Genomic DNA, 60,948 nt, shown 5'->3' on the forward strand with positions numbered 1-60,948 from the left:
AAAAAAAATAAATTATAAAACGTGGGTTTTTTGTGTGTGTGTGTGTTTGGTTTGGACAGTCTTAAGTCTTGAGGAACAATTTAAGGCTTGAGGAACAATTTCCATAGACTAACACTCCTAAACTGCATCTCATAATGCCTTTAAAGATCATGAAAGGAGGTAATAAAAATAAAATACCTACTGAAGAAACGTGAATGTATATTCTCAGACCTCATTCCAAAGATGCAGGCTAACCAACTACAGTCACTATTCACAAAGCCTAGGAGCATGGTCTCAGCATTCAGCATGAAGTCAATATACATGGGAAGGAGTATCTCAGCATTGTTTTGCAAGTGAGATGAAACTTTACATTTCATGTCATCTCTGGAAGTCCATCCTATCCTAGTCTTTACTCTCTCCTTCTGTTTTAATCACTCCCTTACTATTCTTGATGTTTACATCATGGCAAAGAATTCCTTCCATTGGTACTGTCTAAAGATGTGAAATCCAACAGCTTTATCCTTACTTTTCTTTACCCAGTCATCCAAAGTCCCTTTTGCCTGATATCTGTAGTCCTCAGCAGTGGAGCTTAAGACTCTTAGCTCTAATTTGATTGCTCACATGCAAGCTCCTCTCAAATATTGCTGTTGCTGCCTGACTACAGTAAATGTCCTTCTACAAAGCTTCCACCAGCTAAATGCCTTCAAAACAGAAAATTCTTCTTAGAACAAATAGATTGTTCTGGTTCCCCCATTTTCCCTCACTGACTTGGAGCTCACGTTCAATTCTGCCATCACCTTTCTCCCTGAATTCTCTTTTCCCCCCATTCATTTTGTCCTCTCACCATCACCCCAGTAATATATCCATGTGCACTGGGGCCTCATCTTCCTAGCTGCTGAAAACTTATTTAATACTTGGTAAGAAATGTAAAACTGAATATGTTGTGTATCCATAAAAGACATTTGGGAGACAAGGATAATTGTATCCTTTGTTATGGAAATGACATGAGACCAGGTATGGGGTCCTACAACCCAGGCACATCACATCCAGATCAGTGAGTGTAGCAGAGGGGCAGCTCTTGCTCAGTGTATCTTCCCAGTGTTAAAGAAGGGCCAAGATTAGGTAGGCTACTTGCTGGTAAAGTAGATACCAATAGCAGAACCTCACCCATGCCCAGTCCACCTAGACAGCATGGAAAATGATGTTGGCTCTTCATGTAGACACCATCTTTGTTCTGGTTCTCCTCCCCCAGCAAGTTAGAGCAAATGCATGATAAAAGTTATGTTTTTTAAATGGTAGGGATTGTACAGAAGCTGAACAAAACCCTTCCTCAATTTTTGAACTGATCTGAAAATTTGACTATTTCACTACACTTTTGTCCTCAGCTAATTTGGTTATATCTGCACTGTACCCAACCAAACATGCTCAGCATCACTCCTGGGAGCAGATGCCAACTGGCATGGAAAGGCCTATATCTGTGCTTGTAAACAAGTATGTCCAATGAAAAAAGATGGCTGCATGCAAAACAAAGTGTTAGTTAGGACATGTCAAATTCATGACTGGGCCCTTCCAGGGCTTTTCTAGCACAGATGGTCACATTCCAGCACCCAGGATGTTCCCAGTCACTCATTGGTTTACCAGAACAGACACAGCCTTTTTGTCAAATCCAGGAGGTTCAAGGACCTCATTTGTCATCTTGTCTCAATTCAGAAAAGCTCTAGCTTATGTGGAATGATAAAATATGCCTTATTTTGCTGTTTTATGAAAGGCCATTTATAAATAAACATGCAGCAGAGGAGGTGAAATTTGATGACAAATCCATCACTCTGACCTTTGCAGGAAATGAAGCTCAACTTCAGCACTCATCAACCACAACAATTCATGGATTGATTTACTGCTAGGGTACCCTAATATTACACCAGTGGAACTCTATTGATTTCTGTAGACTTACTGTAGTATTACATTGCAGTAATGCAATAATAAACATAGTATTCAGTTTGATGAAGGAATTATAAGGCAGAAAGCTTGCTTGATTTTTCCAACTGTATCAGCTAGCCTAATCTAAGCTATCACTTCTCCATACAGTTCTTGAGGCTATCAGTCCAAGCAGAGTGTTGGTAGAAAAAAAAATGTAAATGACCTACTCTCTTTGTCCTCTGAATTGAAATATATTTGTGAATTACTGCTGGTAGGTATCTCAAGCAAAAAATAGCAAGTAATTAAAATCAATTCAGCAAAGCCCCCAAAGAACCATAAATGAAGGTAGATTTGTAAATGACTAGTCCAATGCTCCACATATCTGTCACCAATAGGGTTGCTCTGCATGAGAATGTTTGCCTGTATTTTTCCAGCTGAGTTGTAACTGCCCTGGAGAACAGTGGAAGCTTGGCTGAAATTTTCACACTGCCATTTACTTCTCTATCTGTTTTCTTGGTTATGTGCTGAACACAAAGGTTCTCCTGTGGGTTTCTTGTTTTCTCTTGTTCTTCTGTTACATGCTGCAGAAGGAAAAACATTAACCCTTTGACAGCTGCTATACTGGCTTATCATAAGGCTTTTTAAAGCAAATCAGGGTGAAAAAACAGCTATTGTGTAGACAGGAGACACAGGAAAGCTTAGAATGAAACGATGTAATGACAACACCTTTACAAAGAAAAGCTTAGAAAGCAGTCTTTAGTCTGAAGCAGAAAAATGTCAATTTGGCCATATGACCTATCTGCACTCGGGGAATGAGAAGCACAAAAATTCTTGTTGGGAAAATAAGAAATCCACTGGATGTCATCATCTGGAAGAGCATACTCTTTAAATTTCTGGTAGCAGACTCTTGGTAGGATAAATAAATGGGACTCATTTCTGATAGGACAAGCAACAATGATGTGTGAAGTGTGTACTTCCAAGGGGGAGAGGTCATTAACTGCTGGCAACACAAAGAGAAAAATTACCAGCAAAAGCACCCTATGACTTTGTCAGCAAGATGGTTACCTAGCAGTTTGAAGTTGTGCTATTTGATAAATAAATCCTGATATAGTGGCAAAATACATAGATACCTGATTCCCAAAGAGCTGTGAATTGCCTCGCTTCCTACAGCCTGCACTGCCATCTGATTCCCAGAGGGGAGGAAAACTCATATCTACCTGGTTCTTTGTACTTCACCATTTTTCTAGAAGCCTACTTAGGCCTGTGTGTCTTGTATCTGAGACCTGCACTGATTAATTTCCATAACAAGGTCCTGTGTAGACCTACTTTCAAGATGAATCCTGTCAAAACAAAGCCAGCAACTCAGCCTTTAACAAAGGAGGTTCATAGCATTACAGTCATATTGCAGAGACAGGCATTGCAGACAAAAAGGTGTGTGTCTATGTCTGTATATGTATATATATACACACATATATATATATGTATATATACAGTTCAGACTGATTTGATACATGCAAAGACCACTGCAGTCACCACCTGCTCTATTGTTTCTGCGGGCATACCCCAGCATTTAAACTGGTCTCTTACCTTTGCATGGGATCTCAGGATAACCTAGTGGCTGTACTAGACACACACCAGTATGTGCATGGAGCACCATCTAGCTGTGCTACCCCCTGCGGTGGAGGAGGGAAGAGAAAGGTCCTGGCAGCTGACGACACCAAATAACACCCTTCCCATCTGCCTTGCATTGTAGTACTAAAAAAAAATGTGATTTTTTAAGGGGAGTTTCAGAATTTTGACAGAAATGGATAAGAGCTAGAGTAAAATGATTTCACAGAGAGAAAAAGAAGAGCTAATGTAATATTATGGGGCTAGAATTATAGTACCGCCAAATTTCTAGGGAATATTTGGCAATCAGCAACATAGTTTTCATGCAAGCTCAGATGACCTAATAGGAAAATTATATTCTAGTGTTACTGAATTTCACTGACCAAGGCCAAAATCTAAGACTCCAGCATTAGGACAGCTATGGTTAATGCTGTGTTGTGAGGCTTCGAGTCAAGTACCAGAAACTTCTTGCATTTAGCTAATACGCTCACTGAAGCTCTGAGTTAGAAGTTATCTGGTGATTATAAAAAAAAAAAAAAAAAAGTTGAGAACAGGTGTTAAGTCATTATTGAGGAAATTATGTAATGTTTTCCCAGCCCTGCCTCCACCAGCTCAGGCTATACTGGTTGGCAAGGCAGCCTGAATACCAGAAGTAGGGAAGAAGTAAGGGAGCAGCGCTGGAAGTAGAAGTTCAGTGAGGGACTGCAGCAGTCAGAAGACTATAACTGTACTTGAGAGGAACATCACACCTTCAGTTAATCTCAAGGCTTGCAGCAACGAACCTTGTCCCTTGCATTTCAGCCACAGATTGCAGATGCTACCTGTGGAAATATTTTGTCCCATCTGAAGAAGATCAGTCAGTCCTCTCAAGCACATGCAACACCTTGATTCATTCCTAAACATTATTTTTTTGGTCTGTTAGACCATGCAAAGGAAGTAAACAACATGTGTAGGTCGGCTTCCCAGTGCAAGCACTCTCTGCAGAGAGTTTGAGACTCTCAGGCCACAATGGATGAAACAGCAACTTGTCAGCCCTGGCTGACAAATATGACACCCTCACCAAGATGGGTCCATTGCTTGCTTCTCTCCTGAGGTTAGTTCCAGGGTGACAAAACACTTACATTAGCCCCCAAATCATATTCTCCAAATTGCATGATCTGATCAGTATTTTGTAGACAGTGGGATGGAGAGTTACCACCCTCGGATGAAAAAGAACCCCATTTCTGCTCTCTAGGCATATGACAAGGAGCATGTCAACTGCCAGCAGAGCTAAGCTCACCCCTTGTTTTCAGGCTCAAAGGAGGGAGCTGGCTAGTGAGAAGCATAGCAGAATGGCTGCAGAAATCTCAGCCTGTGGTTCCTGGTTCTTACCCAGCCTGGGGAGCAGAGAGCTGGGCATGGTGAGTGTCAGGAGCTAGAAGGAGTTGGGAAGCAGAAAGCTTAGGGACAGAAGGCCTTCAGTGTAGGTGTAGGAAGCACATGCACTGCACAGCCGTGAATCCAGTGCTGACAGCTAGCATGGCAGGCCTGTCACGTTCATCACCCTGCCTTTAATTACCTCACTACTAGCATCTTTTCTACAAAAGCTCTTTCACACCTTCTACAAATGTGTAACAGTAAACAAACTCCCACTGTAGATTAAAAAAACTCTGCCAGTGTAAGAAACCTCAGGCAGGTTTTCTTAAGCTGAGAAAAAGTGCAAAAAGTTTGTGCTGGCTTGTTTAACTGTATAAGAACTTTTTAAACCTGCTCCCATCCTTCACTAGACTTATTCTGTCTTTCCACAGGTTTCCCACAAGTCTCTTTCAAAGTATTAGTTTTATTCCCTTCAAAGTGAAACATCTTTTCATCACCAGGATTTGCTCTAAAATGGGCCAAAGTGATCATGTTCTACTTGCAAAATCAGATGGACACTTAGATAACAACTTTTAGGAACATGTTGAGATTTGGTGGTTACAATGGTATGTCTAAAGGCTGGAGCAAATCCCATTGCTCTTTTTATTCATTTGCAGTCATCCTCAAGTAAAACAGTTAAATGTGTGTGTGTGTGGGGGGGGGAATAATTCAAATTTTACACTGCTTTTTTTTCATCATTTAAAATTGTATCTTCCTTAAACAGTAATATGCAATGAAATATACCACATTCCCTCTGTCACCAAGCAAAGAGCAGAATCTCCAAAAACTGTATGTTTCCAGGAACTGAAGTGCTGAGAGTCCTTGGCAGACAACATGCACTTTAATTTTCCTCCTGATCTTCACAATCTTTCTATCTGAGTGCTAATGCTCAGTGGTAATTAGGTCATGAAATGGTCAGACATAAGGGTCACACATTCAAGGTCAATGTATTTACCAAAAAGTGGCAGATAAACTGTTGCCATAAGAAAGTATATCAGCCTTGCAGCTGGAATAGAAAAGAGGAAAAAAGATTTCTTAAAACTCCAAGAAAGTCCTACATATTCAGCTCAGGCTAATTCTGTGTTGAGGAGGCATGAAGGGCAATGTGAAAAAATACACACAGAAACACCACTTGTGTCAAAAAGTCATTGTTTCCCCTCTGCTATTCAGAATATCAGAACTATAGACAGAACCACCATGTCAGGTCCACACACATCACTACTACTGCTGGTAGTACTTGTACTAGCATGTACTACATGCACATGTACTACATGCGCAAGTATTTGCACATGGTCTTGGTAGGTGTAAATGAAGGATCCAAAGGTAGTCAGTCTGCATGAACTTCTCAGAACTACATAGCAGCAGAAGTCTAAAGAGAAAGAAAGAGTCATCGCTTTTGTGAAAGCTGGTTGCAAATATAGATTGCTGGTGCCTGGCACAATGGGTGCTGACAAAAGTACTCTTTGGCGCTAGTGCCTTGTTTTCTCCAACAAACTGTCAAGCTAAGGACAAGATACAGAAAATCACTGCCTCTAAAAGGAAGATGTAAACCTCTAGAAAGTGGGGCCACTCTCCCAAAGATTTTGGCAATCCTCTCTGGGAGGAATCCTGATATAAAACCAGTCATCAGTACAGAGAAAAAGAACTGACACCTTCATTTGTCAGAGGAGAGTTGAAAGGGTAGAATATCTCAAAAAGAGTACATATATTTGCTTCATTTAAGGACACTGGGGAATACTGGAACATTTTTGGTCTTCAAAAGCAGGTGTAAGGGAAAAATATTTCATCTAGATAAGGAGGCAGAAAAAATATCTGTTTTTCAAGGAGGAAAAAATTATGAAAACAAAGCAGAAAAAAAAAAGGGGGGGGGGTATTTTTTTTTTTTTTTGGTCGGGCCCAACTTCACAAAAGAACAGAGATAACAATGGATGGGTCATGAGGAGAACAAAAGGATTTAGCAGAGGCTAAGCCTTGGGATTCTTTTAAGGATGGGAGAGCAACTGGGTGACCAAAAAGACAATCACCAATATATCAGGGAAGACCTGGTGACTTGACTATCCCCCTGCTTTCTAGCATCATATGAGTGTAGGATGAGTACAGGAAGTGGGAGTAGTTATGCTGAGGGAACTATCAGATGCCATACTTGCCTCAGAGTAGATGTTTGTGGATACTTTAGATCTGTCTCTGCCTAAAATGAATAAATAATGTTTTGTTTCATCTAATCTAATAGCAGACAAACTTCAGAACTCCCACCTAGCAAACAAATATGTGAGCCCAAGCTGAAGAAGTTCCTGTACAGCTAACCTATTAGGTATCATGCTTGTACTCCTTTGCAAAACTTTCTTTCACTGCAGACTTAAAAGAAATCAGCATCTAGAGAAATCATGGCATCATCCAGAGATACTGCTTCATGCTCCTTTCCATCCTGTAGATGAAGTTTCAGTGCAAAACCGTTGAAGGATCACATTAGCCTTTGCTAGGAAGTCTGCAGCGTTAGCATACTACCTTATGAAGATATCTTCACTGAAAAAGTTACAAACATTACTTTTGTAACTGCAGAGAGGGGCAAGCCATGTTTAATATAGCACCTGGCTATGATTAAGTCTGTGGAGGCTGTAGTGTTTAATTGAGCCCTGTTATTGTTTGTGGCAAGGTTTAATCCTCTGATGATTGCATATTTGACTACAGGTGACCATGACTCATTCCTGCACACACTACCTAAGGAAAAAATATTTTATTTTTGTTTTAAATAATGGCTACTCCTCAGGTGGGGTCTAGCAAAGACCAACAGGACTCATAAAACATTTAATAATGAAACTCAGTAACAGTTACCAAATGTAATGAGGGCTGCATTTCCATTTATTGCTTCATTTCCTTGATCTTTCTAGCATTAAATGGTTTCAACCATATCACACAAGTCCAGATAACAGCAGCTCTCCCAGGGGAGAAAAATTAGTATTAGAATAAGAAGACTAGATCCTTACAAGGCTACAATGAGTTAACCGGGTGTGCTGTGCTGCTCATGGGGGCAGCATTCCAGTTTGTACATAGGGATGGGAGGGCTGTGCCACTGCGATGCAGATGGTGAGCTGTGTAAACAAGAAGTTCCTGTTCTGCATCAGCCTGCTGGTGTGCTGCTTGCAAAAGGGCATCTGCAGGCTGATCATTACCAGTTTACAGCCCTGCTGTTTCCACCACTCCATCAATACTACTTGTATAAACAGGGAAAAGGCATCACATGGGGCCAGGCTGCTCAACTCCTTCAGACCCAGGGAAGGAGGTTACATGCACATTTATCATTCAGAAGGCACTTTCTTGAGAGAGGAAAAAATTACACATAGCCATAAAAATAGTCATATCTCCTGCTCAACAGCAGCATTATTTCAACGTGATGGATGGCTTAAACCAAATAAAGTTATGTTCAGAGATGAACCTCAACCTTTAGGGCTCTTTATTAGATATATAAAGCTTGATCCAACAGGCCTCTCAAGCAGCTGTTTAAACATGCACGTAGACTTAATGAAGTCGACAGTGCTCCTGATGTGCTTCAAATGCTCGCTATTTGCTGTGTCCTTGCCTATACGAAGACTCAGCTCTATTGCCCTTAACTATAGAGGTATTTAATGGGCCACCCGCAGACACAAGTGCCACACAGTGAAAGTAGTCTCACACAAGTTCTGTCACACAAAGTTATTGGATATTGTCTTTCACAGTATCTAAAGGAAGTCTATTTTATATATATTGATGAGACTATTTCCTCCAGACCATCTAGTGTCTGAGACATTCAGCAATCCAGAAACAGAACAGCCTATGCAATTTATTTATCTGATCTATGCAAGATAACCTAACTGTGATTTTAAATAGCAATTTATTAGTAGTCACCTATTTGTGAGTGTGAGGAGAATATGGCATACTTATTCAGACACAAGCGGTCAGGCAGTTAAGACAATGTGGGAATAGAGAGGATGCAAACACAAGTATTTGTGCACATTAGTTTTGCAAAGTAATACGTAAAATATTGAATTAACACTAAAATCATCACTTCTGTAACACGGTGCATTCACTGTCCAGTGTTCTGTTCCTGGCTTTATTCCTGATTTCTAAAAAGCATTTCAATTTGCTGTACCTCAGTTTCTCCAGTGAAAAATGGCCACTTTTGCTATGAACAAGGAAAGTTATGTGAATTAAGCTAATAATCTATTATTTCTAGTTCTGCTTACAGCTGATGAGGCTTGTTAGCACAGCAGATTTGTGTGGGTCAGGCAGGCATTCTGTTTTCCTGCATAGTTCTGGAATGCTAGTTTGCAGAGGTGGGTGTGTGGGTTTGCAGTTATGGAGCTGTTGACTCTAATCCGTCCAAGAGGAGATGGCATAATTTGTACATAGCTCTGAAAAGATTCCTTGTTAGGCTTGCTACCATCTGGGCAGAGAGTCATTCCTCAAACAGAGCCGACCACGTCAGCTGCAGGGAACACTAACCAGAATAACCAAGTTTTATAAGAATGAAGCACAAATGGCTAGGTTGCTCTTATCAAGACATGTAGGCTGGGTATACAACCTGAGAAGTTACTGATGATACATGAGGATATAGTTGGATGTTCCACTGCCTGGTCAAGGTGAAGACAGGAAGGAAGGTGGGAACCTTCTTATGCAAAAGTAAAACCCAGGCAAAACTGATCCCTGTTTAGATCTGATTACAAGCACAAACCTCAGGTTAGGTTCATCAAAGTTCCTGGACATGAGCTGAGTATTGAATGAAACGACCACTCAGATTTCCAGCAGTTCCAAATTACACTGAGAGTCAACCTAGGCTGTGGAGCTGAGGATCTAGGGTTGCAAAAAGGAAGGTTTGGAACCTCAGTGGTTTTAATCAGAAACCAGTCAAAAAGTAAGACCTGGAAAAGTGCTGCTTAGTTACATGAAGGACATTATGGTGTCAAAGTCACTAAAAATGGGGAGCAAAAATAAAAAAGGTTTACTAGTAGAACTGCTTGAAAGTGGAGACCTGCATAATTTTCTTCTGCCTTTCCACAGAATTCAGATGTGTGTTCAAGCTTTTATTAGTGTACAATGAGAAATGGAGGGGAGTTCTGATTTGTTTTGTTTTATGGGCATTGTTATGTTGACATCTGTTTATCTGGCATGCATCTTCCAAATTTGGAAATTACATCAACATTTGCATTTTTTATTCTTGTTTTAAGACATTCTGTTTTTAAACTCAGGTTTGCCTTCAAAACTAGAGCTTGAGATCATCAATCCAATGTGCATTTTAAACAGTTCTTTTCCTGCCTCTATGAAGTGGGTGACTTTTTATTTTCTCTGGTAACAAGAAGAATAATGCAATGCATGTCATTTTAAATAACTTCCTAACCACATATTCCTAGGCAGAAAAGTGAACAGAAAATACCTTGTGGGTCTAGCTCCATCAGGATTAAAGACACCATCAGAGCACACGTAGGAGGTGTCCTGCTAGGCATGCTTCTTGCTGTCTTACCCTTTTTATAGGTATTTGTAGCTTTTATGTTGACATAGGAAATAAATTTAAAAATTGAGTCAATGGTGTCTTGGCCTTTAACCCCTACAAAGATTTATGTCAATCCCACCTTTACTTTGTATCCTGCTGCAAGGCATGGTATTATCAGTGTGAGAGGGAGGCTAGCTCTCTGGCAAGTTACTGCTGCTCCTTTTTCTACCATAGCCTGCAATCCAAGCCTCTTCCTCACTACTCTGCCAAAGCTCCTCATGGACTTCCAGCAGCCTGTAAGAAGATGCACATTGGCAGTGCCATTCCTGCTATAGGAGTAGGAAACCAGAGCTGATGTCTTTCCCCACATCTACTGCAGTGTCTGGATAGACGGTTCTAGAGACAATATGTTGGGCATATATTAAGCAGCAGTCCTAGAGCTGAACTTGTACTGGAATCACTAGGCTTCAGAAAACACTGTCAACCTCTGAAAGGCAGCCTGCAGTGTGATTCAGCATCTCTAGAAGAAAACACAACAGGATATTACTCAAACCTGTTTACACCTGCAACCTCAGATGGTGTTTTGGGGAATGTATAAAACCATGCTTCTACCTGCTTCTGGCAGATAGAGATTGTCACCTTTCATGTAGAAGGCAGCAGAAGCATTTACATTTTCTGCCCTCATTTTGGGAACACAATAACTCTTCAGGATCTGCAATGGTGTAGATTTCAGTTGGGCTTAGCTGAGCTCAGCTGAGTTGTTCATGTCTGATATCAGACCATGCATCTACACATCCCTAGACTTGGACTTCAGGAAACTAACATCTAGGCAATGGAGATCTACCTTATCAACATGGGCTCCTTCTCTGCTTTTCCTGACTGAACTGAGCAGAGCATCTGCTGCAGTGTGACATGGTCATTTGGCTAGAATTTAACAGTAATTTATGCTTTTAGATCACTAGATGGCACTCAGGTCAATCTCTGCAGCTGACCTCACAAGGACAAGGGCTTTATAACGTCCGTACAAAATCTGAAGGGCTGCTTTTGACATGAAGGATATAGGATGTTTCTTCTTTGGACCTCATCTGGACCTGCACCAACAAGCCAATCACTCTTGCTGTCCTTCCCATCTTGTTTAGTATAAGAACACATTCTCTTCCCCCTCAGAGTTGTATGAGTGGAAGTTGTGAATGCTGTCTGATTCCACTTACCTTCCAATTTTCATTTGACCTGAAACCCATCTTGTTTCTTCTCCACAAGCCAATCTGCTTTTCCTTGAACAGTAAGAACAACTCCAGTGAGCTACAAATATGTCATGTGCACTTCCACAGAGCAGAGCAGGTCTCCAGAGGGTTGCCTTGTGGTCTCATACCACAGCTACACTCCAAGCTAGGAGACTAGCTGTAAAGCAGAAATGGGCAAATAAAGTCCACCTCTGGTTGTTCAATGCCCTTTCCCTCACTTTGTACTCATCTGCATGCTGTAAGGCAGGATGCCCAAGGGGACAGCCCCAGCATGATGTACTCACTCAGCCTCACTATGTTGTGCTTTACCCAGGTCTCAGTGACTGTGATGATTCAGCCTGAACTTTGTGGACTATGATTAACTGCTGTTGCAGAGTATTTCCTTCTCTGGACTCTTCCCAGCCACATGGCAGCTCTCCAGTGTGCTTGCTGGTGTGCCAGTACCATGTTGTCCATGCCTGCAACCCCATTTCCACGCACACAGGACCAAGAATTGTAGAGTCACAGAATCATAGAGTGGCTTTGGTTGGAAAGGACCTTAAAGACCATTTAGCTCCAACAAGCCATCAGCAGTGACACTTACCACTAGACCAGGTTGCCCAGGGCCCCATCCAACCTGACCTTGAACACCTCCAGGGATGGAGCATCCACAGCTTCTCTGGACAACCTGTTCCAGTGCCTCATTGCCCTCTGAGTGAAGAATTTCTCCCTAACCTCTAATCTAAATCTCCCTTCTTTCCATTTAAAACCATTCCCCTTTGTCCTATCACTATCTGCCCATGTAAAGAAGGTTCTCCAGTGCCAAACACGATCAGACAGAGCCTCCCCCTCAGCACAACTCCTATTTCCTTTGCAGACTTGTGCTACTGCTTCCTACCAGCAGACTGTCTGGCTGAAGTACAGTGATCTCAAAGGTGTGGCAGGACAGAAGACAAGATATTAAAGTCCTCCCCAGTGACAACAGCCATCTGGGACAGCCTAATTGTCTCCACTATTTGAAATGTTTGCCTCTAGGAAATAATGGATAAAAAAAAAAATAATCCTTTGCTGGGAAAAAATAAAATAAAAATAAATATATATATATATATGATATATATATATATATATACTAAAGTGACATTATATAATATATATATATATATATATATATATATATATATATATAGGTGCCTGTATTTTAGTTTAAACTATTTGTGAGGACTGCTGCTCTGGCAGGCAGTCTGCAAAAGGTAGTGTCCTGCAGACTAGAGTCCATCCACTGAAACCAACACCAGCTAGATAGTCCTTTATCCTCCAGCAGCATTCCTTTGCCCTGCAGCCTGAGAGTTCTGATAACCTAGAGGATTTTCTTCCATGCCAATAAAGCTAGGGTTGGCTGCAATTCATGCAATGATGTTCCAGTTTCTTTCTCTGATTACTGTTTTCTCTAGGGGTTGCTCCCTAAATACGGGTTTGCTTTAGCAAAGATAGCATAAGATGTGAATTTTCTGCATTTTCAGATCTATTTATTCCCTTTCCATATTTTTAATGGTTTTATGGCATTTTGGCACATACATAGCTATTAGTTTTGCAGAAAACATCCCTCATTAACTCAGGGTTGTTTCACTTTTTTTTTCTACCTCCCATTCTTCACTAATTTATTTCTTTTCATTTTTTAATTAATCCCCCTGCAATGCTAAGATAGTAATAAATCAGAGGGAGAAAGGATTTTGTGGGACCCACAAATTTCTTGAAAGCCAACAACCTCACTAAAACAGATTTAAGAGATGTTAGGTGCAGGCTTGCTCTGTGTGCAAACCTTGACTCAGCACATATGCAAACAGACTCCAAAAATAGATTGCACTTTGCCAATTCACATGTGCTGCATGTGCCATATTTCTGTGCTGTGCTTTCCAAAAATAACATCCACACATGATTGGTTGGTCTAAATCTGTGAGTGTTCTGCTGCATGCATTTGCAACACAGACATCAAAGCACTGGGGCTCCACAGCATTTTCATAGAGAGATTTTCTCTTGGGCACCTCCCCTTCTATTCATAAAGCTAAAGCCTATGTCTCCTCCCCAGTGCAATTGCATAACACCCCTGTGGCATACAAACCTTTCATGTGGAAAAATGACATTAGGTGTCCACTGAAATGTATTTTTAGCTTCCTTCCGTGCTCTCTAGCAGCTGGAAGCAAAGAGGTAACCCATTACCTAGAAGCTAGCCAATTCCCCTGAAACACCTGCAAGGGCTCTGCAGAGCAGTAACACAGAAACTGCAGTCTGACAAGCAGAGGTTTTCTGCATGCAGCCCTGAACAAAGAGCTTGGTTAAAAGCTGAATGACAGGTTTTTCTCCCATACTTCAGGGGAGAAAATGAGTTTCTGGGCTTTCAGCAGATGTCTGCCAAAGAGAGACTAGAAATTGGAACTAATCAAGAAGAGTGCTAGTAGTGTGACAGGGATGGTTTCTTTGGGGGGAGAAAGTAACAGCTGAGCAGAAACATCCATGCCAGTGCCCTGTCTTAACGATGGCCTCTACATGTACTCCCAGTGCTGGCACATCTGCATGATCCAGCAAGAGACTCTCAAACCCCAGGGCATTACAAACCAAGAGATGCCTCACAGGTTTCCACCTGCACTTCAAACACACCTCTGGTACACTGGTACCTCTGGTACACCTCTGGTAACAGCTACATGTGTAGCTGTTACACTACACATGTAAGGGAAGTATATCAGAAGAGGCTAGGTCCTGTGTGGAGACAATGCAAATTTGTTTTTAGGATTCCTGATGCTAGACCAAAAATGTCAGAGACACACATCAAAAGCATATTAACTCACTATGTACATTCAAATTCTCCCTGAAGTGTAGGAGATTAACTTGCTCCCAATAAGTCTTGTGTCAGAGCATGGTACTGTCCTTCTTCCTGCAACTACCATCTACCAGCTAGCCATATGTGCTATCAAGAGTTCAGCAGAAACATGATAAATACCCATATCTTGTTCAAGACCCTGCTAGTCTTGTTGGATAATCCAATACTGCATGGATCCATGTCAGCCATCATTAACTGTGCAACCACACTGAGGTGAAAAGGACAAACAGAGGTGAGATACGAGTCTAATTGCTTAACGGATGTGGTAGTGATAAGAAAAGATCTACAGAAAAGAGCACTCATTATCTAAACTTTGTTTGTCTCCAATTGGGCAGATAATGCTGATAAGTCCTACAAGTCTTAGGAAAGGGATTTAACTTGCAGGAAATCCAGTAGCTTAAGAACAGCCTGGGCCAACCCAACCTCATTTGGGGTTACAAGGTGCCAAGTACTTCAAGGTGCCAAGTACTTACTGACAGCATATACTACTTCCCTTTCCCTTATCTAAATAGCTTACTACTACCACTACTTCTCTTATCAGCTGCTGCATTATGTGTACCAAACTCCAACAGCTTTACTCCTAAATACAGGAGCATGTAAATACACTGGCATGACTCAGAGCTGGTACCACTGTTGTGGTTTTCTTTCATGTAGCAGGAATGTTTAGAGATAAAAATTGATGTAGCTACTTTAGGAGCAAAGAAGTCAAGGAGCTGGCAGCTCACATCCCATTACCTGCTGGTGTCTTTGCCAAGTCATCACAGGCTCTGACAAAGCATCCTTCACATCTGCTTCTGGATGTGGTGGAGATGCTTGGCTCTTACACATAGATACTTCAGAGGAAACTGCAAGTTTACAGCCTGTTCTCTGTTCAGCCATCTTCACTGCAACACCAACTTCTAACATAATATTGTTTTCCAGGAAAGAGTTAATTATTCCTCTCCATCTTGCCCCAATCCATTGAATTCCATGAGACTTTAAGCCCCAAACAAACCACTACTTAGAAAAGCAATGCTACAAACTGCTAATACGTGGCTTGCTGTGTAAGTGCAACAGCAATCTAGGGCTGCTGAATAGACACAGGTCATGAAGGGTACCAAAAAGGACTCGAGGCTCTGCATCATTTAAGCTCTGTTCTGGTAAGAGTAGAGTAGGTTCATCTATTCATCAAACAACCTCTGCTGTTCAGTAGTGCAGATGGAGCCAACAGGCCTGCTGAGCTAGTGCAGACTGAGGGGTAACGCAGCGCAGAGCAGTTGGAGTGTGACAGACAGGCTGGCTCCTTTGCTCCTCGGTCACCGCATAGTGCTGGGACATCAGCATGCAGATGTGGGCAGGCATGCAAGTGTGCTCTTGATTGCTATTCCCTCAGAAGAAAGACAGCCTGGTTCATGTGCAGCTGAATATATTCCCTGCTAACCTCATAGCCATCTGGTATGGCAGGTGTACTCTGAAAACCAGGCAATCAACTCAGCTGCCAAGACCATTAACCAGAATCGGTAGCTTCTCTGCATGTTCGGGGGCCAGTGCCAAAATAACATGAAGTCAGGCAGGAGCAGGGGCTTACTTACCGTTTCAGGCAGCTGTCTTGGGGGTTTCCAAATAATTATTTGTCCAGTGGGATTATGAGAAGTGTAAGACATCTGTAACAAATTCCAAACCTAAAGCAAAACTCATCTGGTTTGGTTACAAACAAAAGTCTCAGGTTATGTTCACAAAAGATGATAGGTTCCTGATAAAGTTGAGGTAAGCCTTTCATGAACAAGGACTGAATGCCAAGCAATTCAGAGCCTTCAAGCAATCCAGTAAAGTTAAATTATGAGTGAGGAGGCAACAAACTGAGGGGCAGGTTCTGACATGAGGTGACTCTTCACATAGGAGAGCTGAGTTGTGGGACTCCTTGCTGCAGAATCTTGTGGATAAGTAATCTTATGAGGGTTCAGCAGGCAGCTAAACAAACTCATGGAAGATGAATTAATTGGTGGTTAATAACTGAAATGAAAACCACTAGCTTGTGAAGCTCCTGAATGGTTCATGGTTCAAGGAACAGACTCAGGGCTACCAGGACTGTCCAAATAGTAAAGCCATTCTTGTGTGCTGTATATTATTTCTGTGTCCAGAACCCACTGTATGTACTGCGGGTTCAAGTTTATGATATTAAATGTTACTGACATATCTTAACATATTTGTGGCCTGTAAGGTCAGGGCTCAAAGGCACTGCTGAGCTATTACAGCTCAAGGAACACACGTACATGGGTTGAAGAGCAGGAACTGTCCTCTTTGGCAATAATAGTCCACTGTAGGCAATGTAGAAGAGAGTTTGGCTTAAGCATCCATGAAAGGGATTTACTATAGACATTGCCCCTCATATTTGTGAGTGGGTCAGAGCATGACATGAGCAGACACTGGGTTAAGCTCGCATGTTGTGGCGTATGAAGCCACAGTAACTCACTGGTAACTCTGACACCACCAGCTTCCCTTGCAGACAAACGTTCCCTTATATCAACTATTTTGACTGACGTTGGTGTAGCAGTGCCAGCTTACACCAGCAGTACATCTGCTCCCTCATCTTTACATAACTGTTCCTGACTTTTTCTTTCTTTCTTTCTTTCTTTCTTTCTTCCCCTTCCCCCCCCCCCCCCCCAGGTAAAAATAATCTGTGATTATCCTGGATTCATTTGAGAAATGCTCCTCCCCCCTCCCCCCCCCCCCAAAAAAGAGGATGATATTATGATAATTATTGCTCATATTTGATACTTTTTTTTAGTTTTTATTAAGTCCTTCAAATTCTTCCAAACAACAAAGCTTTTTTTTTTTTTTCTTTTTTAACCCATTATCAATATAAAAGGCAAGAAAAATAGCTTTATAAAAACATTAAACATGCTGCAACACTTGGACCAAACCTGATTTACCGTCACTCTGGATGATCTAATAATGTACAGATCAGGTTCATGCAGCAGTGAGCAATTTGACGGTCAGACCAATGGTTGTTTCAGAAAAGGGGAAAGTCATGAGACAAGCAAAAGGATGCTTTGTGAAAATAAACCAGTTCATAGTGGGACTGTATTTGCAAAAACGTTTTTCACAGTCAGTAATGCTTTTCCTGCTTTTTAAAAAAATACCTATTGCAAATTCTGGACAGGTTTACTACAGGCATCATGTAGATCTCACCCTAGAGAATGTAACAATGGTTTGGCAGCCTGCAAAGTGTTTTAAAAATAGACCGTGAAGCCCCTGAGAAAACAGCAAGCTCTAAAAATAGGACTAGAGCTAAGGAGAAAGAAAAAAAAAAAAAAGAGAGAGAGAAAAATAAAAAGCTTTTCTGATTCTAAAGAAGCTCAGGGTCAGCTACGAAATGTGGGGTTCCTTCAAGGACACATGGCAAATTCTTTGCAGTATTCTGCAATGAAAAAGCTTCCTCTCTCATTCCCTCCTGTCTTACACTGGTACCTCAGTGAAGAGAGAAGATAGTAAATGGCAGAATTTTGACAAATATAAGCAGATACCATCTGGAAATTCCTTCACTTTCCACCCCTGCCCAACCCCTGATATAAGCAACTCATTGAAGTGGCATGGATCCATCTCTCTTCTCCCACAGTCCCCTCCCTCCACAAACACCCCTGCCTCTGTTCTCCAGTGCCAATGCTCCTTAACACAAAAAGGAATTTAATGAGCACATCTTTGCTGCACTGGCATAGAGACAGACCTGGGGAGGCTGAGAAAATCATTGTAATTAATTATTTTAAACAATTGCCACAGATTCTTGATCATGAGGGGGATGCTCATGATGCAAGAAGCTGGACATCAAGCCCACTTTATTTTGCATGCCCAAACATTAGACTAAAGCATGAGGTTTCTGCAGGATTTTAGAACTCCCTTTTGGACCACTACAATTGCAATTTTTAGTATAATTCTGTCAGATTTTTTTAATAAAACTGAAGCCCTATGTTAGCCAAAACTGCACCAGTACACTTCCTGGAGGCTAACCAGAGATGGACTTGGAGTTACCTGACCTATTTTACCCTGGCACTGGCCAGCAAAGCATATGGAAGAGGCTGAGCACCTGAAGTTGGTGGAATATTGTGGGGCTAGGAGCAGTCAGAACAGACACACATGGATTGCAGGCTCCCACATGTTAAAATCCTTGCACTTCTGCTAAACCTATGATTTACCCACAGATTACCATGGGCCGGGTTTCACTTTCATCACTAGATAAGAAGATACTGATGGAAGGGGGAGCCATTTCAGATGGCCATGGTGGTGTGTTAGAAAAAACTATCTCCCACTAAGAGAGCTGCAGGGAAAGAAACTCCTATTCTGATTTCTCAGCAGAAGCGCAATAGAAAGGCAAGCCACCAGTAAAGCTGAGGTCAGACATGCCCAGAAAACCACTCTGTCACCTCAGAGAATGATAGTGAGCCTCCAGGGAACCATTTTCCCTTAAGGTAGCCACAGAACTCAGCCAAATGAGGTTGTGTCTGTGTTTTTGGCAGCTGCTTTGCAAACAACCGCTCACCCTAGCTGCTTTGTTTACTTCAGCACTTAGTTAAATGTACTTTTCTTTTCTCAGATACTGTGCAATATTTACCGAAGAGCAGACTCAGTAGAAGCTGAGTCTCTCATGTGTGCCACTCCAGGTCACAGGTTCTCCTAATGGTAGCTCCTTGCAGTTTCTTTTGGGGATTACCTTATGCCTGTGTCTCTCATTGCCATCAGAAGCAAAAGCATTGTTATCAAAAGCAAAAGGCAGCAGGTTTGCTTGCCTAGGGTTTCCTTTCTTGAACTTTTATACCCCTAGTTTTGATTTTTCATTTTTTTCTTTCAAAAAAAAATAAAAATCAGATTAGCTCGGGGGATATGGAGGAGAAGTGATTTGCAGTCTGACCTCCCATGGTTATCTGTACCCCCTCACAGGGTAGCAGACTTTGAGCATCAGATCCAGGCTGTTCTGGGGAGCCCCAGCTGAAGAAGATTAGCACAGGGTCCTCTTTAACAGGCTGCTCCTCCACAGAGTCACAGCAAGGCCCTGTAGTGCTACATGAAGAATTTCACTATTCACTTGTTTTACCTTGCTTTCCAGAGACAGCAGCAGAGTGATCCTATAGATTCATGGGCATCTGTGGTTCTCCAACATATCTCTGGCCTACTGTATTCCTGCCCATCAATAGGTGCAGATAGGGAAGGAATACTCTGTTTTGAGCTGTGAGGATGCAATGGACAAGTACTCTTGGGCTCCTTCCAGTCCATATTCGGCCTTCTCTCATGGGTCTTCAAAGTCAAGCTGAATGCACAGATACGAAAACTGAATGTAAAACATGAGCTGACTTATTTCCCAGAAACTTTATCACACTTTAAAGTGGCATGTAACAAAAGAGAAAAAATGGTCTAAGACATGGAACAAAGCCAAAAGATTGCAAAAACACAGCATATAAAATATAAGAGAAGCCAATTAAGAGACACCAACAGCTGATAGAATCTCTTCCTTTGACTCTGGCAGCAGTCAGTACCTTAATACATCAGGACAGGACAGAAGACGACAGTGCTGTGCCTGACCCAAAGAGGTATCATTGCTTTTGGCTAAAATAGATTAGAATGCTTATGTGTTCTTATAACTTGATCCCAGAATCTCCTTCACACCTGACATGCTGAATAGGAGCACGAGGGGCCTTTCTGCCTCACAGACTAAGCTGACTCTTTCATGAGCACAGCACGCAGAGATACCACAGCTGTAGTCAGCACTCCCTGACAGCCTGGCTGTGTGCTGCTCTACAGTCTTCCCTTCTGCAGCTTGTACTATAATGGCTGATTTACATTCCTCTCCTAATCAAAGTCATTAGTATGTTTACTTCTTTGGAATGACATACTTGAGGAACTTCTTCAGATACCTACTTCACATAGCCACAGATTTTTAGCAATCATGTTACCTTGTAGCCTTCCAGTTCCACCTGAAGGCACCTGGAAAATTCATGGAGAAGATTATCCTAGGTGCTATTGAAAGGCATTTAAAGAACAAAGCTCTTTTCAGGCATAGTTAACATGGGTTCACAAAGGGAACGTCCTGTCTTACTAATTTGATATCCCTCTATGATAAGATCACCTGCTTAGCGGACAAAGAGAAGGCAGTGGATGGAATCTTTGTGGATTTTAGTAGGGCCTTTGATGCTATCTCTCATAGCATCCTTCTGGACAAATTGTCCAACTGTGAGATGAACAGGTTCGTGATATAACATTTGATGAACTGGCTGAATGGTATATCTCAAGGGGCTGTAGTGAATGGGGCTGCATCTGGCTGGCAGCCAGTCACTAGCAGTGCTCTCCAGGGCTCAATTCAAAGTCAGTCCAGTTCAATGTTTCTACCGCTCATCTGGAAGCAGGAGTGGAATTCATCCTTGGAAAGTCTGCTGATGACACTAAACTAGGAGGTGCTGCTGACTCCCTGGGGGAATGAGAGGCCTTGCAGAGGTATCTAGGTACATTGCTGCATTGGACAATCATCAATGGCAGATATTCAAAGGGAAATGTCTGAGATGGAGTAATGCTGGACACAGGCACTGGCTGGGAGGTGAGTGGCTGGAGAGCAGCTCAGAAGGGATCTGGGGGTGCTGCTTGACAGCAGGCTCCACATGAGGCAGCACTGTGCCCCAGCAGCCAAGAGAGCAAACTGCATTTTGAAATGCATTAAACACAGCATAGCCAGCCAGTCAAAAGTGGTGATTCTCCCACTGTATTTAGCATTGGTGATGCCTCACCATGAATATTGTATGCAGTTCTGGGCTTTTATATCCAAAAAGGATATTAACATACTTGAATGCATCCAGAGAAGGGCAACAAAGCTGGTAAAATGGCTTGGAGGCATGTCCCTTAAGGAGAGGCTGCGGACAACTTGGCTTGGAGAAAAAGATGCTGAGAGGTGAGCCCACCACTTCCTGAGGAGGGAAAGTGCAGAGGGAGGTGCTGATGTCTTCTGTCTGGTCACAGATGATGAGATGTGGAAATGGCACAAAAATGCAGGAGAGAAAGATCAGACTGGAAAAATTTATTTACACTGAGCATGGTCAAACACTGAAACATGCTTCCTAGAGAGGTCATTGGTGCCCCATGCCTATTGGTGTTCAAGAGGCATTTGAATAACACTTTCATTAATATGCTGTAACTTTTAGTTAGCCCTGAAGTCATCAGGCAGTTGGACTAGATGACCTTTGTAGATGCCTTCCAACTAAACCTATTCTATTCCATTCCATTGTATTTTGATGCCTAAAAGGATTTTCTTTGCCCATTAAAAATACTTTGATTTAAATGTCTTCAATACTTTTTCTTCCCTTTTCCTACAAATGCCAGACAGTAAGGTCAAAGTTACAAACTTTTGGTTATAGCCCAGTTATAACTCAACTGTAAGTTTTCTTTAAGCAAGTAAATTCTTAGCTACAATAGCTCTATTTAAACCATATACTGCTACTAATAACAGGCACACATCAATACCTAAAATACCACTGTATACCAATATCAATCAGGCAAAGATAAAGCAGAGGCAATCAGCAAAACTACCTCTCTTTTACAGATGATGAAACACAGCATGGAGAGAAAGGGACTTTTGAGAATCTTACAAGTATACAGTAGCTGAAGTAGAAACTCATTTTTCTTGACTGTGCTGCTTTTGCATTTTCTTGCAGAGTTCTCTCTTCATTTTTCCACCTTCCATTTCATGTCTTTTCTAGTTTCAGATTATGCAGGTTTTTCTATTAAATTGCATTTCTACAGTGGCTTAGGCAAGTTTTGTACCCAGTAGCTGGACATCCTAGAGAAGTCTTAAGACTTATCAAACTCATCCAAACTGATGATCTTTTTCTCCTAGTTCCCACTGGAAATCATAGGCATAAATAATGAGAGGAAAAAAAAAAAAAAAAGTAGTTTTTCTGAGTTTATAAGCTTGGCATGGCTTTTTACAGGTGAAACTCCAAACTGTAAAAGGGTTGGTAAGAAGAGTCACTTGTTCATTCTTTTCTTCACTCCACAGATACATCAGTTCTCAGGTATTTTCCTGATGCTACAAAACCTGAATGTTAACATAAGGTGATCTGCAAAAGTTCACATCCCTAGGACCTCTTGGAAACTCTATGTAGTGAGCAAATGAAAAATATTTCCTCCAACAACTATAGCAATAAATTGCATTACTATGATGCCTTCCATTCTGGGAGGGCTAACTTACTACAAAGGCCCTTGGACAAGAAAATATGATCATTTTTATTTGCTCAGGGAAGAATGAAAGAAAGCCTGTGTTTTGAACTCAAGGAAGGATTTGGCATAGATTTTGAGCCAAAAAGACATGATCAAGCATGTGGGGAAGGAGAGGGAAAGATGGAAGACATTTTGAAGATTACAAAGGCACAGCTGGAGAAACCTCCTGTGGGTAAAAAAGGACCATGATCGGTCACAAAAATTAATAAATAAATAAATAAATGAAAACGTTCAGAGGTGTTATATCCTTCTTTGATATCAAGAAGGCAGAGAGGGGAAATAACATTGTTTAAAGGTATTTGAAGACACTTTAATTACTCTCTTGGCTAAACTAACTGTCTCACTACAAATGGAAGTTACTCCCGTTCTATAGGGCAGCATTTACTACAATCAAAGACACTAAATCTCTGTTTTCAAGAGAACAGCTTGTTCACCACACATGGAGCCAAAGTCACTCCAGTTTAATGACTTGCAGTACACAAGCTCTAGAGACTTCTGGCTGCATTATTCAGCATTGATATACAGCCTTTGGAAGAAAAGAAACAAGTCCTAATGCCAACAGCATACTGACAATATTCAGATGGGCAGGTACTATGACACCAAGAAACAGATAAGCAATCACTCAAGAAATCTGTGTCAGCAGAAACAAGGGAAAGGGATTGTCTGCCTGACCTTGATTGGGAAGAAAGGTCATGTTAACATATTTTACACCCCAGTGCATAGCCTTTCTACATGGAGTCTCCCAGGCGCATCCCTGACCAGCCCTATGAAAGAAGTTATCTCTGATTTCTAGAGAAAATAGTTTGAAGGCCCTTCATCTGGCATATATCCCATTCAAACCATTGCAGTATTTAAATGGAAGGCACAGACTGAAAAGACAGTCCCTGAATGAATGCTGGGCATGAATCCTGCATATCTTGGTTGAGGCCACTAAAGAGTAACTTTACCAAGATAAATCTCTGCCATGAGTATTAAGAAAAGGTGTTTCATGCACCTTTAAAAACCTCTGTGATTTGTAGCAAAGAACTTTTTGTTGCTCAGACTGCCAGATTAACAACATATGCCAGTTTAACCATCCTAAATATATGCAACTCAGACAACAGGATAATCATCCTCATCACAATCCTGGCACAAATGAGACACTACCCAGCAAGGAATGTTATCAGAGGACAGAGGGGAATTTATTTCCTGCCTCCACTCCAATAGAAGGATTTGTGTTGAGATTGTCAGATTCAGCAGCAGCATTGCTGGTATATTTGTCATAACCTAGTTTGGCCAAAGTAAGAAAATACTTTGATCCCTACCTGGCATGACTTCTGGAGCAATATAGTACCAGTTTCTTGTTAGTTCCCTGAGAACTTCATTACATCATTAGACTTTTCCCTGTCTGAGCTGGTTTTTGCTCTTTCTGGAGGAATTAAACAATCTGCTCTATCAGTGTGAAGTCAGTCATATCTCATTGGAAACAGCTCGTTCCTGACTCTGAGAAAGCAACAACTTTTAGGTACAGGAAGCTTATCTATGTATCAACTCCTATTGCAACACGAAGGAAAGATTTTAGATGTGCTTAAATATCTATTCCCTCTATGCAGTCGAAACACATTTCCTTCTCCTAGCAATTGATTTCCAAAGAAACTGAGATTAAGCAGGTGTTTTTTAAAAGCTGGCAACAGTTTGGGTATCACCTAGTGGCACAAAATAGAATTCCAGTTACTAAAACTTGTGTCTGATAGCTCACACCCTTCTCTGACTATTCATTATCTGCTTTGCTGTGGACCCTAGGATCCCCAGCCATGGGCCACAGTACCAAATGCTGACTAATTCTTCACTTATGGCTTCCACAGGAAAAGAAGAGAGTCACTCTTGACACCAGATACATTTGCAAATGAAAGGTCTTGTTATTTTATCCTCTCTTGCTGAGTAAGAGCCTGAGTTACATGTTTGTGGCTTTTATCAAAAACGTTTGTCTTCAAAATGTTCTCTGATTGTCAAATACCAGAACAGATGCCTGTAAGAAAGGTACCTGCTGACACTGCCCTGGAGGAAAGATACAGGTCCACCTCTGTGGCTGACATCAGAGCAGGGCTTTGGTCCATGGAGTCCTTCTCCATAGCTAACAGCAGTATAGACTTCAGTGTCAAAGCAGCAGGAGAGCACCTGCTGCAAAATCTCTGGGCTACTAATCTGTCTATAACATGACATAATTTTTAATAATTTTAAAAGTTGACAACATTACAGTAATAATATATTGCAATAGCTAATAATAATGTGCTAATAATCCCTGGAAGTCTTTAAAAGACGTTTAGATGTAGAGCTTAGGGATATGGTTTAGTGGGGACTGTTAGCATTAGGTCAGAGGTTGGACTCGATGATCTTGAGGTCTCTTCCAATCTAGAAATTCTGTGATTCTGTGAAAATCACCCATGATTAATAATAATAAATAAATAATGAATTAAAAATGCAATATGAGAGAAAGAGTATTTCTTGTCAAAAAAAAAAAAGGAAAAAAAAAAAAAAAAAAAAAAAAGCTTTTTCCCAGAGGAGCTTTAATTCCGGGGAATTCTAAAACAGCTGTGCCCCATGAAGATGAGTGGCTCCAGTCCATAAAACGCTGCTTAATACAAGAACAGTATAAAACAAACAAACAAACAGCCACTTAGACTGTGCTCGAAAAGGGAATATCTTAGAGGCAGTATTTGTGCTCCTGAAATAGCGCTGGAGAGAAAAAAGGAAAAGTAAAAAATAAAAATCAGGCACTCAAACTTTCTTCAGATCGTCTCTACAGGCATCCTGCGCCCTCTCCTGGAGCGCTACGTTCATTCCGGCTGCTTCAGAGCTGGAAAGGGAAGCAGAGTGTGCCATGAAAAGGATTAGAGCTAGAAATAGGCAGGGGTCGTCTGCGGGGAGAAAGCTCAAGGTTTGTAACGATAATATGAGACGAAAGTGAAGCACTATGCAACCACTGAAGGGGGTGAAATTGTTCCCTACATGGTGCCTCGAGGGGAAGGGTAGGGTAGGACAAAAGTAGTTGGGGCTATTTTAACTCACTCCACAGAAGAGTTAAGGTAGTAGGCTCCAAAATTTGGATGCTACAATGGAGCAGGCAAGTGGGGAAGAGAAAGTGGAGATGCAGGGCAGAATTGCAGGTTTACTAAAAAAAAATAAAATAAAAAAAAATAAAAAATTGAGCATAATTTTTAGGCATCAAGCAGAATTGTGCCAATCTGCTATCCAAACACAACTCAAAACACTGGTATGAACAAAGGAAAGGGTTGTGCTCAGCTGGCTCCTCAAAAGCTCTCCAGGCACCAGCAGGGCTCAAACGGAAGGAGCAAGACAAAGAGAAAGGGAGAGGATTTCCCCTCAGTACCTCTCAAATACCAAGGCATAAATCTCATTTGCATTAGGCTTAAATGTGATCAAAAGTGATCTAACTGAGCTAAAAGTGAAAATGAATGTCAGCCCTTCTTCTGCCCAACCATTGCTACAGTCTCAGAGGAGTTGCCCCTTGAGTACGGTATGTGATAGTCCATACTCATCATATACATTCACCAACAACCATCATTGCTGCGTTGGACTGCAGGGTGCACTCTCACACTGCTATTCTAAAGGCCTGTCATCACTGACCTCCAAAGAGTTCATCAAAATTGGCAGAGGATGTACAGAGCACTTCCTGCATTTTTTGTGACAATAAAAGTATTTTGCAGATGCCAGAGTACTAATCTAAGCTTCCTTTCTTCATCTGTGTTACAGATTAATGCTTCAGGCTGTGTGACTATCACCACCCCCCAGCCAGGAGTAAAGTCTTTGATAGTTTGATGAGCTTGCCTTGTTTCTAATGCAGCTGAGATCAATACACACCCTCCTGTCTGCTGCTACTCACCACCCTGCCCTCTCTCCCCATTAATAATAACTGAGTCAAAGCAGAGCTCAGTGAGCTGTCTGGGTTCTCCTCATTTGATGCAACAGTACATCTGACACAAGATACTCGAGTGATGTGAATCAAAGTAAGCTCCTTCTGTAAGTGAAACCAAACCCATTTACAGCCAGTGAGGACCTGTCCCTCGGGCCCACTAGGAAATGTGTCAAGGGAGAATCCATTTTAGGGAGTTATCCACTGCCTAACTCAGATCTGACTCCTCATATGTATTCTGTTTTTCTTCTGGAAGGCAGGGAGTACTGCAACTTAGTGGGGATGCTATACACTTCCTTGCCTCCTTATGTGATGCTCAAGTTTGATTCTCATATTGCTGTATAAAGCAGGAAAAGGGCTATATTGGGAGTACAGAGTAAACAGAAGGCAGAAAGTGAGCAATAGGCAAGCAGGACCTGACTGATACTGAAGAAGTTACAACTACTCACCCCAGTACAGTGAAGGTGTACGAAAGTGACTTCCTGAAACACAGTATATCCTTAACACCTCCACAAAAAACATCTCCCAACCTACTCCACCTTCAGGCCTTGCCTGACCAAGTGTACACATCAAGGCTCCACAGACACTCCCAGCTCCCAAACAGCATTCAGGTTCAAATGCACAGGGTTATTTTGCTCTATTGAGCACTTAGGCTTGGATTCTGACTATCTCCAGACTGCTTCCTAAAAACCACTGGGGAAGGGATCCTGCTGTTCTTCATCCCCCACAATTACATACCATGACAGAAAGATTAAGTATTCATAGCAAAACAAGTTTTATCTGAGCATTTGCTTCTTCTACAGGGCTTTCTGACCTTGATAACCATAGGGACACTGAGCTGGGCTCAGAGTCCACTATAGACTTGTTGATGGCAAGCATAATAAAGATTGTGGTTATGTGACACATCCTTGACCCCTACAAAGTGACTTGAAATTGTTGGCATCAAGGCATACTGTAAAGGATGAATTCTTATATTAATAAACAAGGAAATGATTCCCTTGAGTATGCAAATTGCTACCCAGGAAATGGCCTAGGTTATTAGGAGCTATTAATGCGCACAAAATCAATACACAGGCAGATTGCCTACTCTGTTCAGAGGCAAACACTCATGTTACACTGGCTCAACTTGGTCTGGGGGATACAATATCATTTCTTCCCTTTTAAAGGAGCAAGAGACTGCTATGCAGACCTTGTCTTAGCTGATAATGCCACCAAGATCATCATTATTTCATTTCAACACTTCGTGTATGATAATTAACAAAAACAAATGTGGCCAAGTCAAAAAGATAAATGGATGTAGAACTTCCATCTTTCTCTGATGAGCGCTCCTCATCTCTTCTTATATGTACTTCAGACTCTCCCTGTTGTGTCTACTGAGTTGCTAGTTCCCCAGTACTGGGCATCTGCTGCCTATAATAAATTGTAAAAGCAAGGATGAGCTCTACACAGTAGAGCAAGCATCCACCAAGCTACTGCTCAAGTCTCTCTGAAGGTCTGTAAACAAGTTTTAAAAAGACCACAAAGGTCACAATGAAAAAATATATAGTTGTCTGTAAACTGCTATTTACTATACTGCTATTCTCACCTCTACCATCAATATTCAGAATTGCTACAAATATAAATAAATAAATAAAATATTTGAAAACATTTGTTTAACTGGGACTTGGGAAAAAATAATAAAATTAAAAATTAAAACTAAAACAAAAACAAACAAACAAACAAACAAACAAAAAAAAAAAAAAAAAAAAAAAAAAAAAAAAAAACACTCAGATCTAGGTCTCTCCAGAGGTCCAAAGCTGTAGAACCCCATTTAATATTATTTACCATTAAAATTGATTTGAATTTGGTCTAGATCTATATTTTCTGCCTATCTTCTGTGTGTGTTTTAGCACATCTGATGAATAAATATTTTGCAGTAACTACTAAATATATGGGGCTGATTGTCGCTTTATCTCTTCTCAGGATTATTGCGTGTTAGTGGGGTCAAGTTACATCAGCTGAAGACCTGACCCTATTCTTAATGACCTTGCTGTTGCATTGTAGCTGAAATGTTTTGCTGCTATAATGGATGTGGTTACAATATCTGTGATCTGTTTTTTTTTTCAGTGTCTGTTAGACTGTTGACTTTATCCTAATTTGCACCTAGCTTTAAGATTTGACGATATGTGACTATGAGGTCCACATGACATGCAGTCTTTTTGGTAGTAACCCTAAGAATGCCTACACTGGCTCGAATCAAGGGACCATGTAGCTCCACACCTGCCTCCAGAAATGGTGCTAACCAAACACCTAAAGAAAAATAAGAGAGCAAACATATATGACACTTTGCCTCACTCTCTTCCAGCTTCTCTCCATTTCTATCTCTCAGGTCCTACTGAATCTGATGTGTTTTGTTTATTTAGCAATTCACAATCACTGTCTTGTACTCATGCTTATCAGTTCTCCCTTTATTTCAATATAAAATTTTTGCATTTGCACCATCCTTTGTCAATGACCTCCCCAGTACTGCTTTGCTTTGCATGAAAGATCACTTCCTTCAATGTCTTTTGAATCTGGATCCAAGCAGCCTCATTTGATTACTCCTGGCCGAGTTACCCCAAGGGAAATAGGAAATTCGTATTCAAGCTCTCCATGCCATTTAAAATCAGACCTCTGTCGTACTTTCACCACCACCCATAGTCCCATTTCCAAGTTGAAACGTGTCAGTCCACTCAGTCTTTTGTCATATAGGGCTGTCGCTTACATTGATGATCCTCGTTGCCTTCTTTGAATCTTTTCCAGTTATAGTATAAAGATGGGGAACCAGAACTGATCCTCAAGATCTGTGATGACATTTTCTTATGCATCTATGTCTTTCCTAACAGAGCCTTATGTTTGGGTTACTTTTTAGACTGCTACTGGGCACTGAGATAATTTTTGATGGATTTATAATAACCCCATAGTCTCATTGCTGATCAACAAGGACTGACTTAGTGCCTATCACTGCGAAGCTAAGATTATTTTTCCCCATACCCATCACTTTACATTTATCTACATAGAATTTCATCTGCCCATTCCTTGCCCAGAAACTCAGCCTTATAATGTCTTTACAGTCAATCCGCTTCCTTACTAATCTGAAGAGCTTATCATAAGCAAAACTGATCACCTCACTGCTCATCCCCTTTGCCAGATCATCTCTTAAAGTGTGGGACAGCACAAGTCTTAGCATGGATTCCATCCAGTAGTGACTTCTCTTCATTCTATGAGTACGTCAGAGACTTTGCCCTCTGTTTCCTATTTTTAACCATGCTAGGATCTTCTTTCTTATCCCATGGCTGTACAGTTTCCTGTGAAGCCTTTGGAAATCTAATCTAACCAAATAGAATCACAATTATCACAGTGTTTATTTACCCCTTCAAAGAAATGAGTTTTCTGAGGCAAAACCTCTGTTAATAGAAACCATGTTGACTTTTCCCATGGAAATCTTTCACATTTATCAGGCATTCATTGATTCAGTTCCCTATTACATTGTCTATTAATTTGCCTAGTACAGACATCAAATTTGCAAGAGTGCAGTTCCTTAGATAACCTTGTGGAAATTGTTGCAAATAATGGCACCATGCTTGTTAGCTTCCAGACTTCAGGCACTAATGGAAGTTTAAATGAATTATATAGTGCCATGAGTAATTCTGCTGTTTCTCTTGAAAGCCATGAGTGAATGTCACTCAGTTCTGGTGATTCGTTAGTATTCATTCTGGATGTCTGCGACACAATTTCTGTCATGGTTATTTAATAGGAGAGATGCTAGTCTTTCTTTGATTTCATTTCTCCTAATTAAATGACTTTCCAAATTGTATTCTCTATTGGGATTGTTAATTCACTTCTAGGAGAATCATTGTAATAGACCAATTACGATAGCAAATATAAGTGCCATACTCATAATTAATAGATTTATACTTCTTACTGCTTCTGCTTCTTCCTGTTCTTTCTTTTATATTACCCATGAATGTATTTATGATTGCATACTGTGCAGGCTCCATGCGCCTTTATGGCAAATGTAGCTCAATTGATCAGCTCCAGGGTTAACCTCACAAAGCTTAGGCCTTCTTCAATCATTCCTCCAAATCAAAGCTCTCAAACTTACCCTAAACCTGACTGGGATCAAAAAACTCTTTGGCTATCCATCATACAGTTACATTACAGTAGGTCAGATTAAGAGGGTGTCAATGAATTTACCAATGTGTCTGAGGAAAATAAAGAGGACAGATTTCTGAGGATTACAGACCCTGTCCTGGAGTAGTTGTTAGAATCTTTTATCAGGATTCTCTGAATCCCAGATTTCAGGAGGAAGCCATATAGTAATTTGTTTTTCCTTCAACAACACAGAAAATTAAAATGCATTTCCTTTTGTGCAACTAGCTCAATAACCTCAATTTCTGGCTGCTTCTCTTGATGGAGCAGTAAAAATCTGATTGTGTCACAGAACAACAGAATGGTTTAGGTTGGAAAGGACTTCAGAAGGCCATCTGATCCAAATCCCCTGCTAAGACAGAGATACCTAGAGCCAGTGGCCCAGGACCATGTCCAAGTGGCTTTTGAAGATCTCCAAGGAGGGAGACACTACCACCTCTCTGGGGCACCACACACACACACAGACACTCACACGTTCAACTTGATGTGCACAAGGTCCTTTTCTGTCAGGCTGCTTTCCAGCTGGGTAGCCCCCAGCATGTATCAGTGCATCAATGATACAGGTTCTATTTCATGTTGTCCTGCTAAGAGAAGACAGATTGTACAAATAGGCAAGAACATATGGAAGAACATCATCATATGAATGGAGTTGGCCTGCAGGAATAAAATGGCTAGAGAATCACATAGACATGAATTGAATCATGCAGGAAATCATGATGTTTGATAATACAGCACCACCACACATAAATGCATTATGGTTCTATGCAAAATGTTGTTTTTTCTACGAGAAGACATTTTTATTCTGTAAGCATTTATAAGAGTAGAGGTCAGGGATAAAATTACAGCTTGACTGGGAATGCTTTCCTCTCCATCATCCATTTACAGCTGATGAGATACCACCTACACGCATCTTTAGAAAGATGTGATAACCACTTCTCCCCTGGCAATACTTTAGATCTTTTTTTTGCCTGATAGATAAAATAGGCATGTTTTTGTTGTTGTTGTTTTGTTTCTATGAGCATTTTTGAGTTTTACTTAAGAAACATTAAAAAAAAAAAAAGAAAATCACTTATCTGACACTATTGCCTGTTGTGATACCTCTCATTTCACTGTGTTTGTGCATGCTTTGACCACTGCTGATGCAGAGCTTGCTGTGACAGTCTCTGTGACAGTGGGAACCAATGTTGATACATTGTTTGGTTCCTCAATGGTGTTTCTGCTGTTCACTTTAGTATGAAGCTTATGGCTGGGTAACTTTTTCTTATCCTTGCTTTCCTCCTTTGAATATAGAATATTTCCTTTGAATATATCCTTTGAATATAGAAGATATTCAAAGATCACCTGGAATGAAAGAAGAAGTAAGAGAGATGAACCAAACAGGCAAGTGGGGTCAGGTTCAGACTGCAGTTTGAAATAAGGCACCTTAGAGAACACTTTGTAAGATAAACAAAAGGAGCATGTGAACTCTGATTTGAAACTGAGACAGTTTCAAGCAACTAGAAAGATATCAGAGTGGCTGGAAAGCTATGCAGAGGAAAAGGATCTGGGGGCATTGGTCAATGCTCACCTGAACATGAGCCAGCAGTGTGCCCAGGTGGCCAAGAAGGCCAACAGCATCCTGGCTTGTACCAGGAATAGTGTAGCCAGCGGGACCAGGGAGGTGATCGTGCCCCTGTGCTCTGCTCTGGTGAGGCCGCACTTCAAGTACTGCGTTCAGCTTTGGGCCCCTCACTACAAGAAGGACATCGAGGCCCTGGAGTGTGTCCAGAGAATGGCTACAAAGCTGGTGAAGGGCATGGAGCATAAGTCCTGTGAGGAGCGGCTGAGGGAACTGGGGTTGTTTAGTCTGGAGAAGAGGAGGCTCAGGGGAGACCTTACTACTCTATACAGCTGCCTGAAAGGAAGGTGTGGAGAGCTGGGGTTCTGCCTCTTCTCACAGGTGATAGGACTAGTGGGAATGGCATCAAGTTGTGCCAGGGGAGGTTCAGGTTGGAAATTAGGAGACATTTCTCCTCAGAAAGATCAGTCAGGCACTGGAACTGGTTGCCTGGGGAGGTGATAGAGTCACTGTTACTGAGGGTGTTCAAGGAAAGGTTGGACATGATGCTTAGGGACATGGTTTAGTGGGTGACATTGGTAGTAGGAGGATGGATCTTGGAGATCTTTTCCAATCTTAATTATTCTAATTATGTAATGGTATTTGAGGCTGTGATTAGAGATCTTAGGATGAGTGATAGGGAACAGACAAGCTCATATAACCACTGTTAACAGCACTGTCACATTGTCAATAGACAAAAACTAATGCTGTGTTTTGAATTACTGTACTTTCTTCATTCAGCAAGAGACATTCCACTGCAGCTAGTAAGGGAGCAGGGTCTGGCCTTTTTCCTAAACTTTGTCTCATTGCTCTATTTCAGTGGGGTTGTGAAGCAGGCAGAATGCATTCCCTGTGGATACATTCTGTGTAAAGGGACTTACCTTTGTGGCTGCCAAGTCAAGGAGCAAGCACCATATGTCAGGAATAATTTGGAGATTAACAAAGAGCATTCCCAGCTGCTGTCAGGTTGATGAGGCAAGCTAGCTCTCCAGGGAAGCAGCAACACTCAAAGAAGTGTCTGAGTCAGCTTCAAGTTTGCCCAGGTTTCCAGCAAGACCCAGAATCTATGAGACACAAAGGTACCTCAGAGATACTTTTGAAAACATCTTTTCTTGGATGAAGGCTGGAATGCAGCCAGATATCAAATAGAAATAGAGAAAATCTTTTGAAATACATCTGTTGTTTGGTATTTGTAAAGCCATAAGACAAAGGGAGGGACACAGGCAGTAGCAGCAGGTGTGAGACACACACTCTTCCCCTTACCCATACTTTGATGGAACATTGAGTGGCCTTGACTGCTCTGTCAAAGAATAAAGGGACGACCATTACAGGACTAGGAGGAGGACATACCAAGTTATCTTTACATCTTTACATGTGACAGGATGTGGTGTTTTCACATGGATGGTCAACCGAACTCCAGCACACCTCTCTCTCACTCCCCTTCCTCGAAGTGTGTGTGGGGAAATATGAAGAGGAAAAAAAAAAAAGGGGGGGGCTCACAGTTTGAGATAAGGGTTATAAGGGTTATTTAACTAAAGGAAAAGACACATAAAAAAAAAAAAAAAAAAAAAAAAGACAAGCAAAGGCCACGTGGAAGCAAAAAGAGGGAAAACAATTATTCTCTACTTTCCATTAGCAGGCAATGTTTATCCACGTCTTGGGAAGCAGGGCCTCAATACCCATAGTGGTTGTTTGGGAGGACAAACGTTTTCATAAAAAAAGCACTTCCTTCTCTTTCCCCTTTCCCACCTGGAATATCCCTTTGGTCGGTTTAGGTCAGCTGACCTGGTGATGTCTCCTCCTCCACTCTTGCCACCCCCAGCCTGTTGGTTCTGGGTTAGAGGGAGTCTTGATGGTGTGCCAGCACTGCTCTGCAATAGGCAAAACTCTAGTGTGATTGCAATGCTGTTCTAGCTACAAGTTCAGAGCACAGCACTGTATGGGCCACTGCAGGGAGAGTTAACTCCAACCCAGTCAGACCCAGTTTACTGGTGTTCAGTGCAGTACTGCAACAATCACCTCCGAGGAAGAAAAGGTGTTCTTCAGCAAGTGGCTGCCAATTGTCCTAAGAAAGCCGTACAGTTGTATTAATCCCACATAAAATACTTCATATGGACATAGTAAAGTACCAGAGAGCAACCAGTCTTTTTGACATGAAAAACACACAACACTTTAAAAAATATTGGTTTTATTCATATATCCAGCCTATTCAACAGTGGATCACACCGACAGGAACAATCACAAATACCTAGTTACATGGTTTCATTGGGTTCTGGCCTTTGCAAGATTGGGTTTGAGTTAAGCATATATTATGGCAACACCAATAAGGACAATAATTGCTTTTCAAAGCTCAGTTGAGTCCCATTTCATTGGTCAGCTTTCAAGCCCAATACCCTCTTCTCTCACAACATGTGGGTTCTGCAAAAAACTTGTCTCAAAGTCTGAGTCCAGAAAACAGCATTTTCACTATTCCATCTAAAAATTCTGTTTCCTTCACATACTTTATTTGAAAGGCTTCAGGTTTTCAGTGCAGCCAACAACAACAACAAAAAAACCTATCATCCACAATTTCTCAGAAATGTTGGACTAGACTTGTATAAATCAGCCTGGCTCCAATGAGGGCACTGGAAATACTTTCGTCACCACATGACCTGGCCTGCAAATCCCAACTGTTTTCCTTTAAATAACGTCTAGGAGTTAGATTTCACAGCAAAAGCAAAAGGGTCCTGCAACCAATATCCACGCTGTTTGTAGTGGCACACAGTATCACCTAAAGTCTCTGATCTGCATGCCATGCATCTGAAGGCTCACAGACTTCTGCAGCAGGCAGCCTACACTTTGTCTACCTCTGAAGACAACTGCCCATGCAAGAAGGGTTTGTGGCAGCTCTGGCTGCCCAATGCCAGTCATGTTGCCTTGTCACACAGATCTAAGAAGCCTCACACTGCAAGCTGTCCTGCACTGAGAGTCAGAGTAGGTCTCTGCATTGTTTGCACCCAAATAATATCAATACAGGGTGAATATTGCCTCCTAGGAACTGTGGTTTTACATCCATGCTCAAGACTACTCCGCAGACTTGCTCCATAAGTATCTTTGGATTTCCCATGTCATAGTTGCTTTAAGCCCAGTCCTATAGACACCGATTATCTTTTTGAGTCACAGGTATCCAGGAGGTCACATCTTATCAGAGGACCAGACTCTCAGTCAGCAGCCATGAGGAGATATTACAATCCTTGCTTGTTACGGGTGCCAAGAACTGTCACATTAGGAGATGCTTTCTACCTGTGCCATTGCCAAAGAGAGGAGATTCCAGGCCAGAGCATCCCTCTCTGTCCATCACTTCCCATTACTAAGTGGGTTTCCCATCAGCTTCAGCATAGTACAGCATGGGCTCACAGAGTGTGAAGAGCAACAGAGGTTTTCATCACAATGGTGCAGTGGGAAAAAACTTCAGAACATTTCCCATGAACACTGTATACAATTATATTACATTTTCAGAACTATATGGCAATTGTGCCTTCTAAATCACATGAAAGACTATAAACAGTGTTATTTCAGTGAAACTCTCTACAGCCACTGAAACTAAGTCACTACCTCCTTTAAAGCAGGCAATAGACTCACATGTTCACAAGAAGAACTAACTCCAAATACACTCAAACAAGACACTTCATAGGGAAATGAGAAATATCTCTAGTTTGGGCCCACCTCTTACATAACGCATATTATGCATGATCAGGATGATTATTATTTGTAGAGCTATGTTAAGCTTCTACCATTTATCTGAGCTATGAAAACAGTCTATAAAAGCACAGTTATCCATTGGCAAAAGACAGGCAGACAAATGGGCATGCTTTCACCAGCTATTCAGTTCTATAGAGAAAGCTTTGTGCTCTTCTAAGGGCTGACTTTACGCATTTGCCAGGACTGGGTCCTCCACTTGAAAAAAAGATTTAAAATAGGTGTCAGTAACAGAATGGTTTGGAGGTGTCCTATGTCCATTTCCAGCTTCCCACACTACTCAGTGCTTGTCTGGGTCTTTTGATTAATAGATGAAAAATTGCTGCTATTTAGACACTGGGAATTAAATTCTGTTTTATTTAGTTTTCCCAGAAATCATACACATTTGAATCTTGTAGAGGATTCTCCCTGCCTCCTTCCTCCAACCCCTGTTCACATCTAATTTCAGTTTCCTGTAACTAAGCATGCTAACCCCTTTAAAAAAAATAAGAAAACCTCTAAGCAAGGAAAGCAGTTTCCTGTCCATAAATGCTGTATTCCCTGCACAGAGGGAAACTTCACCAACACCATGAGGAGGAGATGCAACGTCTTTTGCAGCATTCTGACACAACAGCCTTGCACCATCCAGAATCCAGCCTAGTGAGACAGAAAAAAAAAAAAAGTGTTAAATGTTAAAAAATTGGCCAAGAGAAATGCCTTATTCTGAATAGATCACAGCTAAGATATGACAACCTCATGGTTAATTTTTTAATGAGAATGTTTGAAGGAAGTCAGTTTAGAGCATCTTCTCAATATTACTGTACCCAGCTTACTTTGCTTTACCATGCCACCTACTGGTATTGGTTTAATGGGGTCTTTCCTTGCATCTGCTAGGAACTATATATATCTTTTCTTGCATGAGATGAATTATGTATATTGGAATGCTCCAGAGTCTGGTAGGATGCTTTGCAGTACTGTGCTGCTCCAAGGATAGAGACCCAAAGTCTGACCATTACTGTAACTGGGACTTTACTACATTCCCATAGTCATCTTCTTGTCTAATTTTAAGTCGTCTTAAGACAATGTTATGTTCTTTATAATTTGGCCTGTAAACCTCTTCCCCCATGCCAGGGTCAGGAAAGTCTATCAGAGCAACAGAAAGATAATTTAAAAAACAAACAGACAAACAACAACAACAACAAAACAGATCTGAAACCATTTAATTAATTTAATTTAAACCATTTAATATGATATAAAACCATTTATTGAAGCAAAGAAGCAAAAACATGTTTGGCCTGTAAGGACTTTTCTTCATGTACAAATTCTGTCATATTTTGATACAGTCACTTCTAGCTGCACAAGTCCATCTGTGCTGGTGACAAATTGAACCTAAAGGGCTATTCTTAAAAATTATGAATTATTAAAAATATCTGCAGTCCTCCATAATGGGAGATATTAAAAGGGAAGATGAAGTGACTGGAATAAATGTGGCACTAGGGCCTTCCTAAATTGGTCAAAATCTATTTAAACCTGAAAGGTCAAATAATAGTTTCTCATAAAGCAAGCAATACTCCTGTTTCTTTCCTCTTTGTATGTCAACAGTACAACACCTTAATTCTGCTAGTCTAACATGCCTCTAAAAGTTTCCAGTTGCATTTTTTCTATACACAGGATGGCTTCCATATTCCTGCGACACATGGTTAGGATATGTATTAAAGTAATAATACATGTACGTGGGCTTTTGAGTTCCAAAAAACAAAAGCTTGAGACCCATACTTGATTTAATTGTATGAGTGGTGGACATGGCTAGACCTAAACTTAGGGATGTTAAGCATGTGCTGAAATGCCACAAGCAGCTCAAGCCTTGCATTGCAAGGAATTTACAGCATTTATATTTTCATCCAGCATTTTCCCATGACAATTCCATTTCCTTGTACAGGAGTGTGAAAGCAGCTTCTTCCACCATGAAGACCGTATATTCCTAGTCCTCATGCTCCCACAACTCTTGCTACTGCTCAACAATGACCAGAAAAACAAGAAAAGGCTATAAAGAGAGTGTACCAGTGAGAAAGACTTGGGCCCCAAGGATGGTCAAAGCAGTGCTACAGCCCACAGGAGAACAAAGATAGAGAGAAATATCAGAGACAGAAGAAGCCTTCAAAGTAAACAAAATTTTTCAAGAGCTCTGCATAGATTCAGAAAAGAGAAATTGGCAGTGATACATAAACTATGTAAATATTAATGCATGCATATAGAAACTTGAATATATACAAATGCTCTTACTCTCAGGTATAAGCTACATATATAATCAAGGACTATAGATAGATAGGGGTATTGGTATGTAAAATATTACAAGGAAGAATTTGTAAAATTAATTTACCTTCCAAAATGTTTTTTAGGAAAAATCCAGTTCTTCAACTGTTAGTAATGTACATCAATATACCAACTTGTCCAGTTGCTATGAGCTCACTAAGACTGTGAGAAATACCTGATTTGCAGACTAAATCTGTGCTGAGCTTCAAAGCAGAAGTCCCTCAGTGAACTTCCTTTTATGTAAGCTTTTTCCTGCAGATTTATATGTTGGAGATGGAAGCTTTCAATCCAGGGATTACCAATACTGAACAAGCTAGAAGGCTGGCTCATGGTTTTCCAAAAATGCAGAGCAACAATAACTGGACAGAGTGATTTCTTGAAGTTTGGTAAGTCAGAGACACCATCAGACTGTTTACAGGAAGAGACAGATATTTGCAGAGTTGCACTAAATTATGACAAATTATTGTATTTTACTGCGCAATCAACAATCACGGTGGGACTTACTGTTCTGATTCTACTTTTAGTTTTATATTGATGTACTTGACATGGATGCTGCTCAGTCAGTGGATGGAGTGTAGAGAATAGAGTTTACATACTCAATACCTGAGATCTCAGACCTCCTTTTTTCCATTGTGTACATTAATAGTCTAACAAATACTTAGAAATCATAAAATATTCTTCCTTATAGCTTGTTTCTGTGATCTACAAGCAAAACAAAACAAAAACATGCTCTTCTATGTTTCTAAATTTACTTAGTAAGACTCCTTAGCAGCAAACAAGGCTCTACTTGCACTGAATATATTGCATGGTTAAGGCATGTAATGTCATCTGCCTGCTTAAATTGACAATTATGTAAAACTTAAATTCAATAGCTGTAGAAATGGCCCCAGTAATTAAAAACAGACATGTCATAAATGGTTAGTCATGAGTTTAGCACGATATGTTTTCTTGTAGTGTTGGCAAATCCAAAAGCCCAAATCTAACTATTTCTGGAATATTTTTCATCAAATGTTCTAAAAAACGAAGCAACTGCAAGGATCAAACACTACAACATTAAGCAGATGTGTGAAAACATCTTAGAAAGTATAACTAATTAATGCATAGTCATTCAACATTGAAAATATTCTGAAAAACTTAAACACTATGGCAACAGGATAGCAAAACTGTCATTTTAAATCTTTCAAGTAAGCAAGGGATTAGCTAGTATAATACAGCAGTGAAGGGACTGACATGAAACCAGGGGCCAGATCCAAGTTTATAATGGTGTTTGAAAGCACCATTTAAATAAAGATTACAATCACTCACACAAAGGAAGTGATAGAAAATTTTGACTGGGCCAGAAGAATGGCAGACAGACTTAAAACAGACTTTTCTATGCCTATAATCCCACTATTGTAAAAGTAATAAAATATCTAAAAGGAACTGAAGTGAAGCAAGGCAATTGTTGAGGCACAAAATAAATGAAATACTAAGGCTATGTCAGCCTTATTCATTACTCAGTTATTGATCACTTACTATTAAATTACACTTCGATATGAGGTAGAAGAAGAGACTAAGAATTGGCCACAGACTGGCCAGTGACATTAGATGCTCAGCTTTACAAACTAAATTTCAGAAAGGAGAATACAGGTCTTGTATGGGCATCCAGAAACATGATTTACTACATTGTCACACTACATTTTTGAAAAGGTGGGCCTCAAATTTTCAAAAACGAATTTGGGATAAGTTCTCCAGAACCTCCAAACCATATTCAGGAGTCTATGTCAGGTGAAAAATTGTGATGTTCTGTACATATAATCTTTTTTCATTGAGGAACTAAAATGCAAGATAATCTCAAATCGTAACTCTAATGTCAGATAATTCACTTAAAACCTAAATTGCATAATGTTATATAGCTACACATGCAGAGAATCATATTGTTCAGGACGGTAAAGAAGAGAAAGGAGCCTCCATAGCAAAATAGATGGGAACATTCTCATTTTAGGTTATGTGAGAGGGCATATATAAGTTTGGTGGGAGGCAAATGATTAATTTTAGGGACCCATTTCTATATCCCTTATTACTCTTATTTTGGGGAGTCAGATATTGATGCTTAATTTCATAGTAAATAGCTCCTAGTCCTCAGAAAGGCTTTCTGAAAACAGTGACATTAAAAAATTGATGATGCTCTGGAAACTTCCCTGTGCAATTTTGCACACACATGCAGACACTTAGTATCTTTATGTTTTAAAATAATGCAATAATCTTCACATATATACATATACAAATATAATAAATGAAACTGCTGTCATGGAAGATCCTTGAATCCTTCTCAATGATGAGAATGAACAAACTCTCAACAACTACAAATAAACAACTACTTGGGAGCTAACTGAGATGAATTTAAGGCCTTGAGTATCTCTGTCATTCAAAAAGATTGGGGATAGTAAAAATAAAGGGAAAGTTACACGGAGTGGGTGTAACTCCACTGAAGCAATTTTTACTTGCCTCTGTTATGATAGACAAATGTGGCAACCAGGCTATTACACTGTGCATGGATAAGGGAGAGGCAATTAAACAGTTCAGATCCAATCTATTTATAGTGCCCATCCCCAAACAAGACTGACTAATGAAACCTTCGGCAGCAAAGAAAGAGCAATAGAATTGTAAAGCAAGCAATTGTATTTCAAATGGGAGGATAAAACTGCAAAATGTTCTCAGTGTTCTGCCACAGCGAAGGAAAACCGAGGTAATACACATTCATCTGAGGTATGGTTCAGGTGAAAGGTTGCAGCACTGCCCCTGCAGCACTGAGTGAATCAAAATATTCAGGGAAAATCCCAGTATACCACCATCCTTCTTCAAACTGAATACCCATTTTAACCCCACATAGTGCTGGTGATGTGTATCTCGTACCTGTATACTCTCCCTGGAAGCCAGGTGAAAATCCTTGAGGAATCTCAACTCTCAAGAAAATGTGTGTAATTCTAGCATTAACAGTTAAAATAGCATTGTTGGATTTAATGTCCTTTATGAAAATATGCAAACTTTCCTAAAAGTGGCTCACATGGTCAAGTTCCATTTTTGTTCTCTTGTTGTATGCCTAAACCCAACATAACAAGGCCAAGTACTTGTGATCATGCTGCCACCAAGCAATAGAGACTCATAAAACGTAGAAAACACTGAATTTGTCTGTGTGTGTACAGCAAATGACAGCTTCCCCCAGGCTGTCTTGGGCCTCCTCAGCACATACCAGCAGTCCATACCTCACTGCACATGTTGCTTGAAACCCCACACAACAGGTCCAGCTCTGAGCATGGCTGACAAGACATGTTCCACACTGAGCATGCTGACCACTGCTACCCTCTTTCAAATCATACCTAAAGGGGAAGAGACAGTGGTAGGTAAGCTGTCTTGTCTTACAAACAATTCAGGGGTGAGGGCAGTCACCCAGGATACCAGACACCTTGCTTCTGTGCTCTCCTTTATTGCAGCTGCCTCCCACAAGAGCTCCAAAGCCCCAGATCTTAGCAATTTGGCCACCAGGTGCTCCTGGTTTACCTGTGCTTTGCAAAGTGTTACAATTTCAAAAAGCACTGGCAGAATGACAGAGCAAAGCAAATCTCCCAAGTTGCTGGAGGAAAAATTCTCGCCAGAAAAGAAGGGTCAAAGAGATATAATATATATGTTTATATATGATACGATTTTTATAAATGATATATATATATACATAGCTCTTCAGTAGCAAAGGAAACTGCTCAAATACCTTAACTGCCGATGCAGACAACCCTCCCCACGAAAACTGAGCCTACAGGGCCTAACCCTCCTCTCTGCAAACTGCCTACACCTTACACTGAAGCGCACATCGCACATCCACGCGTTGCCTGCTGAGTACCTCCACGGCCCACAGGATGGCACTGTGCCACTCCGCAAACTGGTAACTGACTTTTGGTAGCGTTTCCTGATGGCAACTGTCAGTATGAGGTGGACTTTGTCATATCACAGGTCTTTCCTCTGAATTTCCAGGCTTTCCGGAATTCAGAGTAATTCTACAAATTCTTTCAGGACGACACACCAGCTGATCCTCTGTGTCCTTGCTCAGAAAAATCACCATCTGCTTCTTGTGGGCATTTTGCTTGAATAAAGCCCCCAAAGGGTTAACCCAGTACATACACAGCAGCCACCAGAACAACTGCTTCTTTTTGCTGCTGAGAAACTGTATTTTCTCAGCAGCCTGAAACTAATTAATAACAGTTATTGCTTGCAACATGCTTTGTATGTTCAAAATACTGTAGAAAACCAAATTCAGGTAACAGTCTTGATAATTACCACATCACTTGCATTCTTGGAACTCATGAAGACTGCAGCTATCAAGCAAGGACTGAAGAGAGCTCAAATGCTTACATGCATTTGCATGGCTACTCACTAGGCACATATACTCCAGATCAATTGTTACAGCATCATGAAGTTACTCAATCCCCTCCTATTTATGGGTCAAAGATGGGGCCAACCCACAGACATCCTAATTTGTACAGTGCATCAGGTTTCAAAGTCTTCTTTGATTCTCAATGGTTGAGGATCATCTCATGCAGGGTTTAAGTATTTCCCTTAACTCCTAAGCATCTCCTAAAGAAAATATTCTGGGATCACTGCAGTGTCAATGACTGTAAATTAAAATTCTACTAGATATACCTGTCCTTCCTTACTAATTTTTTTAAAGGATCACTAAGATCAATTTTTCAGCTTAAAGTAGCTGAGAAGATTAAGTAAATTGAGTTTTACTTGGATTGGCAACCTAAGTCTAACCTTCCTTAACAGCTTAAACTTCAACTACTACCCCTTGTTAAAACCTTGTCTCTTTCATCTTCATCACTATTTTAAATGCTTTTTTGCAGGATGCATATACCCAGGGAACCAGCAAACAAAATCACGGCAAAATATTAGAGCTGGTTTTATAGTACAGGCAAAGGCATCAGTTGCTAAGGGCAACAGCCTGCTGGGGACAGCAAAATAGCCATGGTCCTCCTGTCTTCTTTGTTCACACCACAACCCTGTGAAGCCAGGCTTCTGGGGAACTGGAAAATGCTGCCACGGTTGTGGCAGCAGCAGCAGCAGTCACCATTCCTCACCTCTCCCCTCCTCCCAAGTAGTGGCAAACAAGGCTCTCCAGCCCCTGTCTCAGCTCTCCTTTCTATCTCTCTCTTTTCCTCCCCATGGTGTACATGTAAGTCTGGCCCCACATATGCAGCAATATTTAATTTTGCCTTCACAGCTGATATACATCAGGCTGACATGGTAAAACATTAATACTGAAAACAACCACATCATGGAAAAATTGCTAAGCTTTGATGAAGTCATGGAATTTAAGAAAGCACCATGACATTGCTTCAGTTGGGTCCACATGTGGAGGTGTGATTGTAGGTGGCATCCTGCAGTTCATAAGTGCCGTATGTGCAAGGGATCACCAGAGCAATAATCATATCCAAAGATATGGAGCGTGATCACAAAGAGCAATGTAAATACAAATAGTAAGTAAATACAGACAGTAATAGTTTGTATTTAGTAAGTAAATACAGATAGTAAGCATTTAGACCTCACCAGTCCCTAAGCTGGTAATCTTGGAAGAAAGGAACTTTTGGTCCTGCTGCTCTTTCACTGTCAAATAATAATCCAACCTAGAGCAGGAATTTCAAACATGCTTGCTATTGGTCCAGTTCTGTTTCATTAACATCACCAAAAAAAAAAAAAAATTCCAATGACCACAGCAGCCAAGTGGTGTCAGCAATGCCACTGAAGCAGTGACAGCAGCAACATCACTGAAGATCATGTAAAGAGGTTCATCATCTTCTCACTTATCCTGCTTCCAGCCGTGGAAATGAGGATTCCCTTTATGGAAGTTACAGCCCAGTGAAATCAGAAAGAGGCTTACAGAGGATCTGACTGAAGGTTCCACTGTAACCAGCCGTTGAAGCTGCAAACCCCAGTCTAATCTTCCAGCTGTGCCTCACACTACTTGTGATTCCCTATAAGAAAAAGCATCGTTTACTTTATCTGCTTTAAAAAAGAGCTTAACAGTGAATTGTTGATTGTTCCTATAGATCTTTATTGCTGATAAACAGCCAAGTGCATGCTGAAGAGAGAAAGACATTATTTCCATTCTACAGCTGAGGCATAAAGAAATAAAACATCAGATTCAGACCCTGCATATGCCTGTAAGCCTCAGTCTATCCACAGATTGTTAAATCCTTGTGGCAGATCTGACAGTAAGTGCCTACTCAAAAACATTCAGATGGGAGTTTTAGCTGCTTCAAGACACTGAATTTTGAAGATAACAGGTCTCATTTCCTACCTGTACATAAAACAGAGCAGCTGAAAACTGAAACACATCTAAAACACCCTCTACCACCACCTTGCCTAGCTGGCATCAGGAAAAAAAAAAAAAAGTGTTAATGTACAGATACCAGCTGAGAATTCAGCTCCACTTGTCTGTAACCAACCCTCTGCATCAGTAGGGGTGTTAAAAATATTTCAGCCATCAAGAAAACTCTTCATGCATTGAGGTGGGCAGAAAAACATGACAATGGCCCTCAACAGAAATGTAACTGACTCAGGCACCTAAATATGTCTCATAGGACAGGAAGGAATTTGTAAGAGGTTTCATCTGGGCCTTTTCACATATGCTTGCATCTGAATCACCAATATATGACTAAATATAAAACATGAGGAGCCTTAATTGCCATCTATGTATCCTCATATTCCCCTGGAAGACCATGAAGCAACAAAAAATAGCAAAACATTTAATAAGGATTAAATTCACAGTTGTTAACAGTGCCAGTGAAAATATATTTTTTAAAATGACCTTGACAGATTCAAAGAGCAGATTTGACTGCTCAGTACCAGTGAGCTGCTACCATCCAAACCACCTTCGTGCTTGGAGAACTAATAAAAATCTAGGTGAGAGATGTTACAGGTTGTACTCCTTCCATCTTCAGCATATTTTCTTTTGTTACTTCAATACCTTGGTCCCCGATAGCAATTCAAGAGTTGAAAAAAGAAAATCTGCATAAATTTACTTCTTTTGGACTAGCTGTGAAAAGTTGATGTCAGCCTCTTATCTCTATGGTGCATTCAGCGGGCTTTCAATTTACGTTGCAATAAGTCTGCTCCAGGCTTTGTCAGCTAGAAATATTTTGCACGCCTTTAATTATAAAGCAGCCTGAAAGGGAACAGAGAGTCACAAACAAGGGGGGCTGGGCAGAATATTTTGTGTCTGAGACTGAAAAATATAAATCAGATCAGCATGGCCATGGCATTGACCCAAAGGCAACATAAAGCTAGGTAGCAGCAGGATTTTTTAGCATTTGGGTATTCTAAGAGTCTCATGCACAGGTCCAAAAGTTTTTGTGTTTGTTTGATCCATATGTTAGTTACTACTGTTATGACAGTAACACAACACAGTGTCCTTATAGAGTAGTGGTCCTCAGCTGTACCTGACATTGAAAAGGTATTAGGTAAGAGATGGGGCAAACTCAGAAAGATCTTGTTGTCTAATTTGCTTAGGAAAAGGGTGCAACAAAATGGAGGAACAACTAATACATCAGCATTTTATTGCTGAGAAATACAGGACACCCAAAGATCATGTGACCGAGCTGTAGACTGTCCCCTTGACGTTAAGCCTAGTATTTAATTACAAGATTTGCCTTATTAAGTGGTCACTAAACTAATGGAAAACTTTCCACTTTTTTCTTTTTGATGCAACTTTCTCATGAGCAGAAATGCTAGCATCAGAAGTACCAGCTGGTGTTTTTTGGCTACTTGTGTTACGTGACTGGGGGATGGATGATGGAAAGGAAAGTTGCATCATTCTTCAACACTCATCACAGCTATATCACAGCTGCAGCTGGCTTGATCAATATGTATTCAGACATCTTCTATGGAAATGTTGATTAAGGGTTACTGTGCAAAGGAGAGCTCACTATTCATCTTCTCTGAAATCCACATGTCCAAGTAAGTGTTATTGAGGGTTCACAAATCTGCATAGAGGTGTTTTGTTGTTGTTGTGGGTTTGTTGTTTTTTTAAGAGCCAAAGAAAAAAAGTAAATAATGAGGTGAGCTACAGCACACTCCAGATGGCCCCTTCTTCTGCAATTCTTCCTCTCCCTGAACCCAGAAAATTATCAGGACTGTAATCTTTTTTTTTTTCTTTTTTTTTTTTTCCCTAAAATCTTGTCACTTCTAGCACATGCTCCAGTATCCATGCCATTTGACCTGTCATTTCATCTGGTTTGGAGCATATGAATAGCACTTAACTGAATGCAAAGAAGTATTGGAGCTGACATGGGAGCCACACTGACAGCAATCAGGAACTGTCAATGGCTACTATTACATTGTTTGGAAAAAAAAAAAAAAGTTGTGGTTGTTTATAACAATTTTATCTTTCATTATAGATCAAAGTAAAAAAGACATGAATGCAAAACTCTGCATTTTGCCTTGTATACATAGATGTCCTTAGCACACACACAAAAAAAAAAGCAAAAATATTCAGAATATTACAAAAATGTTCGTGCATATTACAAAATTTTCCAAGCATTCAATTTCTAAAGAACACCAACATGAAGTGAAATGAAACTGCTCTCAAACATGCTGGGTCTTGAGGAAGAGGCATCTTTTGATGGAAATATATCCTGCAGAAATGTTTGCAGTCCAGTATAGAAAACTGAAATAGATATCAGATAATAGGCTAATGGATAAGCAATACTGAATACCCTCCAGAGTGTTTTTGAAAGTCACTGTGACATCTCCAAGGACAGACTACAAAGATCAATTGCTTTGTGTGCACCATTTCGTAAGCATGAAAGCCCATAGTCTACAGCACTAAAAGGAATGTACCTGACAGTACTATTTCTGATACATTAGAACTGCAGCACAATTCAGATCTTGAGAAATATACAATGTCTTTTTGGTACCTATCTAAAGAAAAGTTAGAGTGATAAAATAGATGTTCTAACTTTGTGGCCATCAGGCAACATATTAGAAAAAAGACCAAAATATCTACATATTTTTTTAAATACGTAGATGTGTTTTTAAATATCTATGCATAAATATCTACCCGTACCTCTTTGTTTTGTACTGATGATGAAGTGGGATTTAAACACAAAGGCAGTCTGTCCTTCCATCACTGATAAGTGGGCTTTTGCATAGAACTCCTCACTGTTAATTACAGCTCTACCCTTAAAGATATAAGCCCATTCTAAGAATGAAGCTCTTGACTGAGGAAGGTTTAAAACAGAAGCATTGAAAGAGCAAATAGAGTCAAAACTTGGTCACAAGTTAAGAGCATGTCAGTGTTTCAAACACTGGATAGAGTGTTCTTGAGCTGTTCAATTTGCATTGAAGTCATATCCCTCCCCCAAAAAAAGGAGTATGAGTAAATACTATTCCACAGAATCACAGAATGGCCAAGGTTGGAAGGGACCTCTGAAGATCATCTAGTCCAGACCCTGCTGAGCTGGATCACCTAGAGCACCTTGTGCAGGATGGCATCCAGGCGGGGTTTGAATATCTCCAGAGAAGGAGACTCCACAACCTCTCTGGGCAACCTGCTCCAGTGCTCTGTCACCCTCACAGTAAGGCAGTGCCCCCTCATATTCAGCCGGAACCTCCTGTGCTTCGGTTTGTGCCCATTGCCTCTCATCCTCATTTATTTATGCATAAATAAATCAGATTGGCTTGAAGATTCACAACAAATACATTTCCCATGCTTTTTACATATCATCATGAATTGACATGATTTACTTGTAGGATTTGCTCCTGTGCTATTTGTCACCTGTACTCCTTTATGAAGTCAACATTTTCTTGCTAAAATACACGGTTGCCAGGGCCAAGAATATGAAGATTTGTTCTATTGTACAAATGAAGAAGACATGGGTTCTTCTTCATTTAGATTCTTATTTTTCCACCACTCTGCATAGCTAATTGCACCTTATTCTATCCCTACTATAAAATCAAAATGTAATAATGTTTTCTCACCACTGGAATGTTCTTTGAGTTCCATAGAGGTATATATAATTTTAATCATTTAATCATTTAATCATTAATATAAATTTAATCAAGCACTTTGACCACCTTTTTGCTGGTAGTGACTACTGCAGTAAGATCTTTACCATTAATATGTTGCATGCGTCAAGACTAAGGCTTCTATACACAACTTCAGTGCACATGGTATAACAACTGTAAATTAAGATGCACATGAACTAATAGTGGCTTCTTTTATCAACGTCAGAATCAACTGAGCCCAGAAATGGGTGCAACACTGTTCATCATTCAAATGAAACTTGTTGGCTCATTCTGTAAATGTCATAAGAAAATTCTTTTTTCATTTTCCTTACTTTCTTAGCTCTAGAAAAGATGACAAGCCCTTAGGACAACTTATGTACAACAGCATTTGTGTGCACCATTCTGCTAACATCATTGTTAAAGCTCAGATGATGTTCATGTTCACATGCATTCATAATGGTTATAGTCATTGGTAAAATTTTGCTTTGCTTTTTCTTTTTTTCTACTTACAGAAGAAAAAAGAGCTATTCCAAAGTTTTAAAAATGAACTTGCTAATATAGATATAAATCACAGGTTAATGACTTCATCACATAAGTGAGGTCAATGTCTGTTCCACCTTGGTCAATGTCTGTTCTATCCTCTGAGATCGAAGACATACTTGGTCTCTTTCTCATAGGGTAAAACTCAAAGAGGTGAAAGAGGAAACACGAAGCCATGGCTTTATTTTGTCTTTGTCAGAACAATGCCTGCAATAGGAAATTATTCTGCTAACCTCTTCAGGCAAGAGTGACCATTGTTATCAACTTATCTGACCTTCAGTTCAATGAAAGTTGTTGCAGGCAACTTCATTTCTGTTATTGTTGATTTCTTCATCCAAACCAGAAACCCGGGCTGAGCTGCAGCAGAGCCACCTCAAGGCTATCCTCAAAATTAGGTACAATGCACTACTGAAGTGACTCTGGCAAGTTAATGGGAGTGAGAAATTACTAGAGGCCCCAGGAAGTAGAAAGATCAGTGGACAGCTGGAAAGCTCTGGACAGGAAGAAAGGACCAGACACAGTCAGCAGAGGTTCCAGGTTGAGAGGAAGAGCAGTGGACAAAGATTGTTGAGTCTTTAAAGTGCAAAAGGTAAGAAAATATTAAGGCACGGCCCACCCTCCATCTGTCTCCAGACTAGCTCCTAGACTGATCTGGTACACCCCCCCCCATTCTACCCCACTCCAAGGACTTTTTTCTCTTTACCCAGTCCCATGGAGAAACACCATCTGCAAAGACATGTAGTTCCTCCCACACTTCTCTTTCCTACACACACACCAAAAGCCCAAGTATTAAATAATATAATCAACAGGATTTGGTGTCTGTTAGCTAAGCAGGTATAGTGTGGCTGCATTTTTCAGAGAACATACGCAATAAAGATACGATTGCTTTTATATCTGACATCCAAAATACATCCAAGGTTCAGGATAGACTGATTCTAGTAGATGAAATCACTGAAACCAGGCTCCTTCTATTGCATGTAACTACTTTCATGTAAAGCCTTTCAAAAATTTAACGAAGTCCATCCAAAAAAAAATGAATTTGCTTTTTGCCTTGATTTCTCCTATTCAATCTAGAGCAGGCTTTCATTTCTCTTTCAGCTGTTATAGCAGAAATCACCTTCTACTTTCCAGTATAAATTTATTCATTGACAATTTCTGCCTTATTGTTCAAATACCAACACAGTCTTTCAACTTAAATAGCTCTTATGTCTTGCTAGCTACTCTGCTCCCAGTATTTTTGTAACTATAGGTCTTGCCAATCTTTTGCTGGACTAGAAGAGGCAGGCTCTTCTAGATTCATCTTGTAAATGAGTTTCCATTTACCTGATCATTCTTGCTGCTTTTCCATGCATTCTTCCCACTCTAAGGTAAACTTAGCCAAACTCAGATCACCAAAAAGACCCATGGCATTCCAGATGAGGACTTATAGAATTAACATTTCCCAAGTGGTATAAAAATTTCTCTTTCTAAGACTTTCAAGAAGCGATTTTGCAGCTTCATTACTCTGGTGGCTTAGTAAGTGACATTGATGCTTTGACTCATCTTAGCACTCCCAATCATTCTTTTTTTTATCTTCCCCAAGTGATAAACTTGCTACCAAAATCCATACCACAACTTTAGTTTTTATACTATTTACTATTTTTTCATTTCTTTAAGTCCATAATTCAATCATCTAGTCCTGTGTCCTAATCCACAGGTCTAATGGCATTGTTTAGGTTGCATCATTGCTAAGTCTTATAAATTCAGCCCTACAGCTAATATTTTAAGCATTCCAGGGACTAACCCCTGAAGATCTCTTTTATGAACCTCCCTTCTTTCTCATACTGATCTCTTTTTTACTGACTCTGTATTTTCTCTAGTGACCCTCATCTGCCCATCTTAAGCGGTATTTTTCCACATAGCATGCTAATGGGTTTTATATGAAGCTTTTTGTCTAGTTTCAGGGAAGGCATCATTAAGATCAGCAGAGCTGGAGCAAGAAAGAAGTGACCCAATTTGTTTAAACCTGGTATATCCTGAAGATGGAGACCCTAGAGCCATCAGATCTATAGCCAACCTGCCAGGACTGCAGCAATTTTAACAGATGGCCAAAACAGCAAAAATCTGTAGGAGGGTAGAGTTTGTCTCCATGTCTATCTCTGCTACCCTTCTGTTATTATATTATTTAAGACTTGCAATTATATTTCCTTACCATAAAAAACTCTGTCTCCTTGGAAATCACATCTAAGCAAGAGGAAGCTGATGGAAATTAAATAGGGAAGTGGACAAGAATCTAGGAAGGAAATCTGCTTCATTTGATGTGGGGAATCTGGTGATCCCACAAGACCCACACCAGCCTAACTTCTGCCACACATGTGACCGTCAAGGGCACAAAAGAGCCGAGTAGGGAACAGCAGATAGGCACTCACCTTATGGTATGGTAATGGTGCACCTTCCTGAGAGCACCATAGCATATAAGCAGATGATGAGACTGTGGTCCAATTCTGCTTTCAACTGGGATAAATTTCACTTCACTGACGTCAGTGGAGTTATTCCAGAATTGCACCGGTGTAAAAGAGGGCAGCATCTGCTTCCTGAAAATGGATACCATCAAGCTAATTGAAAACAACAGATGCATCAATGAACAGCAAGAGGAGACAGTAATGTTCCACTTTTCTTGTCAAATAACATTTCATTACTCTCCTGAGAATGTATGAGAATAAACCAATATGTGCTCTAAAAGCTAAATCTTCTGTTGGTATAAAATTCTTTACAACCTTTTAGGTGAACGAACCTAGATGTATCTACAACACCTAAAGACATGGCTGCAGATGGCTGCATTTACAGCCCTCTTTTTTGGGCTTGATTCTTCTCTCGCAGTCACTTAAATTAGAAGGAACAGCATTCATAACCTTAAGGATATATCTGCCCAACCTCAGCTAGAGAGCTGAATCAAGACCCCAGTTTTCTTCAAACCAAAAATGGCTACAATCCCAGTGAAATACTTTGGGATTTACTGCACTTTTTGACAAATTTTCTTCCACACCTTTATACCACCAAGTAAACATTTTTATATCCACTTAGTGTTAGTGAATCCAACGAAGGACTTACTGAACTTTTGATTATATTTTGTATGAAGACAAGGTTTCCTATAAGTCTTGTCTAATGAAGAGGCAACACAGCTTCAGTATTTTAGGGTGACCATAGAAGTTGATGAGCATTTTCTGTAAAATTTCCCTCCTGCAAATCTTTTCCTTTCTTATGCTAAGAAAAAAATCTGACACTGGAAAGATTAACCTGCAAATTTGCACTACAGACAACATGGATATTTCCTACAGAGATTTTTTAGCAATGTTTGTGCTTTAGGAAAGTAAAACCTACACTGCTCACAGTTACTTGTTTCCAAAGTGTAAAATCATGCTGTAATATTCAAGCTCTTGTGCCAGCCAGCAAGCCCTGAACAGGCTACCTTGGAGCAAGCTAAAACTCAGACAGTTAGCCAAGATATATAGAATTGATGTGTACTAATAACATATGCTACACTGGAAAACAATGTTACTGCCTGCTGTCCCTGCCTGCTTCCCCAACAAACATTTTCCTGGGTTTATGTCCCTGGCCAGCGTCTTGCCTTATTTAGGATCTGATCTGCAGATCACTGAATTTCACTACCAACTGTCTCTTGTGGCAGCTAAGGACACTCAGCATTCACTGGCAATTGTTCATTTCATCAGAAGATTAAATCTTCTGATCATGCAGACACTTGCTCCCCTCCTTAACTTTATGTGTAAAGCAGATGGCAGCAAATCAGGTATTCTACTATAAGCATGTTGGTAATATGGCTACAAATTTTGTCAGAATGGGATTTGTCTAGAATGCAAGCTCCAAAAATCAAAAATGAAGAACTCAGACTGTGATCTCAGTTACCACAATGTAAATAGAGCTATCTTATGCATACATGGCCACAGCTGAGGGCAGAATCTCATTTAGTCTCAAACCTATCTGTGAATTGGCCTGCATATTTCTACTACTGCATTAAAAATATAATAATAACGATAACGATAACGATAATGATAATGATAATGATAATGATAATAATAATAATAATAATAATAATAATAATAATAATAATAATGCCACTCCTCTTATTTTTGCCACTATAAATTTAAAGAGAAGCCTAACTTTTCAGAGTTCACTAGACTTACTTAGACTCAAGTTAGATGAGAGTTTTCAGGTAAGCTGTGGTTAACTTCTGCTGTAATCTGTAGATCTTTCCAGTATAAACAGGACCTCAAGAGAAGAAAAAAAGAAAAAAAGAAAAAAAAAAGTAAGATAAGCATTTTAACATATATTACACATGCTTTGACTTTATGTAGATGATTGAAGTTGGAGACAGATATAAACAAAAGTAGTTGTACTAAATGGAATTTTGCCAACTTGTATCAGCAGATGGCAAGGATCTGGCTCATACTACATTTTGTAGTATATAATTATCTTTCTCTCTTTTTTCATCCAGAACCAGATTCTCCCTTTAGGCTGCAAATCTTAATTAGGAAACCCTTTCTCATTAGTTGCAAGAAACTCATAGTTGTTAATTTCACAGATAAAAAAGAAACCTTACCTACTTCTGCAGGTAAAGCAGAAGCTGGAGCTGTTTGTTCCATTGCTTTTAGGGATGATGCTGTTCTTTCCATCACAGTATGGAAGACTCTTCAGTCCTTACCCTGCCTTTGGCTGCCCTGAATATCCTTTATATTAATTCTTCTGTATCTCCATGGGGATCTCTGTACACTGAATGAGTGGGCCTAACAGAGAACACCAAGTCCAGGCACCTTCACCTCTACAGCTGCTGTAGCAGTGACTTTTATCCATATACTCTGGGTCAGAAGGAACAGGGCCAAAACAGAAAATTGCTCAGAAATCTCAAAATGTGACATTTTCCAAACAGGAACAGAATAAAAATTTCATCTTAGAGGAAAGTGCAGGAATCCTTCAGTAATGTAGACTCTGAAATTCTGCAAAACAACTCTTCCAACTCTTCATGCGATTCACTCATACAGTCCTTCACATAAAGATAAGTTTGGGATAAAAAAGGTGCCCTCAACAAAATTATTCCTTTCCTTCCTTCCTCACTTCCAACAAGAAGATGATTTCTGCCCTGTTCTTAATTGTTGAAATTCTCTGTTGAACTGATTGTCACAAAATACCCAGGGGTTCAGGAGAAAGCAAGTCTCATCCACAGCAAAATCTTTATTTCATAGTGAGATTGTTGAAAAAAAAATGTTTCTGTGGTTTTTAATGCAATGCTCCTTGTCCGTGATTGTTGATTGTCCTTCACACACTCATCTCCTCTCTGTGTGCAAGGATATACAAAGTCCTTTCCCATCTCCTGGTTTGCACTGTCAGTTTTCAAATGCTGATAATGGTCTGCCAGTTCGGAGTTGGACAGGGCAGTTGTACATGATATAAAGTGATGGAATCTTCAGTAAGCAAGGAAAAATGCTGTAAAGATAGTGCACTAATATCTGAGAACTGAAAGTATTCAACGAGTGCTTTTGCTTTTAGCCAAAGTCACAGGGTAGAGAAACAGTCTGGGAGGTTGTTATGGAAACAAGTCCCTGGAGATGCCTACTTTACTTTGCAAGGATGTGCTCTGCCTTAAGAACGAAATATCTAGACAGACAGACAGAACTGCATTTCAAACATCCAGGAGTGAGTGTTAACAGCTGAGGACTTGAGGGAAGATTTCTGAAAGCATCTGTGATTTGCCAGCATGAGCCATCTATAAAGTCAGTGGCATGGGTGCCATTATGTCACCACTATGTCACTTAACTCACTTGAAGAAATTCTGAAAGCTGCTTAATAAAAATGATGAATGCCAGAAGTAGTATAATATATAGTATTGTTGATGACTGTGGGACTACACTATACTGTCTTTTAGGAGATGCTTAGAAAAGGATTTACATGCCTGAATGAAACCACCTAGGTTAGACCTGTGCGGTGTCAAGAGTTGGACTTGATGATCCTTAAGGGTCCCTTCCAACTCAGGATATTCTATGATTCTATGATTCTATGAGGTTACCTTTCCAAGCTTCTGTTTCCTTTTGAATTTCTCTTAGCTCTAACATAGAACATCCAGGGAGCAACCACCAGTCCTATTTCACAAATTTTCATTTGCACATTCTTTCCAGAACTGGAAAATATGTAACTCAAAAGCTGTACAAAAAATTGTGTGTTTGCAGCAAATTTAATTTGCACCAGTGGAGACTGCCCAAAGCCACAGCACTCCAGCTAGAAACTCACTTTTGAATTTCACCTCAAAGCAGAAACTCTCTTCACCTCTCAACATGAGCTCTCTGCAAGACATGCTGGGATTATGTTACTGGTAATTTGCCTCACATCTTTTTTTGTTGGAGCCTCCATGTCCAGCCATTTGTCACACTGGCCAGGAGAACAACCTGTTCTTAGGAGGGATGGCTCCTGCCTGGCAGGGCCACTGGGGTCAGGCCCAAGGGAGAGAATGAGCACAGGAATTTTCTGACGTAGGCTCAGTGTGGCTTGTGCTTAACCTGAGTTTTTTATATCTTACTTTGGGAAAACTTATATCGGCTGATACACTCAGGCATAAAATAGTACCAAACATGGACTACTAGGAGACTGCAACAGCCTTGACACATCCCTCTTAAATAGCAGGTTACTCTGCTAGTTTAGTGCATCTGCTACAGCAACATAAAATTTGAAGTTACTCCCTTTTACTCTGAAAAATATTTCATTATAGTGAACCTGATATACAGATAAGAACAACACCATTTTATGGAATTAACTCAGAGACCAAGACAACTTTTTACACAAAATCCTACCTTGCAGACCCTTCCTCAGTCCTACTTATTACTTACCCACCACTTACATGCTTCAGGGGATGCAGAATGACTCCCAAGACCCAGACCTTCACAGACATTTGCCTCAGTCCCAAAGAACCAAAGAGTAATTAGGCACTTACGTACCTTTGTGGAGACTGTCCTGAAAGACACATTCTGCTCTTTTTTTCAGGCAAGCTCCTCTGAGCTACAGAGCCCTCACCACACAACACTTGCATCTCCCAGACTGACCTGCAGTAACCGAGACAAGTAGCATTTTGCTACCGACTTCAGCAAGAGAGAGAACAGAGTTTTCAATATAATGGCTGTGCTCTGACCCCAGGGGAGATCCCTGTACACTAAAACCCTTTGAGAAGACAATGGGACTCTGGAGAAATGCAGCAGTTAGGTCTCACACAAACAACTGCTACCATATGATCAGGACCCAGATGAGGAGAGGCCACAATAAAAGCTCTCTAAGCATGGAGCCAGATCTCAAGACAATGAAAAACAAGCAGAGTAACAAAGATGCAAATAGATACCATCTCACAACCCTGACAGTTCTGACTATATTAAAGGATATGTCTTTAGCATTCTCAGCCTTATGATTGAAAAGCATAATATATACATTTGCATAAAATGTACTCTATAGATTTTGCATCTTGATATTACGTGTTTTACGTATTACACATGTCACATGCAATATGTAGTACATTCTAATATGTAAATCATACAGTATGATGCAAGGCATTAATGGCTGCCTTTGCTTTCATACACATGCACACATGTGAATACAGAATATACATTTATATTTAAAAACAAACAAAAACATTTTCTCGCATAAAAAATCATCCATAGAATCTAAAAGCATCCATTTCCCCTTCTCACACACTGGCAGCATTTGAAACATTTTAAAGTTGGGTATAAGACACCGCTGATTAAAAAAAAAAAAAAGAGAGAGACTGAAAGAGAAAGAAAGAAAGACCAAAAAAGACCAAAAGACTGAAAGACTGAAAGATAGATGGAAGGAAGGAAGGAAGGAAGGAAGGAAGGAAGGAAGGAAGGAAGGAAGGAAGGAAGGAAGGAAGGAAGGAAGGGAGGGAGGGAGGGAGGGAGGGAGGAAGGAAGGAAGGAAGGAAGGAAGGAAGGAAGGAAGGAAGGAAGGAAGGAAGGAAGGAAGGAAGGAAGGAAGGAAGGAAGAGAAAGAGAGAAAGAGAGAGAAAGAGAGAGAGAGAGAGAGAGGGAGAGAGAGAGAGAGAGAAAGAAAGAAAGAAAGAAAGAAAAAGAAAGAAAGAAAGAAAGAAAGAAAGAAAGAAAGAAAGAAAGAAAGAAAGAAAGAAAGAAAGAAAGAAAGAAAGAAAGAAAGAAAGAAAGAAAGAAAGAAAGAAAGAAAGAAAGAAAGAAAGAAAGAAAGAAAGAAAGAAAGAAAGAAAAAGAAATTACTTGGGAAGCAAAACATGCATCTTAAGATGCAAATCTCTGGTCCCTTGACAAGCCCAGCACTGTGGGACAGTGTATGCATTTTGCAATGCTACTTACTATAAGTTGCTCTCATAAAACCTAGTGCATGCAAAAGACATTTCTCTGTCTTTTGTTTAAAAAATATACAGAACTGGCTGAATCAGTAAAAAAAAGCAAAAATATTTCTTCAAGGTTAGCTCTTTTTCCTCTCATTTGAAAGATCTGGGGTACTGAGATTGTGCAGATGGCTTGGGCAAACTTGCATCAGTGCCAGTCTAAATCTCTAATGTCGACACACTTACCCTGCGGTAATTTGTGACTGTGACCCACTATATCAGTGCAATCTTCAGATAGCACAGGTGGTTGGGGTTTTTCAGCAATGCCAACAAAATACCAACATACAAACTTCCCTCAACTATAGAAACACTTCAATAAAAATGCAGCAATGTCAATTGCTTTCACATGCCTGAATACAGAACTGGATATCTGAAGCATAAAGTACATCTCATTAAACACTATTGTGTGGAGATAAACTGCGGAGATAACAAATGAATTCTCTCAAATGTGCCTAGCATCAGAAGGCACTTAGCACTATGAAGATTAACTTGGTACTATAAAAGCCAATTAACATCAGGGCACTGGAACAAATAAGGCTGAAATAATCTCACAACACAGAGATACTTCAACAAGCCTGTTGATTTCTTTATGCCCATTTTTGATAATCGGTATATGGTCAGGAGTGGCAAAGAGCTTTTAGATCTATGCACCTTTTTTGAAACATAAACCAAGAGGGTCTTCAGCATGCCAAGTGTTGCAAAGAAGAAAGGCATCTGTTTGTTGACTTTTTCCTTACAGCTACAGAACTCACTGTGATGCTGGCTACAGCATTTCCATTATTCAAAGGCAATGGCATGGCAGGCGTGACTGATCCCACAGCCAAGGGCACTGCACTGGCACAGGAACGAAGGGCACAGCTTGAGCCAGATGTTTGTAGCCCCTTTAACTATTTACTCCCTGTTGAATCCTTCAGCTGAAGTTGTGTCAAGGGTTTCTTTGCTAGCAGAGTAGAAAGGTTAGGCATCAGAGCTAATATTGGATTACAGCAGTCTCCAAAAAAAAAAGGAAAAGACATTCATGAGGGAGTGGGGATGACAGCTAGCACTCCACAGAATAAAGCAAGAACATTTCTGACTGCACACAGTAATGAGAAACAGCAAATCAGCAGAGAAGAGCCCATTATCACAATCACTCTGTTTACGGTATCACAATTCACAGTCTGGTATGTAAATGCTGAATAGATCCAGCTGCTAGTGGGAAGACGGCTGTGCAGCAGCTTGCAGCTCTGTCTGGACCCATGACAACAAAACCGATCACACCTCTGTCAGCATTTTCTTCTCTTTAAAACCCTGGTTGTTGGGGGGAATGAAGTTGGAATATTTCATGGACTCCAGGTCTTCTGCTTCCAGGAATTCAGATTTGCTGAGAGACTGATTACTGTCCCCCTTCTTGGGCTCAGAGAAGGGTGACTGCTGCTGGCCACAGGTGACATGGGTATACTGGCACTGCTCTTCATGATCAGTCTCTCGGTGGTAGAAGTAGTTGAAGTTGGACACGATGACAGGGACAGGCAGGGCAATGGTGAGCACACCAGCAATGGCACACAAGGAGCCCACAATCTTGCCACCAATTGTCATAGGATACATGTCCCCATAGCCCACAGTGGTCATGGACACCACTGCCCACCAAAAAGCATCAGGAATGCTGGTGAACAGGGAATCGGGGTCATCGGTCTCTGCAAAGTAGACAGCACTGGAGAAGAGGATCACCCCAATGAAGAGGAAGAAGATGAGGAGGCCCAGCTCCCTCATGCTGGCCTGGAGAGTCTTCCCCAGGATCTGCAGCCCCTTGGAGTGCCTGGAGAGCTTGAAGATCCTAAAGACTCTGACCAGGCGGATGACTCTGAGGATGGCCAAGGACATGGCTTGCTGCTGGCCCCCGTTGTTGCTGCTGCTCCCAGGCTGCTGCTTCTGCTGCTGCTGCTGGGCCAGCTCCGTGCCCAGGGTGATGAAGTAGGGGATGATGGCCACGATGTCTATGATGTTCATGATGTTGCGGGAGAACTCAGGCTTGCTGGGGCAGGCAAAGAAGCGCACGAGGAGCTCAAAGGAAAACCAGATGATGCACAGGGTCTCGATGAGGAAGAAGGGGTCAGTGAAGAAAGGGCCCGCACCGGTGGCAGGTCGCAGGGGTTGTGGGGTCCCACTCGGTGGCGGCGGTGGTGGCAGCAGCAGCGTGTCATCCCCAGGCACTGCTGCCTCCCCGAAACCAGGCTGGGAGCCCTTGGGCTCCTGGCGGAACTCAGGCAGGGTCTCCAGGCAGAAGATTACGATGGAAATGAGGATCACCAGCACGGAGACGATGGCGATGGCCCGGGCTGGCCCAGAGCTCTCAGGGTACTCAAAGAGCAGCCAGACCTGGCGCTGGAAGTGGTGCTGGGGCAGGGGCTTCTCCTCCTCTTGAATGAAGCCCTCGTCCTCCCGGAAGGTCTCGATGGCCTCCTGGCCCAGCTGGTAGAAGCGGATCTCCTCCAGGAAGATGTCGAGGGGTACGTGGACCGGCCTCCGGAGCCTCCCCCCGGACTGGTAGTAGTAGAGGATAGCATCGAAGCTGGGCCGGTTGCGGTCGAAGAAGTACTCGTTGCGGAGCGGGTCGAAGTAGCGCACCCTGCGGCTGGGGTCCCCCAGCAGCGTGTCGGGGAAGATGGAGAGGGTCCGCAGCTGGGTCTCGAAGCGCAGCCCGGAGATGTTGATCACCAGCCGCTCGCTGCTGCAGCAGCCGCCGCCGCTCCGCTCCTCGCCCGCCGCCTCCGCCTCGCCGCCGCCCGCCCGCGGGGCCGCCAGCGCCAGCGGCTCCTCCGCCCGCATGCCGCCCGCTCCCTGCCCGTGCCCGTGCCCGTGCCCGTGCCCGTGCCCGTGCCCGTGCTCGTGCCCGTGCCCGTGCTCGTGCCCGTGCCCGCTCCCCGCCGCCTCCCCTTCACCGCCCGGGAGGAGCCGCCCCGCCTGTTGCGCCTCGGCGCGCTCGCACGGCGGCTCCGCGGGGCTGCCGGAGCGCCGCAGCTCCTTCTCCGGTCCCGGCCACGGTCCCGGCCACGGTCACGGTCCCGGTCACGGTCACTGTCACGGCCACGGGCACGGCGTGCTCTGCTGCACGGCACGCCCGGCTCTGCCCTCCCCGCTGCGCGCACACGCAGGCGCGCACATACACACACAGACCCCGCCGGTTACACGGCGAGGGAGGGACAGACGGACACGCGGGGACAGACAGAGGCACACAGGGACACGCACGCCGGCACCCACACGCCTAGGTACGGAGAGATGCTGCAGCCCCAGCTCGGGGGGGAGGGAAGGGGGGCGGCCCTGGGGTCCCCACGCGTGTAACCAGCTGCAGGGGGCTGCTCCCCGGCCGGGTGCTTTGCAGCAGCTCGCCTAAGCGGTGGCACCCCCCGGCTCTTCTTCCTCCCCACCCATCCACCGTCAAAACCTGCCCCTGCCCCTGCAGGCAGACCCCCGACGAGGACTGGACACCGCTAGCTCCGACCAGTGCCCCGATGCTGGAGCCAGGAGCCCTCGGTGCTGTGCCTGCTCCCGCTGCGGGCTCTCCAGCTGACCTTGAG

General features: G+C 41.3%; 1 protein-coding gene across 5 annotated transcripts; it reads right to left on the bottom strand.

Moving 5' to 3' along the window:
• Positions 1-34,547: 34,547 nt before the first annotated feature.
• Positions 34,548-60,199, bottom strand: LOC101802284 (potassium voltage-gated channel subfamily A member 6). Of its 5 annotated transcripts, none has more exons than XM_038167544.2 (5): positions 58,144-60,199; positions 53,579-54,459; positions 53,163-53,247; positions 51,390-51,554; positions 34,548-36,750 (listed from the first exon to the last, which is right to left on the bottom strand). In XM_038167544.2, exon 1 carries the CDS (start codon positions 60,197-60,199, stop codon positions 58,646-58,648), a length of 1,554 nt encoding a protein of 517 aa, XP_038023472.1. In that variant the 3' UTR covers positions 34,548-36,750; positions 51,390-51,554; positions 53,163-53,247; positions 53,579-54,459; positions 58,144-58,645. The 5 variants fall into 5 exon arrangements, with proteins under 5 accessions (XP_038023472.1, XP_071898677.1, XP_071898672.1 ...); XM_072042576.1 differs by adding an exon at positions 41,652-41,765 and having other exon boundaries at positions 53,579-60,199; XM_072042571.1 differs by having other exon boundaries at positions 53,579-60,199.
• Between the last annotated feature and the right edge of the window lie 749 nt (positions 60,200-60,948).

This window comes from Anas platyrhynchos, chromosome 1, assembly GCF_047663525.1.
Source record: "Anas platyrhynchos isolate ZD024472 breed Pekin duck chromosome 1, IASCAAS_PekinDuck_T2T, whole genome shotgun sequence".
Lineage (NCBI taxonomy): Eukaryota > Metazoa > Chordata > Aves > Anseriformes > Anatidae > Anas > Anas platyrhynchos.

Bases quoted from the DNA above. Each gene is read 5' to 3' on its own strand.
- LOC101802284 (XM_038167544.2), bottom strand. From the start codon at position 60,199: ATGCGGGCGGAGGAGCCGCTGGCGCTGGCGGCCCCGCGGGCGGGCGGC.